This window comes from Eschscholzia californica, unplaced genomic scaffold (genome assembly GCF_041429995.1).
Source record: "Eschscholzia californica isolate CP2 unplaced genomic scaffold, dmEscCali1.0.p SCAF_6, whole genome shotgun sequence".
NCBI classification, from domain to species: Eukaryota; Viridiplantae; Streptophyta; class Magnoliopsida; order Ranunculales; family Papaveraceae; genus Eschscholzia; species Eschscholzia californica.
In genome coordinates, this window is record NW_028238483.1 from 11,883,339 (window position 1) to 11,954,901 (window position 71,563).

Here is a 71,563-nt window from a genome sequence, read left to right on the forward strand (position 1 = left end):
CTGCCGCTAAGAAGAATGCTAGAATTGCAGCCAACCCTCTAGCCCACTCTACAGAAGTCATTCCTCACGCCTACACCAACCAGACAATAAGCTTCATAGACAGTGAAGCCATAGGGCTCGTCAACCCTCATCATGACGCACTTGTCATCTCTCTTAATATCGCAAATGTTTTAGTTAAGCGTATTTTAATCGATAATGGTTCATCTACTAACGTGCTCTTCTTGAATGCTTTGCAAGGTATAGGCTTAGACGAATCTTGCATATGTCGACGCTCTACTGTTCTGGTAGGCTTCAGCGGAGAACAGAAGCACACGTTAGGAGAAGTCACCCTTCCCGTCTTCGCAGGAGGAGTCAACCTAAGCACTGTGTTCGTTGTGCTAGACTGCCCTTCCGCCTATAAAATCATACTGGGTAGGCCATGGATCCATAGCATGAGGGCAGTCCCATCTACATTTCACCAAGTGCTCAGGTTCCCCACTCCCTGGGGTGTAAGAGAGGTCAAGGGGGAGCAGAGCACCTCAAGAAATTGCTACAAAAACGCAATGAAAGCGCCAAAGTCAGCCTTATAGCAATTACAGAAGGAGAAACTCAATAGCACCGATCCAGGCTGTCCAAGTATGGAGGAGCTAGACGAAGTCCAGATCCACCCAGACTTCCTGGATCACAAAGTACAGATTGGTTCTAAGCTCAATCCTACCCTACGGAGCAAGCTTGTCGAGTTCCTCACGGCCCACCATGATTGCTTCGCCTGGTCTCATGCTGACATGACTGGAATCGACCCCGAGGTAATGGTACATAAATTGCAGGTAGATCCTAGCCATCCTCCAGTAAGATAGAAGCGTAGAAAATTTGCTCCAGAACGCAACAGGGTAATAAATGAGGAAGTTCAGAAGCTGATCGAAGCTGGGTCTGTCCGAGAAGTCAACTACCCCGACTGGTTGGCTAACGTAGTCGTGGTGAAGAAGAAAAATGGGAAGTGGAGAGTCTGTATTGACTTCACAGACTTAAACAAAGCTTGTCCCAAGGATTCATTCCCGCTACCTCACATCGACATGCTCGTCGATGCCACTGCAGGCCACCAACTACTCAGCTTTATGGACGCGTTCTCTGGGTACAACCAGATACTAATGCACCATGCGGACCAGGAAAAGACTGCCTTCATCACAGAAAGAGGAATCTTCTGTTACAAAGTCATGTCGTTCGGGTTGAAGAACGCATGGGCAACTTACCAGAGATTGGTAAACAAAATGTTTGCTGGCATGTTGGGGGACACCATGGAAGTCTACATCGACGGCATGCTTGTCAAGTCTCTGATGGCCGAAGAACATCTCAAACATCTCCAGCAGGCTTTCGACGTGCTAGAAAGGTATAATATGAAACTTAATCCCACTAAGTGTTCCTTCGGTGTATCTTCAGGGAAGTTCCTAGGCTACATGGTGACTCACAGAGGAGTAGAGGCCAACCCAGACCAGATCTAGTCTGTGATGAACATCCCTTCTCCCACATGCATCAAAGATGTGCAGAAACTAGCTGGTCGAGTCGCAGCACTCAGTCGTTTTATCTCACGTTCCTCTGAAAAATGCCACTATTTCTTCTCTACCTTACGGAAGGCCAAAGAATTCGCATGGACTCCAGCATGCAAAGAGGCGCTCCAACAACTAAAGGAGTACCTGACCTCTCCACCCCTGCTATCCAAGCCTTAGGAAGGAGAAAATTTGTATGTCTACCTAGCAGTCTCTGAAACAGCAGTAAGTGCAGTATTAGTACGGGAAGAACAAGGTAAGCAACTACCCGTCTATTATGTTAGCAAGTCCCTGCTTGATGCAGAAACCCGTTATAGCCAGCTAGAAAAGCTTGCACTGGCCTTAGTAATGGTAGCCAGCTAGAAAAGCTTGCACTGGCCTTAGTAATGGCTGCCAGGAAGCTAAGACCCTATTTTCAGTGCCACCCGATAGTCGTAGTTACTACATTTCCATTAAAGAATGTACTTCACAAACCAGAACTATCTGGTAGACTGACCAAGTGGGCAGTCGAATTAAGCGAGCATGATATTTCCTACCAGCCTCGTTCTGCGATTAAGTCCCAAGTGTTGGTTGACTTTATAGCCGACTTTACGCCTAGTACTCTAATTCAAGCCGAGAAGGAGTTATTATGTCTTGCAGAGCAGAAAAAGTTGAAATGGACCTTGTCGGTCAATGGCTCCAGTAACATGAATGGGGTCGGGCTAGGGCTAGTCCTCCGATCCCCTGAGGGAGACCAAATCCAGCGTGCCGTCAGATGTGAGTTCAAAGCCACAAATAACGAACAAGAGAACGAATCACTGATCGCCGGGCTAGCTCTCGCCAAAGAAATGGGTGTTCGAAGGCTAGAGATAAAGTCAGACTCCCAACTGATAGTCAATCAAACGCAAGGAGCATACCAGACCAGAGATGCCAAGATGACTGCTTACCTAGCCAAGGTAAAGAAGATGTTAGCTGACTTCGAAGAGGCCAACATAACACAGGTACCCAGACTAGAGAACGGACACGCTGACGCACTAGCCAACCTGGGCTCATCGATTCCGGCCAAGTCAGAGCAGTCAATCCCACTGGTTACCCTTCAGTGGCCAGCTACATGGAAAAACCCTGCCCTAGAAGTAGCAAGTGTAGACTCCACCAACAATTGGATGACGCCCATAATAAGTTATTTGACTACTGACGAGCTACCAGAAGACAAGAATGAAGCACGCAGACTGAGATCAAAGGCGGCTAGGTTCACTATGATGGAGGGTCAGTTACTCAAAAGATCCTACTCTGGACCATATCTCAAGTGCACCACCCCAGAGGAAGCAAGGTATGTGCAAGCAGAACTTCATGAAGGAGAATGTGGCAACTACTCAGGAGGCCGTAGCCTAGCCAACCGAGTCCTGACAACCGGCTACTACTGGCCTACCATGCGAGCAGATTCTGTAAGCCACGTCAGAAGCTGTGATAGTTGCCAGAGGTTTGCCAATTCCTCCCATTTACCTCCAGAAAAGCTCAACTCCATACTCTCACCATGGCCATTCATGAAGTGGGGTATGGACATCGTGGGAAAACTACCCACTGCTCCAGGGAAGCGAGTCTACATGCTAGCCGTAACAGACTACTTCACCAAGTGGATCGAAGCTGAGGCCTTCCACCAGGTCAGAGATCGCGAGGTAAAGAGTTTTATTTGGAAAAATGTTATTTGCAGGTTCGGAGTACCCAAGGTGATCGTTACCGACAATGGTTCCCAGTTCATCAGCTTCGATTTCCAGGACTTTTGCAAGGCATGGGGAATCAAGCTTAGCTTCTCTACCCCACGCAACCCTCAATCTAACGGACAAGCAGAGTCTTCTAATAAGACCATCATGAAAACCATGAAGAAGAGACTCAAAAAAGCTAAAGGGGCTTGGGCAGACGAGTTGCCAGGAGTTCTCTGGTCGTATCGAACTACTGCTAGAACACCAACTGGCGAGACTCCCTTCTCCCTAGCCTACGGTTCAGAAGCGGTCATACTAGTAGAAACTGAAGTACCATCAATACGTTGTCAATGGACTAATGAAGAGTCAAACTGGGAGCAACTCAGCCACAACCTCGACACTGTCGACGAGCTTCGAGATATGGCAGTAATAAGGAACGCAGCATACCAGCAAAAAGTAGCCCGACATTACAATAGAAACATTAGGGTTCGAACCTTCAAAGTAGGTGACTGGGTGCTCCGAAAGGTTTTCCAGAATACCAGAGACGCTGGAGCAGGCAAGCTAGCCCCCAACTGGGAAGGCCCTTACCTAATCACCAAGGTGATAGGCCAGGGAGCGTACAAGCTCCAAGCAAAAGATGGGCTCAACTCCCAGACCAAGGAACACAAGGGCAGACACAATTTCGGTATACCAAACTGCCATATAAGAAGCTTGTCATACAAGCCACTTTGTAGCACACGACATGCCAAAATCTAACCCCTCGAAGGGGAACAGGAAGTATCACATACTCTTACTTCCCCTGGCTGTTTCTTATTTTCTCCTCAGATCCTTACTGACTTGGGCGTCGGAGGGTCGATGGCAATGCAATCGACCATCTCTTCTTTTGGTTTACAGGTTGGCTATCAAACGGTATACTTAGACAAGTTGGAGGCAGAATACTCTTCTCCCATCTCACGACGTCAACCAGGATAACAGCCTAAGGCCAGAGCAAGCCTAGTCCGACCCTTAACCTGAGGGAGAGTAACACATGCCCTTACCTCTTTTGTCCATTCTTTGTTGGTATCTCAGAACTTTACTAACTCGAGTTTCGGAAGGTCGATGGCATTGCCATCGACCACCCCCCATTTCAATGTGCAGGACCGACTAGCTAATGACGACTTGGACAAGCTGGAGAAAGGACACTCATCTCCCATCCAGCGACGTCATAGCAGCCTAAGGCTAGAACAAGCCTAGTCCAACACTTAACTTGAGGGAGAGTAATACGTGCCCTTACCTCCTTTGTCAAATTTTTGTCCTCACCTCAGAGCTTTGCTAACTCGAGTTTCAAGAGGTCGATCACCCCTCATTTCAGTGTGCGTGATCGACTACCTAATGGCGGATTTGGACAAGCTGGAAAAGGACGCCCTTCTCCCATCCTGCGACGCCAATAACAACCTAAGTCCAGAGTAAACTAACTCTACACTTAGGCTGGGGGGATAAGAGACGGCATAAGATGGTTCACACAGACAATTCGACACCTCTGCCCAGATGATGCCTCCCCATTGTTAGCATGCACATCCCTGCCCAGGTCGGAGTAATACAAAGCAAAGTAGAGAGCAGAACCTAACCTCTACTCAACAAGACATACAAAGACTAGCAGAGTGTGCGCAGCCGACAACTCAGGCTATCCTGACGTATGCCTCTCCTTACCCCCTCTAACAAACGGGGAACCAGGAACAAAGCGTCGCCCTAGGTTGCCCTGGCGCACCACTCTTTGTCCTACTACATCAATACTTGTTACATTTTTCATTGGTTTTCTGTACTCAATGTTCACCCATTCGCAAGACATCAATAAAGCATAGTTAAAGCATGGTTAAAGCAAGCGTCAACATTCTCATAAAAGAGTCTAACATGCCCCATGGGCAACCAAGCATACTGCAGTCTTGCAAACAACTAATTAAGTGGAAACCGACATAACAGAAAGTACTCGAGTAGTCTTGACTTAGCCCGACGGGCAAAACAGGTAAAGTAAATCTAGCTACTGCTGGGCTGGAAGGACCTAGCCTAATGACATCGCAACTCAGCGGCCACGGCTACCCGACGCTCTAGCCTCAACCCTAGCCCGAGCCTTCTCCGCCCTTTCAAAAGCCCTATCCTCTGCCTCCTGGTGGTCGAGAAGCGCAATCGTAGTAGCCGGGTCCCACTCGGTAAGATGCTTCCCAGCCACATACTCCCGCATACGTATGCCCCTTGCATGTATCTGCACCCGCGCCCCTTGATCTTCAACCGCCTCATCAAACTCGTCCTCCTTTACCTTCAACTTGCCTTCGAGCTCGTCGACAAGACGACTCCGCTCCTGGGCAAGACGAATCTGCTCCTCTGCATGGCGAGATTTCTCCTCAACAAGGAGATGTTCTGCATGGTACTTTTGCTTCCACTCGAAAATTTGCTGATCTTGTAGATCCCTAGCATAACCCATGCCAGACAAAGCCTGCGACAGAAGCACATAACGTTAGGCAACAAATCAATACAAGGAACAGTGAAAAAGCCAAAGTAAAGAAGAAGGAGTACGAACCCGATAAGCCTGAGTCACAGACCAGTCCATGGTCCCGCCATACCCCATCTCCGTAAAGCCAGGCCTGTCCTCCTCCATGAGCAAGTGAGGGACTACCTGTGGCACGAAAGAAGGATCACGAAGTACTGACGATGATGAAGGCACCTCAAAATGCACCACGTTGCTACTACTACCCGTCGGAGGAGTCACGGTCACAGGAAGTAGCTCAACACTCACAACAGGAGGAGAAGGACCAACAGAGGGCCTGAGACGGATGCACAGGGGATGAGAAGGAGACGATGTCGCACCTCTGGCGGCTGCCTCCCTAGCAACAGCAATCTCGAGCATACGATATATCTTCTTCGTCATAACGTTGTCTGAAGGAAGGTAAGGTCATACTACTTTGAAGGGAAAAACACCAAAGGCAAGAAAATGAAACAATGAAATACAAGAAGTATAGAGCACATACCAGGTTTCACTTCGTCGGCTGTCTTATGGCCAAGTATGACCTCCCAATGCCTTCTCCTAGGGCTAAGAGGCAGGCAGAAGTCGAAACGCCTAACAGCCTCCCGTTTTGCAAAGTCGATCTCGTTCCCTTGCTCGCTATCTGCATAAACCAACACGGATTAGACCAAGCGAAGCAGGAAACGAAGAGACTCACACAACACTGACAAACAAACAATAGACACCACTCACTAGCAAGTCTCCATCCCGAAGGCATCCACGACACATCACGCCCACCAAACAAGCTGGGACCCTTTGCAAAGAAGTATCGGTCATACCGCCGCCTCTCGCTGGAAGGCAAGCCTAACACCACCTGGTCCCTACCTTGGCGGATACGAAACTGATACCGACCTTTATCAAGTTTCAGAAGATAATATGCGGACACGTCTTCTCCGTGCAGTATCCTACCCGGCTTAGCCAATTGGTGGAGGCATAGCAGGACCCTCCAAGCATTGGGCGTCAGCTGCGACGGTAAAATCTCGAACCGTTTAATGGTGTCGTACACCAAGGAAGGGATTGGAAGCCGGAGGCCGCTTTCGAAGCTATGCTCCTACAATGCAACCCAACCTGGTATATCACTGTCTACCAATTCTGACGGGCCAGGCGCCCTTAGCTTTAAATCTTTGGGTATCTTGTATTTCTTCCTAATCTTCTTCAAACAGTTGTCGGTAATAGAAGATGGGGGGTTTAGTGACACATTGGGCCGCCCAGCAGGTACGCGCGAGCTAGCTCCACCCTGTGTCGACGCCCCAGTATACCCGCTAGAAGAACCGTCTACCCGTTCATCCATCCTACGGAGCACACGTCTAAGTGAGAACAGGCAACGCCCAGCAAGGATTTGGCCTAACCCTCACGCTAATCAAGAGGGAAGAGGCCTAACCGACGCAAAGTCCTCTATACTCGAGACTAACGCATATGGCTACCATAGCCCATACAAAGTTTCGGGCAGGTAGAAAAGGGATGGGGCTTGGTATTCCTACCTTAACATGCTTGACAACTGCAGGCCCAGCATGATTCTGCCCCGCGGTTACACATTTTCTGCCATGCATGTGACAAGTTCACTACAATAACATGGCAAGCAAGGAACGTAATTTGGCGGAATCCTACGCCTACTGTAAGGTCAAAATTAGGCAAGCATACGGCTACCTTAGCCCACATAGCTATGGTAAGAAAGTTCTACCCTAGCTTACATTGCTACTACAAGCTTAGCATGATTCTACCCCGTCGTTACACATTCTCTGCTATGCATATGTTAAGTTCACTATACTATCATAGCAAGCAAGAAACATAACCTGGTGGAATCCAACGCCTCCTACAAGAGAAAAACAAGGCAAACATATGGCTACCCTAACCCACATAGTTATGGTAAGAAAGTCCTACCCTAGCTTAAATGGATACTACGATCCTAGCACGATTCTAACCCCGTCGTTACACATTTTCTGCCATGCATATGTCAAGTTCGCTAAACTAACATGGCAAGCAAGAAACATAACTTGGTGGAATCCTACGCTACCATAAGATCAAATTACGGAAAACATGCTACGATTATTATTGGGAAGATCAAAATATGAGTATTTTTACCAACATACGAAGAACGCGAAGAACACTGAAAGAATATTCGAAGATTACCTCAAGATCTTCAAGCTTCTCTCTCCAAGCTTCCTGCCCCAGAAAGTCCTCTCCAAAGGCCACTCCAACAAACACACTCAAACAACAAGGGTCCAAGACCCCTCATCCCCTTATATGTGAGTGGCAAAGTGACTTAACCGGACCACGTCGTCCAGCACGTCTCGTCGCCACACGGCTCGTCTACAACCTTCAAAAATGTTATGGACAAAATGCAGCCGGAAAAAGCAGAACTCGATGAGGTAATTTCGCGAGAAGTCAAGGTCGAACAAACAACACTGGTCGTCGCGTTACCGAGCCAACTTACTTGTCGAATCGAACAAAGAATCCGGGAACAAAAATCTCAGGTAACTCTACAAATTTACGTACATAACACGCATATACGTATATACATAAAAATATCTATATATATATAAAAAAAAAATAGGGGACAGGGCAGGAAGCTTCCTGCCCTCGTCCTGCCCTGCGCGTCCCAGCAGGGCAGGAAGCTCCCTGCCCTGCGCGACCCGGCAGGGCAGGAAGCTCCTGCCTTGCGCACCCAGCAGGGCAGGGCGCTCATGCCCTGCCCATCCAGCTGGGTCGTGCCCCTAGTCGGGACACCGCACGCCAGGTAAGTCGTTCCTCTTCGTCCGGTCAACCGGGCCGTCTCCTCTGCATGCCGCGTTCCAAGCGTGGTCCATTGATCTAGCGTCCATCACTCCCTCTGAAATACGGGTCTCCTTGACTCGAATATCCGCTAATCATGGCGCCGCTTCTTCAAGCTCAAATCAAAATGCTTCGGCGTACCGCATGGGAAACAAAGCGACAACACAAAGCCTCCGGGCACGATGTCAATGGTTCAAGCTACAACTACTCCCTAAGTCAGCCACTCCCTAACTCAGGGAGTGGGGGACAAACTGTATTGGAAAAAAATAGCATTGGGCCTTCCTTATGCGCCCACCCTCACGTAACAAGGGAGGAGCGCCTTCAGTAGCCTCGGCGGCCTAACAAGGAAGCCCACCGAAAGCTCAACACGTCTCGTAAGCCTAGAAAGTCTAGCATGCTTACTCAAGCCCATGCTTTCGACATACTAGGATATGGTCTGCCATGACAATCCACCCATACTCCAGCTAGTTGTGCGCACACGTGGCCAATACTTTAGAGATTGAGTCAGTCCAATTCTAGTATTTCGCTACACGTTGGAGTCATGGTAGAAGACCGAGTCTTGCGCAACTTTAGAGGAGTAGTGGACAATTTGTACGGGCAACGAACAGGCTAGGGTGGCGTGTATCGTAGGGCTACCCTTCCCTCTCAAGAGATCAACGGCTACGAAGATGGTCTAGTAAGATCCTACTATTACGGATCTAGCAAACATGCGCTCCAAGAGCGGTTACTATCCTCTACATTCTATAAATAGAGAAAGCCTAGCTCTTGGAAGGACATATGATTCTCACTCGAAAGCCATTTATTCATTCTCTACTTAGCACTCCAGAAGCTCTACTCCGATCACCTCACTCACTCCATACTAAGCTCCGGCTAGAAACCACCTACTCCGACGACCTCTGATCTGAGCTAACCTAAGGCAGAGATTGCGACTAGAAGCATCCACGAAACCACACCAAAACTTGCCAGAGGCTTCTCGTTTCTCTCATACCTTGCTAGTTTAACCTTCTGTAAGCGGTAGTCTACCCTTCTGTAAGCAGGAGTCCGCCCTTCCGCAAGCAGAATCCTACTCTTCCATAACCAGAAGTATTCTCTATCAATCAAGTTGTCCAGAAGCTACCCCAACTCATCATCCTGTAGAATCGAGCTCCGGCCCCTATACGAGTCGTGCCACCCCGACGCTACAACGACACCGACATCATTAGTAACTCCAATCGCGTTCCATTCAATTCATTACATCCAACTAAGTTACTGATTTGACCGTCGGAGGGTCCTTGGCCGACACCATCTCTGGTGCCCTTGGACTTCACGGTTTTGTTTGTCTTGTGCAGGTCTACAGGTTGCTGGTACCCGAGTTCTACCCTGACGCTAGCCTGCCAGTAGCCGTTTCCTTCTCTTACGTGTGCCTACCCATCCACCCGACTACCAGAACCGACCTTCTGCCCGTCAACCGGTCTATTTGAAGGCCCGAAGCCTAGTTGCAGGTGCCCACCTAACGATCTCTCTAACCGTGTGACTTTCTACCCGTCCACACCTGGTTAACGGGATATTCGGGGATAAGCTCGGAAAAACAGTCGAATGTTACGTGGACGACATGATCGTGAAAAGCAAAGCTCGCCGAGACCTGATCACGAATCTCAAGATCGCGTTCGACAAACTCCAAGCCTACAATATGAAACTGAACCCTGAAAAGTGCGCGTTTGGCGTAACTTCAGGAAAGTTCCTAGGATTCATGGTGAGCCACAGAGGGATAGAAGCCAACCCTACCAAGATCACAGCCTTGCAAGATATGCCCAGCCCGCAGAGCCGGAAAGACGTTCAGCGACTAACTGGGAGGCTGGCGTCACTCTCCAGGTTCTTCAACAAGATGGGGGATAAGGCCCTACCTTTCTTCAAAACTCTCCGAAAGGTACCCGACTTCACCTGAACCGATGAAGCGGAAAAGGCGTTTCAGGAATTGAAAGCACACCTCGTAAAGCTGCCACTGCTGGTTAGTCCGAGCCCTGAAGACGAGCTCATTGTTTATCTTGCGACTTCTGGCGAAGCCGTTTCAGCAGCGGTAATCAAAATAATAGAAGGAGTCATGCACCCCGTATACTTCGTGAGCAAAGTATTAGGAGGGGCAGAACTGAATTATCCAACTATAGAGAAATTGGCTTACGCACTTGTCCTAACTGCTAGGAAGCTACGCCCATACTTCCAAGCTCACACAATGGTGGTTCAGACACACCAACCGCTCAGGAATATACTCCAAAAGATGGATCTCTCAGGACGATTGACAAAATGGGCAGTGGAGCTGAGCGAATTTGACATCCGGTACAAGCCCCGAACCGCAATAAAAGGGCAAGCACTGGCGGATTTCATAACGGAATGTTCGATCGCGGCAGCAAACCTTGGCCCAGAGCAGATCTGGACTCTCTTCGTGGACGGAGCATCAAGTGTATCCTCGAAAGGAGCAGAGGCGGTGCTAATAAGTCCTGAAGAAGAAAAGACCTTCCAGACTACTTCGTTCAAGTTCGCGGTAACAAATAACGAAGCCGAATACGAAGCTTTGCTGGCGGGACTCAAATTAGCTCTAAAGGCCAGAGCTGCAAGTGTCCGGGTTTTCAGCGACTCTCAACTAATAGTCAACAACATCAATGGTGATTATGAGGCGAAAGGAACAGACATGACTAAATATTTAAAGAAGGTAAAAGAACTGGTCGGCTTCTTCCAGAAGTTCACCATCACCAGAATACCCCGGGAGGAGAATACTCTGGCTGACGCACTGTCAAAGATGATCAGCGGACAAACTACAATCCCCGGAGTAGTCTTTCACACCCTGGAAGAAAGAAGCATCGATAAAGCACGGGAAATTATGGCAATCAGAATAAACTAGGGGGATACTTGGATGAGACCATACTTTGAGTATTTGTTAACTCAGAAACTACCTGAAGACGCCAGCGAAGCTAGAAGCATACGTAGAAACGCCGCGAGGTATACCTTGCTAGGGGGACTGCTATATCGGAAATCCCTAGTTCACCCTTTACGACGTTGCTTGGCGAAGGACGAACAGGAATACGTGATGAAGGAAATGAACGGAGGAGCAGCCGGAAATCACGCCGGACCAAGGACTCTGTACAGACAGCTCATCCTGGCTGGGTATTATTGGCCAGGAATGTTAGAAGACTGCATAAACCACACCAGGCATTGCACGCCATGTCAGGTATACGCTAACGATTATCGTTTACATCCCACAGAGTTGACGTCTATCGTTAGTCCCTGCCCCTTCGCACAATGGGGAATCGACTTAGTGGGGCCATTCCCAGCTAGCACAGGAGGAAAGAAGATGTTACTGGTTATGGTAGATTATTTCACCAAATGGGCGGAAGCAGCTAAAATGAGGAAGACAACCCTAATAGCTAAGGCCACGACTAGGGGCACCGGAGGAGTCCCGGCAAAAACTAGTCGAGCTCAAGCCGACGAAAACTGCCCTGCTAGCGAAAGCCATGACCAGGGACAGGACAACTTCGATAGCTACGGCAACGACCGAGCGTCCTAAGGAGAAGTCCTAGCTAAACTAGCCAAGCTCAAGCTGGCGAAACCAGCTCTGGTAGCGAAAGCCACGACCAGAGGTCTAAGGAGAAGTCCTAGCTAAACTAGCCAAGCTCAAGCTGGCGAAACCAACTCTGGTAGCGAAAGCCACGACCAGAGGTCTAAGGAGAAGTCCTAGCCAAGCTCAAGCTGGCGAAACCAGCTCGAGTAGCGAAAGCCACGACCGGAGGTCTAAGGAGAAGTCCTAGCTAAACTAGCCAAGCTCAACCTGGCGAAATCAGCTCTGAAGTGAAAGCCACAGCCGGAGGCCTGAGGAGGAGTCCTGGTGAAACTGATTATGCGAAGACAGCTCTGGTATAGACTGCCAGGGGCAGGGCTAAAAACTCTAAAACTATTCAAATTTTTATACAGGGCTAACTTGGGTATTATTTTGCATGGGGAGTTAGTAAGACTAGGGCATGTTATAAAAGGTCTAACTCTTTCGTTTTTGTGCAGAAGCGATCATTCTGAGCATGCGTAGTAAGCCTAGGAAATTGCATTAGTAAGATAGGATGGACTAACTGTATCCTACCTTGAGAAATTCTAATATGTGCAGCAACAGGATACGAAGGCCAATAAAAAACCATTAAGACTAAAAGCAGAAAGAAGTCATTGTAGAAGGGTCACCATTCAGATAAGAAAAGGAAAAACACGAAAGTATAAAAGAAAAAGATAAATTCTTTATTAAACCATAAGAGGGATCTATTACAGAAGAAGTTACAGGAAAGGACACCGACGATGTCACACATGCTCGGGTCTATTACAGAAGAAAAGATGAAGGGCTACCAGGTACCCCTTTTCAGAAGTGCAGTCAAGACCAGAAGACAACCGAGGGAAAAATGACCCTCTTGCCATCATCACCTTGCCCTGAACACCCAAGCTGGAGGAAGTACTGGCAATCCTCACCCTCGTTCGGGGTCCTCCAAAATAGCTCATGAGGTTACCACGGCCATTATAAAGAAACCCACCTTTTACCACGACCATTATGAAGAATCACTCCTCAAAGCAGGCAATCTTGTATGAACTCAAACAGAGGCCTCATCTCGGATCTTTAGCAGAAACAAGAAGAATAAGAAGACAACGTCAGCAGAAAGGTATTCCAAAGAACTGTCTCTCAAATTTTTTAGTGAATGAAGAGTTGAGAGGCCAAGGCAGGCTATTTATAGCAGGAAGACCCCTCAAAAATAAGGAGTGATTATTAAAGACAGAAACCAAACACACCTCGAAAACACTCAAAGGAATATTGACCGGGAGACATAAACGGTTCAAGAATAGCGGTTACCAATGAGGTCTTAGCGAGTTTCAAGGAGATATGTTTCGCCCACCAGCCACGACGATACACGCGTCTGCGCATAATGAAACCAGTTACCGTGTGAAGTAACCCAAAAGATCAGCGCCGAAAATGCGTGATCAGAGGATCAGATCTATGACGTCACAAAATCACGCATGGAAAAGAAATTGATTGCTCTGGCAGAAGACGAGACGTGTCTTGGAATAATAAAACACGTCGGGACAAGAACACAGTCGGGTCAGCTCTAGCAGAGCTAACACTCAGTCAAAGAAAACCCTCAAGTTATGAACATCAATCAGCTTTGGAACACTAACAGTAAGACAGAGCTTCACGAAACAGCCATGGTCCAGGTAAGACCCAAAGAGCTTCACAATACAGCTCTGGGACAGATAATACTTTCGACTTCTAGCTTTTAAAGTAAAACACACGAGTTACTTCTACTCCTTAGTCTCTTTACTTTCAACTAAGGAGTGGCGGGACTCATGATGATGCATAAAATGTCCAGACGTTGACTAAGGTCCGAAGAGTCAAAGGCTAGACCAGAAGTCTCTTGGAACAGCTCGGCTTGAGGCAGCAGGACAGCTAAAACCCCTGACGGTCCACCACATATTCCCAAAACCGGGAGGTCGGCCAGAATAAACCAGCTCTGCATAAAACGCCCTCGGCATGGATAGCTCAGCCCTGCGATCTTTAAAGGAATAAGGGGGGTCTCCACATGTTCGGCCCATATCTTACACCCAGAACTGGGAAGATATTAGCGCTGCGCAACCTAAACGACTTAATCCCGGACTTTCCTGAAAGATCTCAGTCGGTTACACATCTAGAAGTGTTCAAGCCCGGTTGGACTCCACGTATCTAAAGGAGGAAACTTCTCCTTTAGAGTCTATCACTCCGGCAAGATATCCACAATGTATCCTCGAACTTAGGAACTTTCACCTATCAAAGATCAGGGATAAACTCGAAGAGAAACCCTAGATACGCAAAAGAGGTAACTTCTACCAAGGATTGACGGCCACCGCCTCACCACCGCCACTAACTATAGTCGGCCTAACTTCGCCTATAAAAGGCCCCCCACTTCGTCCTTTACGGGATACACTCACTTTACCCTAAAAAGGCTTAAGGGATTTACCCTAAGAAAAATACATTCTCTTGACCCAAAAAACACAAGATCTCTTCATACCAGAAGGATCGCCCCAAAAACAGAGTTCCCACAACTCGCCCCCCAAAAGGATCAATCAATATTCATTCTTTTACTGCAAAGAGCACCCTGACTGTCTTGAGCGTCGGAGCGGTTTTCGAACCCTTTGCAGGTTTTCCCTCCCTCTCGGGAACAGACGAACAGGAGCAAGGAATTCAGGAGCTAGACTAGGGAATCAGGAGCTGGAGCAAGGAATCAGGAGCTGGAGCAAGGAATCAGGAGCTGGAGCAAGGAGTCAGGAGCTGGAGCAAGGAGCAGGGAGAGAAGGAGCAGGGCTGAGAAGCGGAACGGAGTAGAGAAGCGGAGCTGAACAGAGGAATCTCACCTCTCCAAGCAGAATATACCATTATAACGGAGGCTGTCATGCATCAACTCCCTTTTTCATGCTGATTTAACCGAGAGCCAATTTTCGACATCAGCAATCTTCCTGCTCCACATGTTTAGCAACACTCTCCCGAGCATCCACAGGCATTACCTTCTGAGTTAATATGGCTCACTCATCAAAAGTAACATCTCTACTGATAAGAAACTTCTTTGATTTTCCATCCAGATTCCACAACCGATAACCCTTAACCCCTGGCTCATAACCAAGAAATACACATTTCTTAGACCTCGGGTCAAGTTTACCTTCTTTAACATGTGCATTAGCCGGGCAACAGAAAATCCTCAAGTTCTCATACTTTGCAGGATAACCAGACCATACCTCATTAGGATTTTTACACTCAATAGATGTACATGGAGAAATATCTACCAGATACGCTGTCGTGTTCACTGCTTCAACCCTGAACACCTCCGGCAGCCCTGCATTTGAAAGCATACAACGAGCTCGTTCCAATAGAGTTCTGTTCATACGCCCTGCCACACCATTCTGCTGTGGTGTCTTTCTGACCGTATGGTGTCTCACTATCCCTTCGTCTACACATAACCTATTAAACTCGTTTCCGCAAAATTCCATGCCATTGTCAGTCCTCAAGCGTTTGATCAATTTTCCAGTCTGCTTCTCGATCAAGGTCTTCCACTGCTTGAACTTGACGAATGCTTCATCTTTGCATTTCAGTATGTAAACCCATACTTTCCTGGAAAAATCATCTATCAAGGTTAACATGTATCTACCTCCGCCATGCGAGCTAACCCGAGAGGGACCCCAAAGATCTGAATGAATGTAGTCCAGAGTTCCTTTGGTATTGTGAACCGTTGTACTGAATTTGACCCGACATTGCTTCCTGAAGACACAATGCTCGCAGAATTCCAGTTTTCCAACCTTCTGCCCACAGATTAACCACTGGTTGCTCAGTATAACCATCCCCCTTTCGCTCCGATGCCCTAGCTGCATATGCCATAGCTGCATATGCCATAGCTGCATATGCCATAGCTTGGTAGTCTCAACTTCCTTGTCTGATGATAAAACCGCTACAGTTCCAGTAACAGTGTTACCCTGTAGCACATACAAACCATTCTTCTTCAACCCTTTCATAACTATAAGACTCTCCTTAGAAATTCGAAGAACACCACCTTCACCAGTATATTTGCAACCATTATCATCCAGAGGTCCCAAAGAGATCAAATTCCTCTTCAAATTTGGAACATGTTTGATGTCTGTTATGCTCCTCACAACACCATCGTGCATCTTGATCTGAATTGTACCAATTCCAACCACCTTGTAGGGAGCATCGTTTCTCATTAACACCTTTCCTCCATTAATGGTCGCGTAAGTGGAAATCCAATCCCTATGAGGACATACATGGAATGTACAACCAGTATCCAAAATCCACCGATCTTCAGCGAAGAAGGCATTGATAGCCAGAACCATAGCTTCATCATACCCTTCAATGATTGCCAAGACACTACCATCATCTTCTTCGATGACTGCTGCCTCTGTTGGCTTCTATCTAAGCTCGGAAAAATTCTTCTTGTAATGCCCATCTTTCTTACAATTATAGCATCTGTACTTCTTGGGTTTCGATTTAGACCGCGAACGACCCTTCCTATCGCCCACATGCTGCGGGCCTTCCCCTTACAACCAAGCCATCTTCTGAACTGCTTTCTTCCATTGATCTCCGTCTCAACTCCTTAGAATTCAATGTTGCTTTAACATCCTCCAAGGTTGTAGTTTTTTTTCCAGACATAAAAGAATCAACAAAGCTTTCATATGATGGTGGCAGGGACGCAAGCAAAAGTACTGCCTTATCTTCATCTTTGAATTTGACATCTATATTTGCCAAATCCAAGAATACCCGGTTGATTTCATCCTTATGGTCTTTAAACGAACCCCCTTCTAACATTTGTAAGCTAAACAATTTCTTCTTTAGATACAAACGATTAGTCAGAGATTTCGTCATGTACCTTGCCTCCAGCTTATTCCATAACCCATCCGGCGTTGTTTCCGTCGCTACTTCCCGCAAGACCTCATTGCTCAAACAGAGCAGAATCTGACCATGAGCTCTTTCCATGATATCTTCCTTATCTGCTTCGGTTAATGATTCAGCGAGTGCATCCTTCCCGTTCAACATTTTCAGCAAACCCTGTTGAACCAGTACTGCTCGCATCTTAATCTTCCAAAGATTAAAATCATTACTTCCATCGAACTTTTCTATCTCGTATTTCACCATCACAGAAACCTCAAAACCATGGCTCTGATACCAGTTTGTTATGACCGAATGAGGTTGCTATGACAAATTGAGTAATCGAAGAAAAGCAATAGGAAATAGTAATGAAACAATCAAGAACAGAAGACAGAGATTTACGTGGTTCGGCTGGTGAGACCTACTCCACGGCGACAAACGACGCGATGATTCCTCTATAATAACCAAACAAGTTACACAAGAGATTCGTGAGAACACAAAACCTCTCCTGATATCTCCTAGGTTTTTAGTTTATATAGCCACTAAAACCCTAATCCCACCGATACACCGCCTCACCGACACCCTCTTTCTAAATCCGAAATACATATGGATACGCTAACACTAAAAACCGACATAAGCCCTGATGATGCATAAAATGTCCAGACGTTGACTAACGTCTGAAGAGCCAAGATCAGACCTGAAGTCTCTTGGATCAACTCGGCTTAAGGCAGCAAGACAGCTAAACACCCGATGGTCCACCACATATTCCCCTAACTGGGAGGTCGGCCAGAAAAAACCAGCTCTGCATAAACGCCCTTGACATGGACAGATCAGCCCTGGGGTCTCAAAAGGAATAAGGGGGTCTCCACAGGTTCGGCCCATATCTTACGCCCATAACTGGGGAGATATCAGCGCTGCGCGACCTAACGACTTAATCCCGAACCTTCTAGAAAGATCTCAGTCGGCCACACATCTCGAAGTGTTTAAGCCCGGTTGGACTCCACGTATCTAAAGGAGGAAACTTCTCCTTTAAGTGTATCACTCCGGCAAGATATATACAAAGTATCCTTGAACTTAGGAACTTTCACTTATCAAAGATCCGGGATAGACTCAAAGAGAAACCCTAGATACGCAAAAGAAGTAACTTCCCTTACGGTTTGACGGCAACCGCCTCGCTACCGCCACTAATCTCAGTCGGCCTAACTTCGCATATAAAAGGCCCCCCACATCGTCCTTCACAGGATACAACCTCTTGACCCAAAAAACACGATCTCTTCACCCAGAAAAGATCACCCAATACTCAGAGTTCCCATAACTCGCCCCCCAAAAGGATCGATCATTATTCATTCTTTTACTGCAAAGAGCACCCTGACTGTCTTGAGCGTCGGAGCAGTTTTTGAACCCTTTGCAGGTTTCCCCCCCCGGGAACAGGCGAACAGGATTCAGAAGCCAGGAGCAGGAGCAAGGAGCAAAGAGCAAGGAGTAGGAGGGAGGAGCAAGGAGCAGGAGCAAGGAGCTGGATCGGAGAGCAGAAAGGCAGAAACCAGGGCTGGACGCAGAGCTGATCAGAGGAATCTCTCCCCTCATAACAAAATATACCATCATAACGGAGGCTGTCATGCATCAACTCCCTTTTTCATGCTGATTTAACCGGAAGCCAATTTTCGACATCAACATTTGACGCTAGAACGAGGGGATCTCTCAAGCAAATCATCCGATTCGATAACCCGAACCTCATTCAATACCTTTTTTAGAACTAACTATTTCCCCTAAGTTCCCCAGGCAAACATGTCCTCGGACGAACACACTCCACGTGGGACACCCCATCGGCTTCCCAGCTCGACCGAGCTTATGGCCGAACTGGAACAGCTCAAGGCTGAATACTTCCGAAGGGATCAGGAGGCAAAATGATTGGAGGAAAGCCTCCGCAAAGCCGAGACAGCCAGGAGGGCTGCCGCACCCGAGGAAAGGAAAGAAGTGATTAGATCATACGCGAGAAAGCCCCTCTCGCCCGGCGACGCCTACACTTCTGGAACCCTAACTCTACAACCAGGCGACCAGATGCACCTGGAGAGCATCTTGGATGAACAAGGCGGGGATAGGCGAAGGATGCATGGGCGACCCTACTATTTGCGACGTACTCTTACATCAGGTAGCGGAATTAACAAGAGAAAGAAAGCAGGATAAGCTCTGGGGGAGAACGGTAATTCGACAACCACCCCTCTGCCGGGAAATAGTGGAGTCCGAAAAACCGAAAAACTTCAAATGTCCCACGCTGGATCATTATCACGGTCTAGAAGACCCAGGAGTATTCATCAACAACTACGTCGCGATGACGAGTTTATGCACGACTAACCGAAACATATGGTGCGTGGTCTTCGCTACTATCCTGAAAGGACCAGCGCTAGCCCCGGGATCGATCAAGTCCTTTGATCAGCTTGCCCAGGCCTTCTGCAAAGCCTTCCGGGGAGCACCACCATCAAAAGAGGAACCGAAGAGTTGTTCAATGTGGTACAAAGAAAAAGCGAGGCCCTGGCAAGCTACTGGCAGAGATTTCGCAACCTTATGGTATAGGTCCCCGACCTAGAACCAAAGGTCGCCTTTGTCGCCTTACAGAGAGGCCTCAGACAGGACGACATAATTAGGGATATCTCGGGGAGGAAACCAGACACCCTCGCAGAACTGATAGAGAGGCTGCAATAGTTTATTAGAAGAGAGGAAAACTATCTACGAATGAAGGAAGTGGCCAACATCCCATACGAGAGCGAACTTCCCCGAAAGAAGGATTGGGACGAAGCCAGGCCGCCCAGGGATCGAGAGCGAGGCAGGAGCCCAGACCCGACTTCGCCACCTACACCCCACTAATGAAAGGGAGGGAGGAAATCTTGCAGGTAGTGATAGCGAAAGGAAAGGCTGAGCTGCCCAAACCCAATGATGATAGGGAGGAGCTCGGGCCCAGAGACATGACTGCATGGTGTGCCTTCCACTGAGGCTACGACCACAAAATCGACAACTGTCGGCACCTCAAAAATCTGATCGAGGAAATGGTAAGAAAGGGTGAGCTAGACAAATATATCCAGAAAGAGCAGCGACCCTACGAGTATCGGAACAAGAGAACAACAAACAGAGCGGGAATCGGATCGGAGCCGGAGACTAACGAGCAGGGTCCGACTTTTAAAAACGCAAACAAAGGCTTGGAGGAACCCACCGGAGTGATGGGAAATATCACTACCATAGCTGGAGGACCAACCCTCGGCGGAGCAACCAAGGGAGAACAGCCAGATACGCCAACGAGGCAAGGAATCCGCCAGTTCTGCTAATCAAACCCGCCATAGAAACACCACCCATCATTTTTACTGATGATGATCTGGTTGGGGTAGTAACTCCACACGCGGATCCATTAGTAATAACAACGGTGGTAGCCAATTGGAGGGTAGGACGCATCCTGGTAGATACGAGAAGCTCGACAGAAGTCATGAGTCGGACATGCTTCCAGAAACTCGGGGTAGGTCAGCACCACCTTAAATCTTATAAATCTTGCTTGACAGGTTTTAGCGACAACTAGGTCGAAACAGATGGAATAGCAACCCTACCCGTATTTATCGGCGAAGGGGAGTCAAAGAAAGCGATAATGCTAAACTTCGCCATTGTCGACAAGATGAATGCCTATAACATCATACTAGGCAGGAACTTCTTGAGGGAGTCAGGAGCGATAGTTTCCATAAACCACCTCATGGTGAAATTCCAAATTCCGGGAACGAATTTCATAGGGATGGTCAGGGGAGACCATAAAGTAGCCAGGGAGTGCTATCTTATTTCCGCCCAAGGCTGCGAGGAAGAAACATTCAACCCAACCACAGTCGGAGGAGACAAAGTATTCTACGATGACCCGACATCAGATATGCAGAGCTGAAAAATCAGGTCATCACTACCTCTAACATCTTTCCTTTTTAATAAAGCCGATAGGCAGGAGAAGTAGCGCTACCTGCTACATATTTTTTCTAAAAAAACAAAATATTTTAGCAAAGAGGCGATGATCAAGGAGGAGTCCTAGTTAAACTCGCCCTAACTGAGCAGGTAGCCCTGATAGCGAAAGCTACGACCAGGGGACCCAAAAGGTAGCCTTGGTAGCGAAAGCAACGACCAAGGGTCCTAATTTAAATAGCCCTGCTAGCGAAAGCCACGACCAGGGACAGGACAACCTCGGTAGCTATGGCGATGACCGAGGGCCCTAAGGAGCAGTCCTAGTTAAACTGAAACTTTACTCGAGTAAAACTGACCCTTCACCAAGGTCCCAAGGAGAAGTCCTAGTTAAACTGATCGGCTCAAGCCAGCAAATGAGGTAGCTCTGCTAGCCACGGCTGCGACCGGAAGCCTCGTAAGGAGAAGTCCTAGTTAAACTTAAAAACTTTACTCGAATAAAACGTGGTCCCCACCAAGGATCCCAAGGAGAAGTCCTAGTTAAACTACAGCCCTGGCGAAGGTGACCGGGGGTATAAGGAGAAGTCCTTGCGAAACTATTCATGCTTAGGCTGAGGAAAACAACCCTGGTAGCGAAAGTCACGACCAGGGGCACGGGAGGAGTCCCGACGAAAACTAGTCGTGCTCAAGCCGACAAAACCAGTTCTGATAGCGAAAGCTATGACCAGGAGTCAAAGGTGAAGTCCTAGCTGAACTAGTTGTGCTCAAGCCAACGAAATCAGCTCTGATAGCGAAAGCTACGACCAGAGGTCTAAGGAGAAGTCCTAGCTAAACTAGTCGAGCTCAAGTCGACGAAACTAGCCCTACCCGCGAAAACGACGACCAGGGGTCTAAGGAGAAGTCCTAGCTAAACTAGTTGTGCTCAAGCAAACGAAATCAGCTCTGATAGCGAAAGCTACGACCAAAAGTCTAAAGGAGAAGTCCTAGCTAAACTAGTTGTGCTCAAGCCAACGAAATCAACTCTGATAGCGAAAGCTACGACCAGAGGTCTAAGGAGAAGTCTTAGTTAAACTAGTCGCGCTCAAGCCGACAAAAAAAAAAACCTGGTAGAGACGACCAGGGGTAGTGACAAAAACTCAAGCACCATTCAGAAATTTTTATACAGGGCTAACTTGGGTACTATTTTGCAAGGGGAGTTAGTAAGATTAGGGCATGTTAGAATAGGTCTAACTATTTCCTTGTTATGCAGAGGTGACCAGTCGGAGCATGAGTAGTAAGCTTAGGAAATTGCATTAGTAAGTATAGGATTAGTTACACTAACTATTTGTTTTGATTACATACATAAAAGAGAAAACAGGAAAAACACGCCAGCTAGGCATCAGAAGGAGAAGAGGGAGGACTGCCAACGTCCACCGAAGCTCTGATCATGATGGCCAGAACACGGCCACCCCCGCGACGGCGAACCAGGAACCCCACGACAGAAAAAAGGGCTGGCACAGAGGTGCTTGTAGTATCAGCTAAGGAGTAAACTAAAGGATAAAAGGGTCTGGATGTACTTAAATTAGAGAGATGATCGTCGTTCAGCAAGTCTCGAGGGCGAAGAACTCGATAAAACCCTCCCCAGCCACCTCCATGCAGAAGTGTTCGATAGAAGAATCATTGTCGTTCAGAACCATATAAAAAGCAACTCTCACGTCGCTACCAGGGAGAGTTCCGCTAACCATTAGAAGAGCCATGATGAGATACAGAGGAGTCATTCGTATCTCCATGCTTATTTATAGGGCAAAAGAGTCGCAATAATAAGGCGTGATTAACGAAGAGTCGTGATAAACAGTCACGATCGAACAATAAACAGACGTGAACGTAGGAGATAAAGAGAAGCACAAAAGAATAATGGGAAAAGGTAACTCTTTATTAATTCATAAGAAGGAACTATTACAGAAGAAATTACAGAAAAGGACACCGAAGCTGTTACATGCGCTTGGGTCTATTACAAAAGAAATTACAACAACTTCCTCAAAAATTGAGGGAAAGGGAAACAAACTAGAGCACATGAACAGCTAGAAGAGCCGTCGAACAACTTGAGAGAAGAAAAAATGAAAGACTACCGGGTACCCCTTTCCAGAAGTGCAACCAAGGCCAGAAGACAACCGAGGGAAAAATGACCCCCCTCGCCATCATCACCTGGTCCTGAGCTCCCAAGTTGGAGGCAGCACTGGCATCTCAGCAACCATGAGGGATCCTCCAAAATAGCTCATGGGGTTACCACAACCATTATGAAGAAACCCATCTTTTACCACGGTCATTATGGAGAAACACTCCTCAAACAGGCAATCTTGTATGAACTCAAACAGAGGCCTCATCTCGGATCTTTGGCAGAAACAAGAAAAACCAAGAGACCTCTTGGAAACAGATAAGGGGTCATTAAAGACGAATACCAAACGCACCTTGGAAACACTCAAAGGAGTAATTACCAAGAGACACGATGGCCCGAGGGCAGTGGACTCGAGAGAATAGCAGCGGATTTCAAGGTAACGCATCCTATCCCCCAATAGCAAGACTCCACGCGTCCTCGCGTGAGGGAATGAACTTCCGTGTGCAGTAACCCAAAGGATCAACGCTGAAAGCGCGTGATCAGAGGATCAAATCTATGACGTCACAAAATCACACATGGAAAAAAACTAATTACTCTAGCAGAAGACGAAACGTGTCTTGGAAGAACAAACCACACGTCAAAACAAGAACGCAGCTGGGTCGGCTCTGGCAAAAACAACACTTAGTCGGAAAGGATTTGCGCTTAGCAGACACCAATCAGCTCTGGAACATCAACAAAAGACCGAGCTTCACAAAACAGCCCTGGTCCAGGTAAGACCCAATGAGCTTCGCGAAACAGCTCTGGAACAAGTATTACTCTCAACTTCAGATCTTCAAATAAAGTAAAAACACACGAGTTACTTCTACTCCTTAGTCTCTTTACTTTCAACTAAGGAGTGGAGGGACTCATGATGATGCATAAAATGTCAAGACGTTGACTAACGTCTGAAGAGTCAGAGACCTGACCAAAAGTCTCTCGGAACAGCTCGGCTTAAGGCAGCAGGACAGCTAAAATCCCTGATGGCCCACCACACATTCCCACAATCGGGAGGTCGGTCAGAAGAAACCATCTCTGCATAAAATGCCCTCGGCATTGACAGATCAGCCCTGTGATCTCAAAAGGAATAAGGGGGTCTCCACAGGTTCGGCCCATATCTTACGCCTAGAACTGGGAAGATATCAGCGCTGCACAACCTAGACGACTTAATCCCGGACTTTCCAGAAAGATCTCAGTCGGTTACACATCTTGAAGTGCTTAAGCCCGGTGGAACTCCACGTATCTAAAGGAGGAAACTTCTCCTTTAGAGTCTATCACTCCGGCAAGTATACACAATGTATCTTTGAACTTAGGAACTTTCACTTATCAAAGATCCGGGCTAGACTCGAAGAGAAACCCTATATACGCGAAAGAGGTAACTTCTTTTAAGGTTTGGCGGCCACCGTCTCACCACCGCCACTAAGGATAGTCGGCCTAAATTCGCCTATAAAAGGCCCCCCACTTCGTCCTTCACAGGACACGACCCCTTTTACCCGAAGAAAACACGAGCATTTAGCCTAAAAACAGACACGATCTCTTGACCTAAAGAATAACACACTCTCTTGACCCCAAAAGACAAGATCTCTTCATACCAGGAGGATCGCCCAAAAAATAAAGTTCCCACCCCCCAAAAGGATCAATCAATATTCATTCTTTTACTGCAAAGAGCACCCTGACTGTCTTGAGCGTCGGAGCGGTTTTCGAACCCTTTGCAGGTTTCCCCCCTCGGGAGCAGACGAACAAAAGCAAGGAATTAGGAGCTAGAGCTAGGAATCAGGAGCTGGAGCAAGGAGTCAGGAGCCGAAACAAGAAGCAGAGCAGAGTAGCGGAGCTGGAACTAGAAGCAAGGAGCCGAGAAACGGAGCAGAGGAGCGGAGCAGAGCAGAGAAGCAGAGCTGAACAGAGGAATCTCTCCTCTCTAAACAGAATATACTATCATAACGGAGGCTGTCATGCATCAACTCCCTTTTTCATGCTGATTTAACCGAGAGCCAATTTTCGACATCAGCATTTGGCGCTAGAAGAAGGGGATCTCTCCAGCAAATCATCACATTCGGTAACCCGAATCCTACTTAGTACTTCTTTAGAACTAATCACCTTTTCCTAAAGACTTTCAGGCAGGCATACCAGCAGAAAGACGAACACCCGGGGAAGACCGAGAAGGATCTTTATACCTCATAATGATCTCAGCTGCTCTTGAGCGGCTTAAGGTCGAAAGAAGGAAGCAAGAAAAGATAATAATGAAACTTCAGAGCAACCTAGATGTAGCCGAGGCTTGGTTGAAATCCTTGCTCACCAAAAACCCCGGAACGACAAACGATTTGAGGGGTCCTACATTCCCAGGGATGGGATCGCTCTCAGAAACGAGAAATTTCACTAATCTCACCCAAGCCCCCCTCGATGCATTCGGAAAGCTCCCCGACGAAAGGGCAGCCAATTTAAGTCCAAAAAGCCAGACTGACAGCCAGGGAACTCGAGACACGACCTCAACAGTGACAACGATCAGGCGCTTGACCGTACTGGCGAAATATCAGAAACTCTGGCGGAGATGTTCACCGAGGCAGAAACAGAGTCCGAGTCCGAGGGAGAAGAAAGCGTCAACGTCATATCTGGAAGACCAACTCATGCAGAGGACATAAGCAATAAACGACGACGGAAAAATTCGGAGATCATGATGGAACGAGACGAGGCAACACCTCCGATAATGTTCACTAATGATGACCTGAGAGGAGTAATCGCGCCTCACGCGGACCCCCTAGTGATAACAGCACTGGTCGCCAATCGAAGAATAGGGCGTATCTTGATTGACACAGGAAGCTCTACGGAGATCATAAGCCGAACATGCCTCCAAAAACTCCAGGTGAGAGCACATCACACCGAGACTTATGACCACTACTTGACAGGTTTCGGCGGAGATTGACTACGAGCTGGGGGGAAGATCACTCTACCCATACTCATCGGAGAAGGAACGACCAGCCGAGCGCTAGTTCGTGATCATCGATAAACTACACGTGTACAACATTATCCCGGGAAGAAATTTCTTGAAGGAATCACGAGCTGTGATCTCTCTAAACCACTTAACCCTGAAGTTCCCAATTCTAGGAACGAACCTGGTGGGGACAGTAAAAGGAGATCAAGCGGCGGCCAGGGAATGTTACGCCGTTTCAGCTCGGCACTGTCGACGACCAGCAGTGGTTCCCACCCTTTTAAACACCTGAAAAATCACCAACATGCAAGAATAGAGCCGCCAAGGTCAGTATTGCTCATACAGAGTACTTATATAATATACGCTATTTTAGCCGCTAGGCGGGAAGAATAGCGCTACCAGCTACATATTTTATCTATATATATATATATATATATATATATATATATATTATTTTAGCCATTAGGCAAGAAAAGTAGCACCGCTCGCTACATATTTTAACTAATAAAACAAAAATATTTTCAGCAACTAGCTACCTATTTTATCTAGCAAAATAAAATATTTTTAGACAAAAAAGGAGGAGTCCTAGTCAAACTCATCTCGCTCTGAATCGAGCAGGTAGCCCTGACAGCGAAAGCCACGACCAGGGGACCTAAAGACAGCCTTGGTAGGTGAGAGCAGCGACCAAGGGCCCTAACTTAAACAGCCCTGCTAAGCGAAAGCCACGATCAGGGACAGGATAGCCTCTGTAGCTACGGCGACAACCGAGGGCCCTAAGGAGCAGTCCTAGTTAAACTGAACTTTGCTCGAGTAAAAACCGACCCCTCACCAAGGTCGCAAGGAGAAGTCCTAGTTACACTGATCGGCTCAAGCCGGCAAAGGAGGTAGCTCCGGTAGCTACGGCTGCGACCCGAGGCCTCACAAGGAGGAGTCCTAGCTAAACTCAAACCTTTACTCGAGTGAAACGTGGTCCCTATGGATCCCCAAGGAGAAGTCCTAGATAAAACTACCGCCCCGATGAAGGTGACCGGGGGTATAAGGAGAAGTCCTTGTGAAACTATTCATGCTAAAATGAGGAAGACAACCCTGCTAACTAAGGCCACGACCGGGGGCACGGGAGGAGTCCCGGCAAAAACTAGTCGAGCTCAAGCCGACGAAAACAGCCTTGCTAGAGAAACCCACGACCAGGGACAGGACAGCCTCGGTAGCTACGGCTACGTCCGAGGGCCCTAAGGAGAAGTCCTAGTTAACTTAGCCAAGCTCAAGCTGGCGAAACCAGCTCTAGCAGCGAAAGCCACGATCAGAGGTTTAAGGAGAAGTCCTAGTTAAACTAGCCAAGCTCAAGCTAGCGAAACCAGCTCTGGTAGCGAAAGCCACGACCAGAGGTCTTAGGAGAAGTCCCAGCGAAACTCGCTTAGCTCAAGCTGGCGAAACTAGCTCTGGTAGCGAAAGCCACAGCCGGAGGTCTAAGGAGGAGTCCTGGAGAAACTAATTATGCGGAAAACAGCTCTGGTATAGACAACCAGGGCAGAGCTAATAAAACTCTAACACTATTCAAAACTTTTTTGCGCAGGGCTAACTTGGGTTCTATTTTGCAAAAGGAAATTGTAAGATTAGGGAATGTTAGAGTAAGTCTAACTTTTTCGTTATCATGCAGAAGCGATCATTCGGAGCATGCGTAGTAAGTCTAGGAAAATTGCATTAGTAAGTTAGGATGGACTAACCATACCCAACCTTGGGAGAGTTTTATATGTGCATCAACAGGATACAGAAGCAAATCAAAACCATTAAGATTAAAACAGAAAAAAAGCCATTGTAGCAGGTTCACCATTCATACAGAAAAAGGAAGAGCATCTAGAAGACAAAAGAAAAACAAAGACAACTACGGTTCTTCGCTGGAAAGGATATGACCAGAACAACCATCAGGACCAGGAACGAAGGAAGCGGAGCCTTCGTCGGAGTCATCACCCACATGGACCACAGAATTGGTGACCTCCTGGTCCCATTCGTCCTCACTGAAGGGAAAGTCTTCCTCCAACCCTCGATCAACAATGGCAGCATTAACAAACAAGGCGACTCGCTCTTTATCAAGATGACGCAGGGGAACAATTTCATTGGGAGCGTAGAAACGGCGAGCTGCATCCCAGGCAACCTGAAACGCGGATTTACGTTGCCGCCTCAAGATCGTCTAGAACTCATCCCCCTCTTTAAAAGTCGCTATCACCTTCTGACGGTTCGAGTCGGCCAATTCGATGATATTCTTGTGAGAAACTTGAAGAGCGGCCCTATCTTTCTCATTCCGTTGAGTCAAAGTGGCGTCTTTCTCCTAGAGGGCTTGAAGTCTCTGTTCCAGGCTAGCAACACGAGCATCAGATTGGGAAGACCAAAGTTCAGCACTGGTCTTGGATTGTTCCGCCTCCAGCTTCCATGAGTCTCGCTCAGCAGAGACAATCTTCACGTCGCTGGCCAAGATTTCAGCTTCAGCCTTGTAAGACAAGGCATCCTTCTCAGCCTTCGCAAGCTGAGACTCTAGGCGCTCGATCGAGGATAACTGAGATGCGACGTTGTGACTAACCTGATAATTCTGAAAAAAGGGGAAAATACAAACACGTTAGAAGAGAGAGAAAGAAAAAGCAAAGAACTGGGGCTGGGGGTACCTCACTCTGAAAATAAAGATAAAGGCCATCGATCAGAGAAGTCACGAGACGGGGAACACCCTTGGTAAAACTGGACATCTTCGTCGATAAACTCTGGGTGGACGAAGATTTCCCTTTGCTAGCCAAAGAATGAAGGTTCGCCATAGTTCGGGAAGCAACGACGCCACGATTGATCAGAAGAGGAACAGGAGGAGAAGAGCTAGAAGGAATCGAAGGAGAAGCTGGGCTGACAGGTTCACGAATAACGACGCCGGCTGAGCTCCGGCTAACCAAAGATTTGGTACAAGATCTTTTAACACCAGAAGAAGATGGAATATCATCAGTCCTACTCCGTTTCCCCAAGAAAGCTGAAAAAGAAAAGCAAGGAAATCAGACGTATAAAGAATATCAAAAACAAAGAGGGAAAGGAGACATCTTCAACCAAACTTACTAGGCACTGAAGGGAGTTTCTTTTGCTGATAAAGAGCCCTGCAGATCAGCAACGCTCTCAGGAAGAAGACCCTCTTTGTCTCTGACTAAGGCATTTACAGTTGTTAAACACTTAACGTCTCCTTCATCAGAAATAAGAGTCGGACGAGTATAGTTAGGATCAGGCGAACGGAAATCATATCTCTCAGTTGCAAGGGAGTGACGAACGAAAAAGAACCTATCCTTATAGACCTTCGGAATATTTGGAGGAGAAAAATGGACCAACGCGAGAAAAAAAAATAATGCCAGTATTTGTTACTGGATTTTAGGGAAAAAGTCTTGTCAAAAGCATACAAGCTCGCCTTCTCACCGTGATGAAGACAAAGGAAGTAAAACGCCAGGATGGTCATAACGGCGTTGGGACTCATTTGGAAGAGTCGCAATCCATAGAAGTTCAAAAAATCGACAAGAAAAGCAGGGAAGGGAACCACCAACCCTAGGTTGAAGAAAACCTCGTATACGCCAACGCGACGATCATCGGAGAGGTAGATCTTATCTCCAGGTAAAGGCAAAAGAAGTTCGACGGAAGCAGGAATCGCACGATCACTTCGAAGGGTGTCAAGATCACTTTGAGTCATCTAGCTCGAGAAGCGGTGTTGACCAGCAAAATCAGCAGCGGGAGAAGAAGTTGTCATTTTCTTGAAAGGAAACAGAGAAGGAAGAAGGTTACAACTCAAGAGAAAAATAACCAACCAAGAAGAAAGAAACGGAAAAGATATAGGCCAAACACAGAGATTTAAATAGGCACGGCTTGAGGACACAAGCTAACTTACACTGAATCTATAAGATGGAGACGCATGGCGATAATCAACTGATAAGAAGAAACTTTAAACTATCCCTCGACTGCTGGTTGAGGCCGTCAACGATTCACATTACTCGGTAAGACGACGGGGTAATTAAGAGCTCTGGAAAAGATAGTCATTCTCCCACTCACAGGAAACCACACGTCCACAATAAATGAAGCATGCCACGACCCAGAAGATCAACGCTGAAAGCACGCGATCAGAGAATCAAATCTATGACGTCATAGAATCACGCATGGGTAAGGAGTTAATTGCTCACACAGAAGGTGAAACGTGCCTCGGAATGATAAGTCACGTGTCAGAGCACAGCCAGATCAGCTCTGGCAGAGCTAACATTCAGTCGAAGAGAATCTCCAAGTCATGAAAATCAATCAGCTCTGAAATATCAACAGTAAGACGGAGCTTCACGAAACGGCCACGATCTAGGTAAGGCCCAAAGAGCTTCGAGATACAGCTCTGGGACAGGTAATACTTTCGACTTCTGGCCTTCAAAGTAAAACACGCGAGTTACTTCTACTCCTTAGTCTCTCTACTTTCAACTAAGGAGTGGCGGGACTCATGATGATGCATAAAATGTCCAGACGTTGACTAATGTCTGAAGAGTCAAAGACCAGACCAGAAGTTTCTCGGAACAGCTCGGCTTAAGGCAGCAGGATAGCTAAAATCCCTAATGGGCCACCACACATTCCCACAACCGAGAGGTCGGCCAGAAGAAACCAGCTCTGCATAAAATGCCCTCGGTATGGACAGATCAGCCCTGTGATCTCTAAAGGAATAAGGGGGGTCTCCACAGGTTCGGCCCATATCTTACGACAAGAACTGGGGAGATATCATGGCTGCGCGACCTAACGACTTAATCCCGAACCTTCTAGAAAGATCTCAGTCGGCCACACATCTCGAAGTGTTTAAGCCCGGTTGGACTCCACGTATCCAAAGGAGGAAACTTCTCCTTTAAGTCTAGCAATCCGGCAAGATATATACAAAGTATCCTTGATCTTAGGAACTTTCACTAATCAAAGATCCAGGATAGACTCAAAGAGAAACCCTAGATACGCAAAAGAGGTAACTTCCCTTACGGTTTGACGGCAACCACCTCGCCACCGCCACTAAGCACAGTCGGCCTAACTTCGCCTATAAAAGGCCCCCCACATCGTCCTTCACAGGATACAACCTCTTGACCCCAAAAACACGATATCTTCACCCAGAAAAGATCACCCAATACTCAGAGTTCCCATAACTCGCCCCCAAAAGGATCGATCAATATTCATTCTTTTACTGCAAAGAGCACCGTGACTGTCTTGAGCGTCGGAGCGGTTTTCGAACCCTTTGCAGGTTTCCCCCCCACGAGAACAGGCGAACAGGGTTCAGAAGCCAGGAGAAGGAGCAAGGAGCAGGAGCGAGGAGCAAGGAGCAGGCGAACAGGTCTCCCTGCTCCTTGCTCCAGCTCCTGACTCCTTGCTCTAGCTCCTGATTCCCTGCTCCAGCTCCTGATTCCTTACTCCAGCTCCTGATTCCTTGCTTCTGTTCGTCTGCTCCCGAGGGGGGAAAACCTGCAAAGGGTTCGAAAACCGCTCCGACGCTCAAGACAGTCAGGGTGCTCTTTGCAGTAAAAGAATGAATATCGATTGATCCTTTTGGGGGGCGAGTTGTGGGAACTCTGTTTTTGGGGCGATCCTTCTGGTACGAAGAGATCTTATGTTTTTGGGATCAAGAGAATGTATTTTTCTTAGGGTAAATCCCTTGTGCCTTTTTAGGGTAAAGTGAGCGTATCCTATAAAGGACGAAGTGGGGGGCCTTTTATAGGCGAAGTTAGGCCGACTATAGTTAGTGGCGGTGGTGAAGCGGTGGCCGTCAATCCTTGGTAGAAGTTACCTCTTTTGCGTATCTAGGGTTTCTCTTCGAGTCTATCCCGGATCTTTGATAAGTGAAAGTTCGTAAGTTCGAGGATACTTTGTGGATATCTTGCCGGAGTGATAGACTCTAAAGGAGAAGTTTCCTCCTTTAGATATGTGGAGTCCAACCGGGCTTGAACACTTCAAGATGTGTAACCGACTGAGATCTTTCTGGAAAGTCCGGGATTAAGTCGTTTAGGTTGCGCAGTGCTGATATCTTCCCAGTTCTGGGCGTAATATATGGGCCGAACCTGTGGAGACCCCCCTTATTCCTTCAGAGATCGCAGGGTTGATCTATCCATGCCGAGGGCATTTTATGCAGAGCTGGTTTATTCTGGCCGACCTCCCGGTTGTGGGAATGTGTGGTGGACCGTCAGGGGTTTTAGCTGTCCTGCTGCCTCAAGCCGAGTTGTTCCAAGAGACTTCTGGTCTGGCCTTTGAATCTTGAGAGATTAGTCAACATCTGGACATTTTATGCATCATCATGAGTCCCGCCACTCCTTAGTTGAAAGTAAAGAGACTAAGGAGTAGAAGTAACTCGGGTGTTTTGCTTTAAAGGCCATAAGTCGAGAGTATTACCTGTCCCAGAGCTGTATTGTGAAGCTTTTTGGGTCTTACCTGGACCATGGCCGTTTTGTGAAGCTCTGTCTTACTGTTAGTGTTCCAAAGCTGATTGATGGAGATTTTCTCTGGGTGTTAGCTCTGCTAAAGCTGACCCGATTGTGTTCTTTTCCCGATGTGTTTTATTATTCCAAGACACGTTTTGTCTTCTGCGCGAGTTGTCACTTCTTTTCCCTTGCGTGATTCTGTGACGTCACAGATTCGGTCCTCCGATCGCGCGTTTCAGCGTTGATCTTTTGGGTTACTTCATACGGTACCTGGCTTCACCATGCACAGACGCGTGGAGCGTCGTGACTGGTGGGCGAAACATATCTCCTTGAAACTCGCTAAGACCTCATTGGTAACCGCTATTCTTGAACCGTTCATGTCTCCCCGTCATTATTCCTTTGAGTGTTTTCGAGGTGTGTTTGGTTTCTATCTTTAATAATCACTCCTTATTTTTGAGTGGTCTTCTGGCTATAAATAGCCTGCCTTGGCCTCTCAACTCTTTATTCACTAAAAAATCTAAGAGACGGTTCTTTGGAATACCTTTCTACTGACGTCGTCTTCTGATTCTTCTTATTTCTGCTAGAGATCCGTAATGAGGCCTCTGTTTGAGTTCACGCAAGGTTGCCTGCTTTGAGGAGTGATTCTTCATAATGGCCGTGGTAAAAGGTGGGTTTCTTCGTAATGGCCGTGGTAGCCTCACGGGCCGTTGCGTTCCAGCTCCAAGGAGGGCAAGGATCACTAATAGTTCCTCCCGCATAGGTTCAAATGGTGACATTCAGAAGACCTCTTCGTTTTTTGACGTTCTTTTGCTGTGGCAAATCTTTTGGAAAGGAGTACCTGCTTTCCTTTGCCCTTTTTTTTCTTCCAAATTTCGCGACGGCTCCTTTAGACGTTCACCTTTTGTTTGCTTTCGTTTCCCTCATCAAACGGGGTATTCTTGTAATTTCTTCTGTAATAGATCCATCTTGTAAATTAATGAAGAGTTTGACCTTTGTGCCCTTATGCTTCCTTTTATTTTACGTGTTCAAGTCCGTCGGTTCCTTGTCTTTAGACGTGACCGTTCGCCGCGACTCTTCCTTGATCACGCCTCATTAGCGCTGACTCCTCTGACCTATAAATAGACATGGAGATACGGACGATTCCTCTGCATCTCATTATGGCTCTTCTAATGGTTAGCGGAACCCTCCCTGGTAGTGACGTGAGAGTTGCTTTTTATATGGTTCTGAACGACGATGACTCTTCTATCGAAAACTTCTGCATGGAGGTGGCTGGTGAGGGTTTTTTCGATGTTCTTCGCCCTCGAGACTTGCTGAACGACGATCATCTCTCTATTTTAAGTAAATCCAGACCCCTTTATCCTTTAGTTTACTCCTTGGCCGATACTACAAGCACCTCCGAACCAGCCCTATTTTCTGCCGTGGGGTTTCTGGTTCGTCGTTTTGGGGGTGGCCGCCTTCTGGCCGTCATGATCAGGCGTGTTTCCCTGCTTTTTCTTTTTTGTATGTAATCAAAACAAATAGTTAGTGTAATTAGTCCTATACTTACTAATGCAATTTCCTAAGCTTACTACGCATGCTCCGAATGATCGCTTCTGCACGAAAACGAAAGAGTTAGACCTATTCTAACATGCCCTAGTCTTACTAACTCCCCCTGCAAAATAATACCCAAGTTAGCCCTGTATAAAAATTTGAATAGTTTTAGAGTTTTTAGCCCTGCCCCTGGCAGTCTATACCAGAGCTGTCTTCGCATAATCACTTTCACCAGGACTCCTCCTCAGGCCTCCGGCTGTGGCTTTCACTCCAGAGCTGATTTCGCCAGGTTGAGCTTGGCTAGTTTAGCTAGGACTTCTCCTTAGGACGCTCGGTCGTTGCCGTAGCTATCGAACATGTCCTGTCCCTGGTCGTGGCTTTCGCTAGCAGGGCAGGTTTCGTCGGCTTGAGCTCGACTAGTTTTTGCGGGGACTCCTCCCGTGCCCCTGGTCGTGGCCTTAGCTATCAGGGTTGTCTTCCTCATTTTAGTATGAATAGTTTCGCAAGGACTTCTCCTTATACACCCGGTCACCTTCATCGGGGCGGTAGTTTAACTAGGACTTCTCCTTAGGGGTCCAAAGGGACCACGTTTCACTCGAGTAAAGAGTTGAGTTTAGCTAGGACTCCTCCTTGTGAGGCCTCGGGCTGCAGCCGCAGCTACCAGAGTTACCTCCTTTGCCGGCTTGAGCCGATCAGTTTAACTAGGACTGCTCCTTAGGACCTTGGTGAGGGGTCGGTTTTTACTCGAGCAAAGTTCAGTTTAACTAGGACTGCTCCTTAGGGCCCTCGATTGTCGTCGTAGCTACGGAGGCTATCTTGTCCCTGGTCGTGGCTTTCGCTTAGCAGGGCTGTTTAAATTTGGGCCCTTAGTCGCTGCTCTCACCTACCAAGGTTGCCTTTAGGTCCCCTGGTCGTGGCTTTCGCTGTCAGGGCTACCTGCTCGATTCAGAGCGAGTTGAGTTTGACTAGGACTCCTCCTGTGATAACGTCTTGTGCTAAAAAACATTTTTATTTTATAAGGTAAAATATGTAGCTAGTAATGCTACTTCCTTTGCCTAATGGCTCTATTAAAAAAGGAAAGATGGTAGGGGTTGCGATGACCTTAATTTCTCAGCTCTGCATGTCTGCTGTCGGGTCATCATAGAACACTTTGTCTCGTCCAACGGTGACTGAGTTCACTTCTTCTTGCTCGCAACCCTGGGTGGAGATGAGATAGCATTCTCGGGCTATTTTCTGGTCTCCCCTGACTGTTCCAATGAGATTCGTTCCCGGAATCGGGAACTTCATCATAAGGTGGTTCATAGAAATTATTGCTCCTGACTCCCTCAGGAAGTTTCTGCCCAATATGATGTTATAAGCGTACATCTTATCGACGATCGCGAAGTTTAGCATTATCGCCTTTGCTGATTCTCCTACGCCAATCAGTACTGGTAGGGTTTCTATTCCGTCTGTCTCGACCTGATTGTCTCGGAATCCTGTTAAAAAAGACTTATAAGGTTTAAGATGGCGTTCGCTTACCCCGAGTTTCTGGAAGCACGTCGGGCTCATGACCTCCGTGGGACTCCCTGTATCGACCAGAATGCGTCCAATCCTCCAATTGGCTACTACTGCTGTTATCACCAGCACATCTGCGTGTGGGGCTATCACCCCAACTAGATCGTTGTCTGTAAAGACAATGGGTGGAGTTTCCACGGCTGGCTTGATTAGGAAGATCGGCTGGTTCTTTGCTTCGTTGGCGTATCTGCGCTGCTCGCCTTTGGTTGCTCCTGCGAGGGTTGGTCCTCCCGCTATGGTATTGATATTCCTCATTACTCCGGCGGATCCCTCCGAACCTTTGTTTGCTTTTTTAGGGATGGGGCCCTGCTCGTTGACTTTAGGTTCCGGTCCGATTCCTGCCCTGTTTACGGGCTTTTTGTTTCGGTATTGGTAAGGTCGTTGTTCTTTAGGAATGTATTTATCCAGTTCTCCATTCCTTACCATCTCCTCAATCAGATTCTTGAGGTGCCGACAATCGTCGGTCTTGTGGCCGTAGCCTCTGTGAAAGGCACACCACGCAGTCATATCTTTGGATCCGATATCTCCTCGGTCGTCATTGGGTTTGGGAAGCTCTGCCTTTCCTTTTATTATTAATACATGCAAGATTTCCTCCCTTCCTTTCAGTAGGGGGGTGTATGTTGCAAAATCGACCCTGGGCCTCCTACCTCGTTCTCGTTCCCTGGGTAACCTGACTTCCTCCCGTTCTGTTTTTCGGCGGCGTTCGCTTTCATAGGGAATATTGGCCACTTCCTTCATGCGCAAGTAATTCTCCTCTGTCCTGATAAACTGTTGCAGCCTTTCTATCAGATCTGCGAGGCTGCCTGGCTTTTTCCCCAAGATATCTTTGATTACGTCGTCCTGTATGAGACCTCTTTGTAGGGCGACAAAAGCGACGTTTGATTCCAGGTCGGGAACCTGTACCATAATGTTGCGAAATCTCTGCCAGTAGCTTGCTAGAGTTTCGCTCTTGCCTTGTACCACGTTGAACAGCTCATCGGTCCCTCTCTTGATGCTGGTGCTCCCTCGGAAAGCTTCGCAGATAGCTTGGGCGAGCTGATCAAAAGACTTTATTGACCCTGGGGCCAGCGCCTGTTACCATGCCTGAGCCGGTCCTTTCCGGATGGTGGTGAATACTACACACCATATATTCTGGTTGGTCGTGCTCAATTCATCCTCGCCACATAGTTGTTGACGAATACTCCCGGGTCCTCTACGCCGTGATAGTGTTCCAGCTTGGGGCACTTGAAGTTTGCTGGCTTATCGGATTCCAGTATTTCCCGGCAGAGAGGTGGCTGACGGATTACTGTTCTTCCCCAGAGTTTGTCATTCTTTTTTTCTCTCATTAGTTCCGCCACTTGATGAATGAGTAACTCGCAGAGGGTTGGGTCGTCTACGCACCCCTCGCCTACCCCGGTGTTCTTTGGGATATAAGGTTCGTCTGGGTTTTGTACTTCGTGTTCCCTCAAGATGCTCTCCAGACGCATCTGGTCGCCCGGCTGTAGAGTTAGGGTCTCAGGTGCGTAGGTGTCGCTAGGCGAGAAGAGCTTTCTTGCGAACATCCTGAGTACTTCTTTTCTTTCAGTGGGTTATGCGGCCCTCTTGGCTATTTCGGCCCTGCGGAGACTCTCCTCCAATCGTTTTGCATCTCCGTCCCTTCGGAGGTAATCAGTCTTGAGTTGTTCGAGCTCAGCCGCGAGCTCATGTGCTCTCCGAAGTCTGTGGGGCGTCCCACGTGGAGTATGCTCGTCTGAAGACATGTTTGCCTGAGGAACTCAGGGAAGTAGTTAGTTCTGAAAAAAGTATTGAGTAGGATTCGGGTTACCGAATGTGCTGATTTGCTGGAGAGATCACCTCATTCTAGCGCCAAATGCTGATGTCGAAAATTGGCTCTCGGTTAAATCAGCATGAAAAAGGGAGTTGATGCATGACAGCCTCCGTTATGATGGTATATTCTGTTTGGAGAGGTGAGATTCCTCTGTTCAGCTCCGCTTCTCTGCTCCGTTCCGCTTCTCAACCCTGCTCCTTGTCTCCTGACTCCTTGCTCCAGCTCCTGACTCCTTGCTCCAGCTCCTGATTCCTTGCTCCAGCTCCTGATTCCTTACTCCAGCTCTTGATTCCTTGCTCCTGTTTGTCTGCTCCCAAGGGGGGAAGACCTGCAAAGGGTTCGAAAACCGCTCCGACGCTCAAGATAGTCAGGGTGCACTTTGCAGTAAAAGAATGAATATTGATTGATCCTTTTGGGGGGCGAGTTGTGGGAACTCTGTTTTTGGGGCGATCCTTCTGGTATGAAGAGATCTTATGTTTTTTGGATCAAGAGAATGTATTTTTGTTAGGGTAAATCCCTTGTGCCTTTTTAGGGTAAAGTGATCGTATCCTGTAAAGGACGAAGTGGTGGGCCTTTTATAGGCGAAGTTAGGCCGACTATAGTTAGTGGCGGTGGTGAGGCGGTTGCCGTCAATCCTTGGCAGAAGTTACCTCTTTTGCGTATCTAGGGTTTCTCTTCGAGTCTATCCCGGATCTTTGATAAGTGAAAGTTCATAAGTTCGAGGATACTTTGTAGATATCTGACCAGAGTGATAGACTCTAAAGGAGAAGTTTCCTCCTTTAGATACGTGGAGTCCAACTGGGCTTGAACACTTCAAGATGTGTAACCGACTGAGATCTTTCTGGAAAGTCCGGGATTAAGTCGTTTAGGTTGCGCAGCACTGATATCTTCCCAGTTCTGGGCGTAAGATATGGGCCGAACCTGTGGAGACCCCCCTTATTCCTTTAGAGATCGCAGGGCTGATCTATCCATGCCGAGGGCGTTTTATGAAGAGCTGGTTTCTTCTGGCCGACCTCCCGGTTGTGGGAATATGTGGTGGACCGTCAGGGGTTTAGCTATCCTGCTGCCTCAAGCCGAGCTGTTCTAAGAGACTTCTGGTCTGGCCTTTGACTCTCCAGACGTTAGTCAACGTCTGGACATTTTATGCATCATCAAGACTCATTTGGCTTCAATAAAAGGATAGCCCCGGTATCGAAAGCAACGACCGGGGGTTCCAACAACAGGCAGCCCTGGTAGCTCAAGCTATGACCACGGGTCCTGCAAGAAACAACCATGCTAGCCCAAGCTACACCCAGGGGGACAGATAGCTTTGGTAGCCCAAGCCACGACCAGAAGATCTGTGAGAAATGGCCCTGGTAGCTAAAGCTACGATCAGGGGGACATACATCTCTGGTAGCCCAAGCTACGACCAGAGGTTCTGTGAAAGATTGCCCAAGCCACGACCAGGAGGACAAACAACTCTGGTAGCCCAGGCTATGACCAGAGGTTCAGTGAAAGATAGCTCTGGTAGCCTAAGCTACGACTAGAGGTTCTGTGAAAGATAGCCCTGGTATCCCAAGCTATGACCAGGGGTATAAACGGCTCTCGTAGCCCAAGCTACGACCAGAAGACTGGCAAAAATCAGCACTGGTAGCAAAAGCGACGACCAGGGGTCGAGGTCCAAGACACGGGACAGGTCAGATAACCTTATACATGACTAACTTGGTTTCTATTTTACAGAAGGAATTAGTCAATTAGGTCATGCTAGAATAGGTCTAACTCCTTTATGTTGTGCAGGGGCGATCACTCCGAGCATGCGTACTAAGTTAGGAAATTGCATCAGTAAGCTTAGGCTTATGGTAACAATGTTCAATGCAGAAAACAGAAAAGGCGATCATTAAAACGGTAGTAGTTACATAACAGAGGAAGAAGAAGAAGCAGAGGGAGGAACAAAAAGGGGACCTGTTACTTCCACTAACGTTTTGATAAATACGGCCAGAAGCCGACCACCCCCAGGGCGACGAACAAGGAAACCAAAAGTCGAGAAGAGCGCCGGTTCAGTAGTGCTGAGTGTGCCGCCCAACGAATAAACTAGAGGATAGAGAGGATCAGCCGAAAGCATCAGTCAACGGTACACCAAAGCAGATGTTAGGTATAAACTCGAGTAGGGGTCTCATCGTAAAACTTCCAGCGAGGACGGGAGTTAAGGATGAATATTGAAGAATCCAGTGAAGAGAAGACCCAAGGCTTGAGGAAAAAATCAGAGGCCAAAGGAGGCTATTTATAGCAGTAGAGGAAGATCAGAAGATCTTCTCAAATGACGAGAAGAATATTGGATGAAAAGCCTCGGTAATCCACTAAGTCATAATGGCTAAGCGGATATGCGCGACTCAAGACTGACCTGGTCAGAAAAGACATTAATGGAACCCGAGAAAACGTGCTCGAGCTCCAATCGCGCAACTCCACGTATCCGCGCATGGCAACAGAGCTGCCGTAAACAGTAGTGCAAAGGATTAACGCCGAAAGCGCGTGATCAGAGGATCAAATCTGTGACGTCATAGAATCACGCATGGAAAAGACATTAATACCTCAAGCAGAATTCGAAACGTGTCAAAAACGGAATCGCAAGTGTAAAAGGAACGCCATCAAAGACAGCTCATGCAAAAATAGCTATGAAAGAAGAAAAACCTTGCCAGCACTGGCAAAAAAAAGGACCTCGCAAACAGATCGGCTTAGTATGGCGCCATAATACGGAGCTCCAAGAAATCGCAAAAAATGACTTAGCTTCACGGAACAGCTTAGGTTCAGGTACACCCCTTGTCTTCATGGTCTTCATTGTTTAAGAAACACGAGAGTCACTTCTACTCCTCAGTCTTAATACTTTCGACTAAGGAGTGGCGGGACTCATGATGATGCATAAAATGTCCAGACGCTGCCTAACGTCTCAAGAGTCAAGATCAGACCTGAAGTCCAACGGGTCAAACCGGCTTAAGGCAGCAGGACCACTGAACCCTCGACGATTCGACGCGTTCCCCTAACTGGGAGGTCGGCTAGAGGAAACCAGCTATGTTACGCCCTCGGCATAGACAGATCAACCCTAGGGTCTTTGGAGGAATAAAGGGGTTCCACGTAGGTTCGACCAATGTCTTACTGTGGACGGGTAGAAAGTCACACGGTTAGAGACATCGTTAGGTGGGCACCAGCAACTAGGCTTCGGGCCTTCAAATAGACCGGTTGACGGGCAGAAGGTCGGTTCTGGTAGTCGGGTGGATGGGTAGGCACACGTCAGAGAAGGAAACGGCTATTGTCGGGCTAGCGTCAGGGTAGAACTCGGGTACCAGCAACCTGTAGGCCTGCACAAGACAAACAAAACCGTGAAGTCCAAGGGCACCGGAGATGGTGTCGGCCAAGGACCCTCCGACGGTCAAGTCAGTAACTTAGTTTGATAAAACAAAGTAAATAGATCGAAGGTAGAGTTACTAATGATGCTAGTTTCGTTGTAGCGTCGGGGTGGCACGACTCGTAGAGTGGTCGGAGCTCGATTCTACGGAATGATGAGTTGGGGTAGCTTCTGGACTACTTGATTGATAGAGAATACTTCTGGTTATAGAAGAGTAGGATTCTGCTTGCAGAAGGGTAGACTCCTGCTTACAGAAGGGTAGACTACTACTTACAGAAAGTTAAACTAGCAAGGTATGAGAGAAACGAGAAGCCTCTGGCAAGTTTTGGTGTGGTTTCGTGGATGCTTCTAGCCGAAATCTCTGCCTTAGGTTAGCTCAGATCAGAGGTCGTCGGAGTAGGTGGTTTCTAGCCGGAGCTTAGTATCGAGTGAGTGAGGTGATCGAAGTAGAACTTCTGGAGTGCTATGTAGAGAATGAGTAAATGGCTTTTGAGTGAGAATCAGATGTCCTTCCAAGAGCTAGGATTTCTCTATTTATAGAATGTAGAGGATAGTAACCGCTCTTGGAGCGCATGTTTGCTAGATCCGTAATAGTACGATCTTACTAGACCATCTTCGTAGCCGTTGATCTCTTGAGATGGAAGGGTAGCCCTACGATACACGCCACCCTAGCCTGTTCGTTGCCCGTAGAAATGGTCCACTACTCCTCTAAAGTAGCGCAAGACTCGGTCTTCTACCATGACTCCAACGTGTAGCGAAATACTAGAATTGGACTGACTCAATCTCTAAAGTATTGGCCACGTGTGCGCACAACTAGCTAGAGTATGGGTGGATTGTCATGGCAGACCATATCCTAATATGTCGGAAGCATGGGCTTGAGTAAGCATGCTAGACTTTTTGGGCTTACGAGGCGTGTTGGGCTTTCAGTGGGCTTCCTTGTTAGGCAGCCGAGGCTACTGAAGGCGCTCCTCCCTTGTTACGTGAGGGTGGGCGCATAAGGAAGGCCCAATGCTGTTTTTTGCCAATACAGTTTGTCCCCCACTCCCTGAGTTAGCAAGTGGCTGACTTAGGGAGTAGTTGTAGCTTGAACCATTGACATCGTGCCCGGAGGCTTTGTGTTGTCGCTTTGTTTCCCATGCAGTACGCCGAAGCGTTTTGATATGAGCTTGAAGAAGCGGCGCCATGATTAGCGGATATTCATGTCAAGGAGACCCGTATTTCAGAGGGAGTGATGGACGCTAGATCAATGGACCACGCTTGGAACGCGGCATGCAGAGGAGACGGCCCGGTTGACCGGACGAAGAAGAACGACTTACCTGGCGTGCAGTGTCCCGACTAGGGGCACGACCCAGCTGGATGGGCAGGGCATGAGCGCCCTGCCCTGCTGGGTGCGCAGTGCAGGAGCTTCCTGCCCTGCCGGGTCGCGCAAGGCAGGGAGCTTCTTGCCCTGTCGGGACGCACAGGGCAGGAAGCTTCCTGCCCTACTGGGCCGTGCAGGGCAGGAGCGTCCTTCCCTGTCCCCTATTTTATATATATATATATATATGTATATACGTATATGCGTGTTATGTACGTAAATTTGTAGAGTTACCTGAGATTTTTGTTCTCGGATTCTTTGTTCGATTCGACAAATAAGTTGGCTCGGCAACGCGACGACCAGTGTTGTTTGTTCGACCTTGACTTCTCGCGAAACTACCTCGTCGAGTTCTGCTTTTTCCGACTGCATTCTGTCCATAACATTTTTGAAGGTTGTAGACGAGCCGTGTGGCGACGAGACGTGCTGGACGACATGGTCCGGTTAAGTCACTTTGCCACTCACATATAAGGGGATGAGGGGTCTTGGACCCTTGTTGTTTGAGTGTGTTTGTTGGAGTGGCCTTTGGAGAGGACTTTCTGGGGAAGGAAGCTTGGAGAGAGAAGCTTGAAGATCTTGAGGTAATCTTCGAATATTCTTTCAGTGTTCTTCGCGTTCTTCGTATGTTGGTAAAAATACTCATATTTTGATCTTCCCAACAATAATCGTAGCATGTTTTCCGTATTTTGATCTTATGGTAGCGTAGGATTCCACCAAGTTATGTTTCTTGCTTGCCATGTTAGTGTAGCGAACTTGACATATGCATGGCAGAAAATGTGTAACGACGGGGTAGAATTGTGCTAGGATCGTAGTAGCCATGTAAGCTAGGGTAGGACTTTCTTACCATAACTATGTGGGTTAGGGTAGCCATATGTTTGCCTTGTTTTTCTCTTGTAGTAGGCGTAGGATTCCACCAAGTTATGTTTCTTGCTTGCTATGATAGTATAGTGAACTTAACATATGCATAGCAGAGAATGTGTAACGACGGGGTAGAATCATGCTAGGCTTGTAGTAGCAATGTAAGCTAGGGTGGAACTTTCTTACCATAGCTATGTGGGCTAAGGTAGCCGTATGTTTGCCTAATTTTGACCTTACAGTAGGCGTAGAATTCCGCCAAGTTACGTTCCTTGCTTGTCTTGTTATTGTAGTGAACTTGTCACATGCATGTCATAAAATGTGTAACCGCGGGGCAGAATCATGCTAGGTCTGCAGTTGTCAAGCATGTTAGGGTAGGAATACCAAGCCCCATCCCTTTTCTACCCGCCCGAAAATTTGTATGGGCTAGGGTAGCCATATGCGATAGTCTCGAGTATAGAGGACTTTGCGTCGGTTAGGCCTCTTCCCTCTTGATTTCCGTAAGGGTTAGGCCAAATCCTTGCTGGGAGTTGCCTGTTCTCACTTAGACGTATGCTCCGTAGGATGGATGAACGGGTAGACGGTTCTTCTAGCGGGTATACAGGGGCGTCGACACAGGGTGGAGCTAGCTCGCGCGCACCTGCTGGGCGGCCCAATGTGTCACTAAACCCCCCATCTTCTATTACCGACAACTGTTTGAAGAAGATTAGGAAGAAATACAAGATACCCAAAGATGTAAAGCTAAGGGCGTCTGGCCCGTCAGAATTGGTAGACATTGATATACCAGGTTGGGTTGCATTGTACGAGCATAGCTTCGAAAGCGGCCTCCGCCTTCCAATCTCTTCCTTGGTGTACGACACCATTAGACGGTTCGAGATTCTACCGTCGCAGCTGACGCCTAATGCTTGGAGGGTCCTGCTATGCCTCCACCAATTGGCTAAGCCGGGTAGGATACTGCACGGAGAAGACGTGTCCGCATATTATCTTCTGAAACTTGATAAAGGTCGGTATCAGTTTCGTATCCGCCAAGGTAGGGACCAGGTGGTGTTAGGCTTGCCTTCCAGCGAGAGGCGGCGGTATGACCGATACTTCTTTGCAAAGGGTCCCAGCTTGTTTGGTGCGCGTGATGTGTCGTGGATGCCTTCGGGATGAAGACTTGCTAGTGAGTGGTGTCTATTGTTTGTTTGTCAGTGTTGTGTGAGTCTCTTCGTTTCCTGCTTTGCTTGGTCTAATCCGTGTTGGTTTATGCAAATAGCGAGCAAGGGAACGAGATCGACTTTGCAGAATGGGAGGTTGTTAGGCGTTTCGACTTCTGCCTGCCTCTTAGCCCTAGGAGAAGGCATTGGGAGGTCATACTTGGCCATAAGACAGCCGACGAAGTGAAACCTGGTATGTGCTCTATACTTCTTATATTTCATTATTTCATTTTCTTGCCTTTGGTGTTTTTCCCTTCAAACTAGTATGACTTTACCTTCCTTCAGACAACGTTATGACAAAGAAGAGATATCATATGCCCGAGATTGCTGTTGCTAGGGAGGCAGCCGCCGGAAGTGCGACATCTTCGCCTTCTCATCCCCTGCGCATCCGTCTCAGGCCCTCTGTTGCTCCTTCTCCTCCTGTTGCGAGTGTTGAGCTACTTCCTGTGACCGTGACTCCTCCGACTGGTAGTAGTAGCAACGTGGTGCATTTTAAGGTGCCTTCATCATCGTCAGTACTTCGCGATCCTTCTTTCGTGCCATAGGTAGTCCCTCACTTGCTCATGGAGGAGGGCAGGCCTGGCTTTACGGAGATGGGGTATGGCGGGACCATGGACTGGTCTATGACTCAGGCTTATCGGGTTCGTACTCCTTCTTCTTTACTTTGGCGTTTTCACTGTTCCTTGTATTGATTTGTTGCCTAACGTTATGTGCTTCTGTCCCAGGCTTTGTCTGGCATGGGTTATGCTAGGGATCTTCAAGACCAGCAAATTGTCGAGTGGAAGCAAAAGTACCACGCAGAACATCTCCTTGTTGAGGAGAAATCTCGCCTTGCAGAGGAGCAGATTCGTCTTGCCGAGGAGCGGAGTCGTCTTGTCGACGAGCTCGAAGGCAAGTTGAAGGTAAAGGAGGACGAGTTTGTTGAGGCGGTTGAAGATCACAGGGCGCTGGTGCAGATACATGCAAGGGGCATACTTATGCGGGAGTATGTGGCTGGGAAGCATCTTACCGAGTGGGACCCGGCTGCTACGATTGCGCTTCTCGACCACCAGGAGGCAGAGGATAGGGCTTTTGAAAGGGCAGAGAAGGCTCGGGCTAGGGTTGAGGCTAGAGCGTCGGGTAGCCGTGGCCGCTGAGTTGCGATGTCATTAGGCTAGGTCCTTCCAGCCCAGCAGTAGCTAGATTTACTTTACCTGTTTTGCCCGTGAGGCTAAGTCAAGACTACTCGAGTACTTTCTGTTATGTCGGTTTCCACTTAATTAGTTGTTTGCAAGACTGCAGTATGCTTGGTTGCCCATGCGGCATGTTAGACTCTTTTATGACAATGTTGACGCTTGCTTTAACCATGCTTTAACTATGCTTTATTGATGTCTTGCGAATGGGTGAACATTGAGTACAGAAAACCAATGAAAAATGTAACAAGTATTGATGTAGTAGGACAAAGAGTGGTGCGCCAGGGCAACCTAGGGCGACGCTTTGTTCCTGGTTCCCCGTTTGTTTGAGGGGGGTAAGGAGAGGCATACGTCAGGATAGCCTGAGTCGTCGGCTGCACACACTCTGCTAGTCTTTGTATGTCTTGTTGAGTAGAGGGTGGGTTCTGCTCTCTACTTTGCTTTGTATTACTCCGACCCGGGCAGGGATGTGCATGCTAACAATGGGGAGGCATCATCTGGGCAGAGGTGTCGAATTGTCTGTGTGAACCATCTTATGCCGTCTCTTATCCCCCCAGCCTATGTGCAGAGTTAGTTTACTCTGGACTTAGGTTGTTATTGGCGTCGCAGGATGGGAGAAGGGCGTCCTTTTCCAGCTTGTCCAAAACCGCCATTAGGTAGTCGATCACACACACTGAAATGAGGGGTGGTCGATGGCAATGCCATCGACCTCCTGAAACTCGAGTTAGTAAAGCTCTGAGGTGAGGACAAAAATTTGACAAAGGAGGTAAGGGCACGTATTACTCTCCCTCGAGTTAAGTGTTGGGCTAGGCTTGTTCTAGCCTTAGGCTGCTATGACGTCGCTGGATGGGAGATGAGTGTCCTTTCTCCAGCTTGTCCAAGTCGGCATTAGCTAGTCGGTCATGCACATTGAAATGGGGGGTGGTCGATGGAAATGCCATCGACCTTCCGAAACTCGAGTTAGTAAAGTTCTGAGATACCAACAAAGAATGGACAAAAGAGGTAAGGGCATGTGTTACTCTCCCTCAGGTTAAGGGTCGGACTAGGCTTGCTCTGGCCTTAGGCTGTTATCCTGGTTGACGTCGTGAGATGGGAGAAGAGTATTCTGCCTCCAACTTGTCTAAGTCTACCGTTTGATAGCCAACCTATAAACCAAAAGAAGAGATGGTCGATGGCATTGCCATCGACCCTCCGACGCCCAAGTCAGTAAGGATCTGAGGAGAAAATAAGAAACAGACAGGGGAAGTAACAGTATGTGATACTTCCTGTTCCCCTTCGAGGGGTTAGATTTTGGCATGTCGTGTGCTACCAAGTGGCTTGTATGACAAGCTTCTGATATGGCAGTTTGGTATACCGAAATTGTGTCTGCCCTTGTGCTCCTTGGTCTGGGAGTTGAACCAACTTCACCAGATGCGTATGTCCATGCTAGCAGACCAGTAAGGCTAATGGAACGTGTCCCCCTTTATTTGTTGAAAAGCCTGTCAGAGAATGAATGAGAGGGGTAGTCGGTGGCATGGCCACCGACTCTCCGATGCTTAAGTCAGTACAAGTGTTATTGGAAAGATTGAGTAAATTAAAGAGCAAGTAAAGTAGAGAGATATGGTCTAGAAATGGTACAACTTTAGATGAGTGGCGTTCCAACTGTTGTTAATGTTGAGCCCATCTTTTGCTTGGAGCTTTTACGCTCCCTGGCCTATCACCTTGGTGATTAGGTAAGGGCCTTCCCAGTTGGGGGCTAGCTTGCCTGCTCCAGCCTCTCTGGTATTCTGGAAAACCTTTCGGAGCACCCAGTCACCTACTTTGAAGGTTCGAACCCTAATGTTTCTATTGTAATGTCGAGCTACTTTTTGCTGGTATGCTGCATTCCTTATTACTGCCATATCTCGAAGCTCGTCGACAGTGTCGAGGTTGTGGCTGAGTTGCTCCCAGTTTGACTCTTCAGTAGTCCATTGACAACGTATTGATGGTACTCCAGTTTCTACTGATATGACCGCTTCTGAACCGTAGGCTAGGGAGAAGGGAGTCTCGCCAGTTGGTGTTCTAGCAGTAGTTCGATACGACCAGAGAACTCCTGGCAACTCGTCTGCCCAAGCCCCTTTAGCTTTTTTGAGTCTCTTCTTCATGGTTTTCATGATGGTCTTATTAGAAGACTCTGCTTGTCCGTTAGATTGAGGGTAGCGTGGGGTAGAGAAGCTAAGCTTGATTTCCTATGCCTTTCAAAAGTCCTGGAAATCGAAGCTGATGAACTGAGAACCGTTGTCGGTAACGATCTCCTTGGGTACTCCGAACCTGCAAATAACATTTTTCCAAATAAAACTCTTTACCTCGCGATCTATGACCTGGTGGAAGGGCTCAGCTTCGATCCACTTGGTGAAGTAGTCTGTTACGGCTAGCATGTAGACTCGCTGCCCTGGAGCAGTGGGTAGTTTTCCCACGATGTCCATACCCCACTTCATGAATGGCCATGGTGAGAGTATGGAGTTGAGCTTTTCTGGAGGTAAATGGGAGGAATTGGCAAACCTCTGGCAACTATCACAGCTTCCGACGTGGCTTACAGAATCTGCTCGCATGGTAGGCCAGTAGTAGCCGGCTGTCAGGACTCGGTTGGCTAGGCTACGGCCTCCTGAGTGGTTGCCACATTCTCCTTCATGAAGTTCTGCTAGCACATACCTTGCTTCCTCTGGGGTGGTGCACTTGAGATATGGTGCAGAGTAGGATCTTTTGAGTAACTGGCCCTCCATCATAGTGAACCTAGCTTCCTTTGCTCTCAGTCTGCGTGCTTCATTCTAGTCTTCTGGTAGCTCGTCAGTATTCAAATAACTTATTATGGGCGTCATCCAATTGTTGGTGGAGTCTACACTTGCTACTTCTAGGGCAGGGTTTTTCCATGTAGCTTGCCACTTAAGGGTAACCAGTGGGATTGACTGCTTTGACTTGGCAGGAATCGATGAGCCCAGGTTGGCTAGTGCGTCAGCGTGTCCGTTCTCTAGTCTGGGTACCTGTGTTATGTTGGCCTCTTCGAAGTCAGCTAACATCTCCTTTACCTTGGTTAGGTAAGCAGTCATCCTGGCATCTCTGGTCTGGTATGCTCCTTGCGTTTGTTTGACTATCAGTTGGGAGTCTGACTTTATCTCTAGCCTTCGAACACCCATTTCTTTGGCGAGAGCTAGCCCGGCGATCAGTGATTCGTACTCTGGTTCGTTATTTGTGGCTTTGAACTCACATCTGACGGCACGCTGGATTTGGTCTCCCTCAGGGGATCGGAGGACTAGCCCTAGCCCGACCTTATTCATGTTACTGGAGCCATCGACCGACAAGGTCCATTTCAACTTTTTCTGCTCTGCAAGACATAATAACTCCTTCTCGGCTTGAATTAGAGTACTAGGCGTAAAGTCGGCTATAAAGTCAGCAAACACTTGGGACTTAATCGCAGTACGAGGCTGGTAGGAAATATCATGCTCGCTTAATTCGACTGCCCACTTGGTCAGTCTACCAGATAGTTCTTGTTTGTGAAGTACATTCTTTAATGGAAATGTAGTAACTACGACTATCGGGTGGCACTGAAAATATGGTCTTAGCTTCCTGGCAGCCATTACTAAGGCCAGTGCAAGCTATTCTAGCTGGCTATAACGGGTTTCTGCATCAAGCAGGGACTTGCTAACATAATAGACGGGTAGTTGCTTACCTTGTTCTTCCCGTACTAATACTGCACTTACTGCTGTTTCAGACACTGCTAGGTAGGCATACAAATTTTCTCCTTCCTAAGGCTTGCAGGGTGGAGAGGTCAGGTACTCCTTTAGTTGTTGGAGCGCCTCTTCGCATGCTGGAGTCCATGCGAATTCTTTGGCCTCCCGTAAGGTAGAGAAGAAATGGTGGCATTTTTTCAGAGGAACGTGAGATAAAACGACTGAGTGCTGCTACTCGACCAGCTAGTTTCTGCACATCTTTGATGCATGTGGGTGAAGGGATGTTCATCATAGACTAGATCTGGTCTGGGTTGGCCTCTACTCCTCTGTGAGTCACCATGTAGCCTAGGAACTTCCCTGAAGATACACCGAAGGAACACTTAGTGGGATTAAGTTTCATATTATACCTTTCTAGCACGTCGAAAGCCTGCTGGAGATGTTTGAGATGTTCTTCGGCCATCAGAGACTTGACCAGCATGTCGTCGATGTAGACTTCCATGGTGTCCCCCAACATGCCAGCAAACATTTTGTTTACCAATCTCTGGTAAGTTTGCCCTGCGTTCTTCAACCCGAACGGCATGACTTTGTAACAGAAGATTCCTCTTTCTGTGATGAAGGCAGTCTTTTCCTGGTCCGCAGGGTGCATTAGTATCTGGTTGTACCCAGAGAACGCGTCCATAAAGCTGAGTAGTTGGTAGCCTGCAGTGGCATCGACGAGCATGTCGATGTGAGGTAGCGGGAATGAATCCTTGGGACAAGCTTTGTTTAAGTCTGTGAAGTCAATACAGACTCTCCACTTCCCATTTTTCTTCTTCATCACGACTACGTTAGCCAACCAGTCGGGGTAGTTGACTTCTCGGACAGACCCAGCTTCGATCACCTTCTGAACTTCCTCATTTATTACCCTGTTGCGTTCTGGAGCAAATTTTCTACGCTTTTGTCTTACTGGAGGATGGCTAGGATCTACCTAGAATTTATGTACCATTACCTCGGGGTCGATTCCAGTCACGTCAGCATGAGACCAGCCGAAGCAATCATGGTGGGCTGTGAGGAACTCGACAAGCTTGCTCCGTAGGGTAGGATTGAGCTTAGAACCAATTTGTACTTTGTGATCCGGGAAGTCTGGGTGGATCTGGACTTCGTCTAGATCTTCCATACTTGGGCAGTCTGGATCGGTGCTATTGAGTTTCTCCTTCTGTAATTGCTATAAGGCTGACTTTGGCGCTTTCATTGCGTTCTTGTAGCAATTTCTTGAGGTGCTCTGCTCCCCCTTGACCTCTCGTACACCCCAGGGAGTGGGGAACCTGAGCACTTGGTGAAATGTAGATGGGACTTCCCTCATGCTATGGATCCACGGCCTACCAAGTATGATGTTATAGGCGGAAGGGCAGTCTAACACAACGAACACAGTGCTAAGGTTGACTCCTCATGCGAAGACGGGAAGGGTGACTTCTCCTAACGTGTGCTTCTGTTCTCCACTGAAGCCTACCAGAACAGTAGAGCGTCGACATATGCAAGATTCGTCTAAGCCCATACCTTGCCAAGCATTCAAGAAAAACACGTTAGTAGATGAACCATTATCGATTAAAATACGTTTAACTAAAACATTTGCGATATTAAGAGAGATGACAAGAGTGTCATGATGAGGGTTGACGAGCCCTGTGGCTTCACTGTCTATGAAGCTTATTGTCTGGTTGGTGTAGGCGAGAGGAATGGCTTCAGTAGAGTGGGCTAGAGGGTTGGCTGCAATTCTAGCATTCTTCTTGGCGGCAGAGTGGCTGACTCCACTCACTTCTGAACCTCCTGAGATCACTAGGCATGTCTTGGTAGGAACTGGCTGCTCTGGTTCCTTGACTTGGGTCTCTCGATGGGCTAAGGTACTCTTCCCTTTGTCTGTCAACAAGTCGGTAAGGTGGCTTCTTTTCAGCAACTCTGCAACTGTTAGTCTAAGAACTATGCAATCTGCACTGGTGTGGCCGTGATCTCCGTGGAACACGCACCACTTGGTTGCATCCCTCTTCTCGCTAGGGGTCTTTGTCTTTCTTGGCCATCTTACAGTACTTCCCATGCCCTACATAACCGCTACTAGTTCGGCTGGTTCAATGCTCAGGTTGTACTCTAGAATTCTGGTGCGAATAGGCCCTTGAGGCTTCTCTGCTGGGCGACCTGCTGGGGGGTCAAGTGGCCTCCTGCTTTCCCTAGGAGGGCCACGTCTAGAAGTTGGGTAGGGATCCCCTGGTCTGCTATCTGTTCTCCGATCTGGTCGTCTAGAACGTCGATCCCTGTTCCTGTCATCATAAGAATAATATTTGCTTCGGTGGGCTTCGTCTTCCTCCCACCGAATTTCTACCCAAGCGCGAGCCAGGGCATCCTCCATGGTAGTGCAATTGAATTTGGTAAGCTCCTTGTACAACTCTCCTTCAGGTAGCAAGCCCTTTCGGAATGCGTCAACGGCAGTCTCCTGGTTGCAGTAGGGAATCGACACCTTTTCTCGATTGAACCTCCCCACGTAGTCTCTGAGTGGCTCACCCCTTCTCTGGTGGACTCGGTAAAGGTCGCCAGATATCTTTTCTAGCTTCTTGCTACTGGCGAACTGCTCTACGAATGTGTCTGTGAGTTGGGCAAAGGAGCCGATCGAATTGTTGGGCAGGTTCGTGTACCATTGCAAGGCTGGACCGACAAGGCTCGAACCGAAACTCTTGCACATGCATGCCTCCCTGAGATCTCTGGGTATTGCAGCAATGAACATCCTCTGCTTATATGAAGCGATGTGATCGTCTAGATCGGATGTTCCATCGTACATTCTCATGTTGGGGAATGAGAATTTCTTAGGCATTTCTACTAAGGCGATAGCATCAACGAAAGGTGAGTCTGCGTAGCTCTGGGGCAGACTCTTCCTTAGTGGGGCTGGAAGTCCAGGGATCCTAGTGATCATTGCCTCCATCTCTGCGAGTTTCTTAGCCATGATCTGCTCTAGAGGAGTACCTGTAAAAGACAAGTTTAGAATGTCAGCTTGCGAGTTAAGGGTTGTCCCACCTGCCACAGTGTGTGAAGGGGGAATAGTAAACATTGAAGAGGAAAAAGAGGAGCAGTAGTAGAGTGTAAGGGCAGAGCAGAGTTTAAGGGCAGAGCAGAGTGTAAAGGCAGTGTAGAGTTCTGGAATGAAGGCAGAGGCGTCGTGAAGGGTGTTGCAGAGCCAGCTTGAGTCGTCGATAGTGTTGTAGAACCACTGATGGTAGTTGATTGCATGGTTGGTTGGCTGGAAGAGTTTCCTGGTTCTGGAGTTGAGAAAGGTTGCATTGAAGTAACCGGGGCTCGAAACCTTAGCCCTGTTGACCTTGGTACAGAGAGTTCAGTGATCTTCTTTTGAAGTAGTTGGTTCTCTGTCCTCATCAGTGAATTTTCTTCTTCGAGGGCTTCGAACTTCTGAGCATTCTCTTGCACTTGGGCTGTGAGAGCGGCTATCTGGGCTGAAACGTCGATCGGAGAGGCTACCATGTCATCTGCCATCGCAAAGGTCGTCTTTGATAGTTGTTGCAGGGGCCCCACGGTGGGCCAAACTGTGGACGGGTAGAAAGTCACACGGTTAATTAGAGAGATCGTTAGGTGGGCACCAGCAACTAGGCTTCGGGCCTTCAAATAGACTGGTTGACGGGCAGAAGGTCGGTTCTGGTAGTCGGGTGGATGGGTAGGCACACGTCAGAGAAGGAAACGGCTACTGTCAGGCTGGCGTCAGGGTAGAACTCAGGTACCAGCAACCTGTAGGCCTGCACAAGACAAACAAAACCGTGAAGTCCAAGGGCACCGGAGATGGTGTCGGCCAAGGACCCTCCGACGGTCAAGTCAGTAACTTAGTTCGATAAAATAAAGTAAATAGATCGAAGTTAGAGTTACTAATGATGCTAGTTTCGTTGTAGCGTCGGGGTGGCACGACTCGTAGAGTGGTCGGAGCTCGATTCTACGGAATGATGAGTTGAGGTAGCTTCTGGACTACATGATTGATAGAGAATACTTCTGGTTATAGAAGAGTAGGATTCTGCTTGCGGAAGGGTAGACTCCTGCTTACAGAAGGGTAGACTACTGCTTACAGAAGGTTAAACTAGCAAGGTATGAGAGAAACGAGAAGCCTCTGGCAAGTTTTGGTGTGGTTTCGTGGAAGCTTCTAGCCGGAATCTCTGCCTTAGGTTAGCTCAGATCAGAGGTCGTCAGAGTAGGTGGTTTCTAGCCGGAGCTTAGTATGGAGTGAGTGAGGTGATCGGAGTAGAGCTTCTGGAGTGCTAAGTAGAGAATGAGTAAATGGCTTTCGAGTGAGAATCAGATGTCCTTCCAAGAGCTAGGCTTTCTCTATTTATAGAATGTAGAGGATAGTAACCGCTCTTGGAGCGCATTTTTGCTAGATCCGTAATAGTAGGATCTTACTAGACCATCTTCGTAGTCGTTGATCTCTTGAGAGGGAAGGGTAGCCCTACGATACACGCCACCCTAGCCTGTTCGTTGCCCGTAGAAATGGTCCACTACTCCTCTAAAGTAGCGCAAGACTCGGTCTTCTACCATGACTCCAACGCCTAGCGAAATACTAGAATTGGACTGACTCAATCTCTAAAGTATTGGCCACGTGTGCGCACAACTAGCTGGAGTATGGGTGGATTGTCATGGCAGACCATATCCTAGTATGTCGGAAGCATGGGCTTGAGTAAGCATGCTAGACTTTCTGGGCTTACGAGGCGTGTTGGGCTTTCGGTGGGCTTCCTTGTTAGGCCGCCGAGGCTACTGAAGGCGCTCCTCCCTTGTTACGTGAGGGTGGGCGCATAAGGAAGGCCCAATGCTATTTTTTGCCAATACACTTACGCCCAGAACTGGGAAGGCAGAAGTGCGCCAACTACCTACTAACTCAATCCCTGAATATCTTTGGAGATCTCAGTCGGTTAAGGATCTCGAAGTGTTTAATCAAGCTTGGGCTTCAGGCGTCCAAGGGAGGAAACTTCTCCCAGAAGATCTATCATACCGGCAAGATATCGACGGGAAGATCCTTAACCTTAGAAACTTTCCTCTATCTTGGATTGAAGATAAACACAAAGGAAAAACTTCCCTCAACGGCCAACCTCGCCGCCTTAAAGGTTATCACAACCGCCCCTTAAGCCTATAAAAGGCCCCCCACATCGTCTTCTACAGGACATGCCCACTTACCCTCTCGAAACTTAGAGAGAAACCCTAATCCCCTACTTCCAATCCCTGGAAGTAGAAAATAGAGTTCCCATAACTCGCCCCCAAAAAGGTTCAATCACCATTAATCTTTTTACTGCAAAGAACACCCTGACTGTCTTGAGCGTCGGAGCGGTTTCGAACCCTTTGCAGGTTTCCCCCCACGGGAATCGACGAACAAGAGCTGGAGCAAGGAGCAAAGAGCTGGAGCTGGGAGCGAGGAGCAGAAGAGCCAAGAACCAGGGCTGCGAACCAGAGCAGACTAGAGGAATATTCACTCACCTAACAGAATATACCATCATAACGGAGGCTGTCATGCATCAACTCCTTTTTTCATGCTGATTTAACCGGAAGCCAAAAATTGACATCAGAAACCCCAACACATGGGAATTCATTCTACTCTTATTGTTTCTAATTTATATGCTTATCATGGAGACGTAACAACAGCAAACTAACTCGAGGACGAGTTTTTTTCAGATCGGAGGGATTGATGCAAATGATTCTAGAATATGGCAGAAATTCTCGAGGGTCTGGAGCAGTCAAGTCAATAGTCTAATTAGTCTAAGAATATTAAATTCTAAATATTAATGAAGTGTGTACGTAATGTAAGAGTTTTCTAGTTGTTGTCTAGAAAATTGAAGTAATATTAAAGGTATTTTCTAGCAAAGAATTCTCAAAGTCTTTTCCTAGGTTTCAACTTAAGAAATTAGGACTCCGACGGTGTTTGGAGTATTATCCTTCCGATTCTAGGGAAGCAAGTGCTAACCTGTTTGCTTTACTTTTTTGGCTAAGTTATACCGACTATGATACGCGACGTGGGTGAGGCGGTTGTCGTCAACCCTTAGAGAAGTTACCCAATGTTCATATTTAGGTTTTCCCTTTAGAGTTTATCTCGTATCTAGGATAAATGGAAGTTCCTATGTTCAAGGATACTTCGTAGATATCCTGCCGAGGTGATAGATCTTCGGGGAGATATTTTCTCCTCTAAGACTCACGGAGCCCAAGCTTGCTTAAACACTTGAGCTTTGTAACTGACTGGGATCTTTTAGGGAGATTCTGAGATTGAGTCGGTAAGCCTGCAACGCTTACCTGCCTCCCCAGTTTAGGGTGTAAGACAGAGGCCTAGCTTAAGCGGACCCCCTCATTCCTTTAGAGATATCATGGGCTGATTAGTTCGTGCCTTAGGGGAAACAGGGCTGGAGCCCCTTAGTTGATCCTTGTCAACCTCCCAGGCGTAGGTGGCGGAGCATTCCGGGTCTAGCAGTCCTAGTGCCTAAAGTCGGGTTGACCCGTTGGGTTTCTGGTCTATCTGCTCTTGACTTATTGACCTCAGTCAACGTCTTGACATTTTGTGCATCATCTGAAATCAATAAAGATAAAACCGAAACGCACCATTAGTCAATTTTTTTCGAATATAGACTTGGGGTCCGTGTGTGACATAGAGATGTGAACAAAGTATCTCCCGGATTAATCATGCATATATAATTTATGATTTTGAATATTATATGAATGCATGTTACGTGAATGCGGAAACTAGTATTGATGATGCACAAAATGTCCAGACGTTGACTGGCGTCAATAAGTCAAGAACAAACCAGAAGTCCAACGGGTCAACCCGACTTAAGGCAGCAATACTGGTGGACCCTGAACGCTCTGCCACCTAGTCTCAGAGCTGGGAGGTCGGCCAGGATCAGCTAAGGGGCTCCAGCCTGTTTCAGCCACAACACGATCAGATCAGCCCTGGAATCTCTAAAGGAATGAGGAGAGTCCACGTAAGCTAGGTCGATGTCTCACACCCTAAACTGGGGAGGCAGAATTGAAACACACGCTTACCGAATCAATCCCGAAATCTCCCTAAAAGGTCTTATTCGGTTAAGGATCTTAAGTGTTTAAGCAAGCTTGGGCTTGAACAGTCTAAAGGAGGAAATATCTCCCTTAGGATCTATCACCTCGGTAGGATATCTACGAAGTATCCTTGAACATAGGAATTTTCACTTATCCTGGATACGAGATAAACTCTAAGGGGAAACCCTAAATATGAATAGGAGGAAACTTCCATTACGGTAGATGGCAACCGCCTCACCCACACCTCCTATCACAGTCGGTCTAACTCAGCCTATAAAAGGGCCCCCCATCGTCCTTCACAGGATCATCTGGACTCATCCTAGAACACAATCACTTTCACTGAGTAATTCATACTCGCCCCCTAAAAGGATCGATCAATATTCATTCTTTTACTGCAAAGAGCAATCTAACTGTCTTGAGCGTCGGAGCGGTTTCCGAACCCTTTGCAGGTTTTCCCCCAAGATTCAAGGAGAGGAGCGAGGAGCAGGAGCAGGAAGCATATTCATCAATCCAGGCGGAATATTCTATCTTAACGGACGCTGTCATGCATCAAGTCCTGATTCCTTGACTGATAAACGAAAAGCCACGTTTTGACATCAGCAAGTATGACCGTAGAAAGTTGTTTTCTTTCATTCTTGTTTTAAGCACAAATGAGTACACACTGTAATAATTTTAATTTCAAGTTTATACGATCTGTGTATCGTTGGAGTCTTGTAATTAGAGTTTAGGGTCTACGAGTCCATTGAAGAAGCTCGAGGATGGAATCCTGATACAAGTGAGAGAATTCAATGGAGGTTGGAGGATCGGGATCCAGGCGAACTAAGCTGAAAACAAGAAGAATTCTACTCACGGATGACGATCCCAGAAGAGCTCCGATCAGCCATCGACTTAGTGCGAGGTTTCTTAGTACCAGAAGAGGATGGCTAAGGACCAGACTTGGGTTGTTTCCTCAAAGAAACTGAAAAACAAGAAACAGTTGTCAAATGAGAAGAAAGCTAAGAAGCAGAAAAAATCAAAAATCTTTAAAACATACATGGAAAGGCCGGAATGACACTGTCACGAAGAAGAACATGATAATCGACTGTATCTTCAAGAATGATCCCCGCTTCACCTCTATTCAGAGCGATCAGGGCCTTCAAACAAGCGGTATCTTGAGGACCAGAAGGGATCTCGGGGAGCTCAGCAAGAAAATCTTCGGAACGAGCAACAAAACCAAAGTCCTAGGATGGATCCAGGGGACGAACAAAGAAAAAACTCCCCTTATAATCTTTAGGGGTGGAAGGAGCATGGCTAAAAGGCCCCGATCGAGAAACAAAATAATGCCAAAAGTGATCGGTGGATATCGCAATAAAAATCTAATCAAAGCCGTACAGACTAACCTTGACTTTCAAGTGTTTACAGATCAAGAAAAATGCCATGACGGTCAACATGGTGTTAGGGCTCAGTTAGCAAGGCAGAAGACCGTAGAAGTTCAACACCTCTGAAAAGAATTCAAGCAAAGGGAAAAACAACCCAAGCTTAAAGAAAACCTCATAAACCTTGACAGGACGATCGGGAGTAAGACAAATCCGTTCCTCGGGAATTGGAAGCAGAAGCTCGACAGTCTCAAGAATCGAGTGTTCATCGCGAAGGAGATCCAGATCCTCCTGGGTCATCACACTTTGGTGACGCATCTGACAAGAGAAGGAGAAATCAGGAGTAGGGGCTGCCATTTTTTCTAGAAAACAAGAAAGAAAAGCGGTTCGCAAGAACAGTAGGAGCAACAAAAAAGGAGAAGTTGGGAAGATAAAGAGTAAAAATATCTCGGAGATCAGGGTATTTATAGCGCACAATCAGCCACAAATCGGTCACGGATCCGTGAAAATTCGAACTGCAAATAGAAAGCGAATGCGTGGAACATCGCAACAAAACCACCGCCAGCCCACCGGTTCATAAAAAAAGAGAAGAAAAGAAACACATTCAAAGAAAAAACAATTATTTATTCCGAAGCAGCAGTCTATTACAAAAGAATCTACAATCAAGAACACCGAGACGATGGTAAGTGTTCGGGTCTATTACAGAAGAAATTGCAGAAGAAAAATGGAAGAACCCAAACAAGAAGGAACAAAGACACCGAAGATGTGCCCGCCTCATCTAGCTCTTGAAGCCGAAACCACCAACACCGACTTCATGAAGAGATGAAGCCAAGGAAACTATTTCCTCCCACTCAAATCGTCCTCCCCCAGGAAGTTGGACGCCATTCATCATCGGGAATCATCTCCTTTCGGCGAAACGACCTAAATCGAGATCTCAGGTCGTCATCCCCATTGCGAGGAATCCCACCTCTCGTCATCACCATTGTGAAGAAAGAAGTCGTTTGAAGAAACGTCAGGCCGAAACTCGAACAAGGGCCTCAATTGCAAACTCACCGGGAGCCAGGGAGCAAAGGAGAAATATTAAGAAGAAAGAACTATTCTGAAAAATTGTTCTTGGAAAAAACTCAAACACAAAGGAGGCTATTTATAGTGGAAGAAGAAGGCAAAGAGTTCCTTTGGAGCAAAGGAAAGCATTGAAGATAAGAATAAAGTATCTCGGAAACGCACCAAGTCATAACGATCAGGTGTCAAATCGTGGTTGAAGACTGACCAAGTCAGAGAGGAATTAATGAGACTCGACGAAACTCATTCATGCCTCTAACCAGAGAACGCCACGTACCCCACGCATGGCAGCAGTAGTACCGTGAGTAGTTGCCCAAAAGCTCAACGCCGAAAACGCGTGATCAGAAGATCAAATTTTTGATGTCATAGAATCAAGCGGAAAAGCGAGAACTTTTTTCCCAGTGCGCGAAATCGAAATGTATCACGCGCCAACCAACACGTGGAAGAAACCCTCACAATTTCCGAATCAAGCCTTCTATAACAAGGCAGCCCTGGAAAACACAAGCCTCAGAAGCTCAGCTACGTAGAGGTCAGCTTCGTCATTAGCAAACCAGCTCTGCATAAAATCATCCCCGAAACACGGAGCTCAGGAAAATGGATATGCAAAAAACGACCGAGCTTTACGAACAACTCCGGTGTATACCTATCATCTCTAAAGTTTATTTGTTTGTTTAAGTTTCATGCTCGAGAACTTCATAACATTTCTACTCCCCAATCTCTCTACTTTTGACTAAAGAGTGGTTAGACTCGTGATAATGCACAAAATGTCCAACCGTTGACTAACGTCAATAAGTCAAGAATATACCAGAAGTCCAACAGGTAAACCTGGTTTAAGGCAATAGGGCTGCTAGACCCGCTACGATCCGCCACCTAAGCTTAGAACTAGATGGTCAGCAAAGATCAGCTAAGGAGCTCTAGCCCTGCTTCGCCTAAAACACAATCAGGTCAGCCCTAAGATTCTCTAAAGGAGTGAGGGGGTCCACATAAGCAAGGCTGATGCCTTACTCCCTAAACTGGAAAGGCAGAAGCGCGCCGCACGATTATCGACTCAATCTCAAATCTTCCTACAGATCTTAAGTGTTTAAGTAACTTGGGCTTCAAGAGTCTCAAAGGAGGAAACATCTCTTAGAAGGTCTATCAACTCCACAGGATATTTACAAAGTATCCTTGAACATAGGAACTTCCACTTATCCTAAATACGAGATAAACTCAAAAGGAAAACCTTAACTACACACAGTAGTCTACTTCCCAAACGATGGATCTCCACCGCCTCATCTGAAAGAGATGTCCTTTGACCAAAGATGCAATGCGAGCAATTTGTCGGATATGGCAATTGATGATGAAGATCACCATGTACGGATGATTTAAGGGTCGTAATGTTTAGCTAGAAACCAACTACGATCGTCGAATTACGAAGTAATTCGCGGCTAACTTCATCCGGATCCTACATCGGGTTACACCATAGAGTGACACTTGATCAGATGATATGACTAGTGGGAAGAGACATATTAATCATGGGAGAGTCCCATAAAAATGTCTCATAAGCCTAAAACAAGTTTAGGCAGAGATAACACAAAAGGCCCAAAAAGAGGGATTTTGGGTCGGGGCTTAAAAGAGATGTTTTGGGCCCATTGGGGTGGCCAACCATGATGGTTGGGGTGCCCTATAGGGTCCGGCCAGACTTGGAGTTTCTCCCCTATAGGGGACGACCACATCTAAGGGAATAAAGAAAATAGAAACTAGTTTCTATTTTCGACTTCCTTAATCTTATTCAAAAGGGACTTTTTAGGAAACCTAATTTGAGTGGGACTCTAATTGTGGGTTCTATATAATGTCTCCTAGGGTTTTTGAATAAGCTGTGGAATTTCTCGAGAAGCTTTCTTACTCTACAACATCAAGTAGAGAGGAGAAAGTGAGCTAATTCCAAAGCTATCTAACTCGTCAATAAGAAGAAGTGTTCTTCTTTATCATACCACCATTCGAGTTCTAGCTAGCAACAAAATGGGAGATCAAGTTGATCATTCGGGTGTCTTCAGTAGAGGAGCAACAATTGGAGCTCTTGGTCTTCACATTCGATTGGAAAGGTTCGAGGGAAAATTTAGCGATTAAGGTAATCCTAAACTCTTACTTGATTATTAGCTTATCCATGATGATCCTGGGCATATTAGTGTTAGACATGAGACGTCTGAAATTTCGCTAAACACACCAGTTGATGACCACATAACCCTACAGTGGCGTCAGAGCCTCTTGCACATTACCTAATTTTTATTAAGTTTCGGACTAATCCCTGATTGATTAGATAGATGGTTATGTCTAAAAGTGTTTTAGACTTCAATTTGAATTTTTTTGAATGTGATTTAAAAGTATTCAAATTGTTTCTCAAAGTTGATGATTGAAAAGAGTTTCAAAAGATTCGATTGTGATTGATTTCGGTATTGAAAATGTTTTCAAATGAATTCTTTTCATTGATTTTAGAAATTGTTTGAAAATAAATTTGCAATTTTAGAAGTTTTCTAAAAGTTTCAAAAGTTGTGATCATCATGATTTTAGAAGTTGTTGAAGATCACAAAATTGGGTTTTAGAAGTTTCCTTACAAGATCAAAATTTGTGATTTGATGACTTTAGAAGTTTTTCAAAAACAAATTTGAATCTTTTGGAAGTTTCTAAAAGAAGATGACAGCAGCATATGAAGCACAAGAAAAAAAAAATTTGGAAGTTTCTGAAAAATCTGGCCGGATGCATGGGATGCATCCCGGCCAGACGCGTCTCGAACCAGGTCCAAGACGGCAGCGTCTCTCGAGTGAAGGGTCCGTCTGGGACGCGCCCCAGAACACTCGAGAGCGTCTCGGACCTCTAGTCGGAGACGGATGCGTCTCGAGTTCAGGACGCGTCCAAGGAACTCGAGTGCATCTCGGCTAGTCCGAGATGCATGGAAGCTTCCCCGACGCGTCTAGGACGCATCTGGAGTGCTCTAGGCATCTCGGACTAGGTCCGAGATGGCCTATGAGCATCGGCCAAGGGCCAGACGCATCTAGGATGCGTCTGGTATGGCCTATGGGTCTCGGGCTTAGTCCGGGACGCACCCTAAGGGCCGGCCTTAGGCCAGACGCGTCTGGGCCTAGGCTAACGTCCTGGCCTAGGGCCAGGACGCATCCTATGGCCAGGCCGAGACCGAGATCGGTCTGGCCTATGCCAAGACGTGTCTGGTCTCAGCCAGACTGTGCTAGGCACGGCTCGAGCACTTGGCCTTGGGACGAATAGTGCATGGGCCGGACTTATGCACTCCCGAGGGCTCTTTGGCCCAGACCACCTTGTTGGGCCTTGACCTTAGGGCCTTGGGCCTTGACCAAGGATTTTCCTAGGCCATTCCGAGCTTGACCTAGGTCCAAGGGCCGAAATCTTACAGGTCTTGACCCGAGTTGAAGTTTTTCCGACGAAAGTCAAAATTTTCTCCCGGTCCCACCCAAGTTTTACCGAAATTGTTTTGGGCCATCCAGAGGCCCGAAATGGGCTTTTCTTAAAATTGATTTATGAAATCATTAAGAATCAACCCAATTTTTTTGAAATTGACCCGGGCCTTCAAAAGCCCAAATGGAGTTTTTCTTGAATTTGATTTGAGAAATCACAAAAGATAAAACCGAAACGCACCATTAGTCAAACTTTTTCGAATTTAGACTTAAGGTCCGTAATGTGACATAGGGATGTCGACAAAAGTATCTCCCGAATCATCATGCATATATAATTCTTAGCCTTGAATATTATATGATTGAATGTGATGTGAATGCGGGAACTAGTATGGGCATAGAAAGTGTTTTTTTTATTCTTGTTTAAGCACAGATGGGTGCAAATTGTAATAATTTTAATTTCAAGTTCATACGATTTGCGTCTTGTAATTAGAGTTTAGGGTCTATGAGTCCATTGAAGAAGCTCGAGGATGAGATCCAAAGGCGAGTGGGGGAAATCAATGGAGGTTCAAATATGGCCATCTAAGGCGAACCAAAGATGAAAGAAGAAGAAACCAAGGAGATAAGATCTTCTAGGCTCTGGTTCATACTAGGATCCATCTCTGCTTGATTTACTTTCTCGCGCGCATTTACTTACTTATTTACGCTTTATGTCGTGGATGTTAGTTAGGCTAAGTAGTTCAATATAACGCATGCCAGACTAGCATAAAAGTCCTTAAAAGTAATTTTGAGTAAAATGCTTACCCAGACTAAGATACCCTTTGAGCCCTCGATCGTGGAAGGTGGGTCGGCCTTCGTAGAGTGCCTCCTCTATCTTGGGACAATGCGGGTAGACTCATGACATGGGTCTACACGTGTAAATAGTTTTACTCAACGAGATCAGCAAAAGAGTTTTGGATACTCGAGGCAAAAGGATTGATTAGTCATTCATTAATGAAATAAGAGTCATAAGGGTATGATTAGTGAAGTAGTCCGCTCACCTAGGACGACGGAGTCGAGGGCAGGGCCCTAGTCCGGTTTACTCCATAAAATTGGGATCTTGGAATCACGTTATTCAATTAGGGACGGGTTTTTCATTGAATAATGTGGGAAAACTGAATTTTTCCAAAACCGATAACGAGTTTAAAACTTTCCAAATTTTTTCGTGTAAAATTAAGATGACACAAGAAAATGAGTTCAACCTTGAATCACACCTAAGAAAGGTGCTGAACAACTCTATCCATGAAGGGTTTCAAAACGAGCTTGATGTCTCAGACTATCCAATTTTGAAATTGGATGTTATCTCAACTACTGAAGAAGTGGAACATCAGGAGGATAATCGAAAGAGGGCAGAACCGGAACCAATGACATCTTGGATGTTGTCACCCATGGAGGCTACTCTTGATGAAAAACCTCTTAACATGGAAGACCCCACCATAAGTCGACAAACTGAGGAGTCACTCCGAAGGAAGTCGAGGGTGGAGAGGTTTATAACCACCAAGAAGTTGTTGAGTCTGCGCCTCGAGGAAGGAAAACTAGTAGGCCCTCAAGTTCGGCAAATGATTGAACTCTTTGCGAAACTTGAAGAGCTGGGTTATCGAATTAGCCAAGGGGCGGCTAATGATATAATCCTTTGTTCACTTCATAAAGGGTTCAATCTATCTCGGATGAACTACGACATGCATGGATGGAACAAGCCCTTGGAGGAGCTTGATGCAATGCTTCAAGCAGCTGAGCGATTTATAGCAGAGGTGGAGCCAAAGAATGAGATTCTTGTGGTCCAGGGAAACAAAAGGCAGAAGAAGAAACCAAGGTCCAAAGGGAATGGCAAAGCTGCTAAACCTGAAGACAAAGGTTCCCCTTCTAACGCTAGATGTTTCTACTGTGATGGAAGAGGCCATTGGAAGAGAAACGACCTTAGGTTCTTGGAGGACATGAAGAACGGAATAGTAGCTTCCGCTTCAGGTATTGGCAGTTAATTTATCAAATACTGTAAAGTTCCCAATATGGTATGAGATACCTAAATGCCCTATCATTGTGAATGTACAGGAGCAGCTGGGAACTGAGTATTTGGCTAAAGGAGACAAGATCCAAGAGGGAGTAGAAGCCAAAGATGCTAAGATGTTGAAAGGGATCAGAGTCTTCTTTAGGAACTAGTCTAGATCAAGTGTTTTTCTAGTTTAACATCATCTATGTACTATGTATTATGGAGAATCAATAAAGAAGTTCAGTTCTATATTGAGATGTTATAAAGTGCTAAATTATACCATAAAGATTCTGAACTTGTTATACCTGTAAAAGAGACAAGTATCTCTCTAAATAGGTTCATCCCAATGATATAGGAATGAGGATAGAATGTCCAAAATAACCAATAATACTTAAGAAGCAAAGAATCGACTGACAAGATAGAAAGTCTTGAGTCAGAAACAGAGGTTGATCGCTAGTATACTTCTGACCTTTCCAATTTGGAGTGTCCAAAAGGATAAAACTGAAAAGAATACGAATCAAACCATGTCCTCCGAAATCCACTATGTCTAGACACAGGTTCCCACAAATGACCAAAATCCGTCTAAAGAGCTAAGCCTGTGTAAAAACGTTTTACAAGGATACAATATTAGCTAAAAGACTAACGCAATTTCTTTAGAAGAAATTTGGACTTTTCCACAACCGATCAGAGAACAAAGTGTTTGTTTCTCATGATGGTATTCTTATAGTAATTAGCGTAACAAGGTACTAATTATTACAAGAATAAGTGGGAGAAAAGTACATGTCGAACTAGTTCGACCATGAGAAAAGTCATGAGGAATCACGAGGAACAATCACGCGAAGTGTACAGGCCGATAAGTTCGACCAAGAGCAACAAAACTGTTGAAAGACGGTAAACCGCGGTTCCTCAAGAAAGGAAATAAAAGGTAAAGATGGAATCTAAACACCTACCGCATAAAGCGGATAAGATTCGCAGGAGAACTCTCAAGTAGTTGAAAGTTGCTCAAAAGAGAATATCTCAAGTAGTTGAGAGTATTCCAAAATGTTTCTTAAAAGACCTTAAGGTTAAAAGCTTATCTCGCAAAACGCAGAAGATTAAATTCTTACTGGAGAGATAAAAGACCTGCGCAGAGACGAAAACCAACTCTAGGTTTTGGCTTGAGGTCGAAATAACAAGGAATCCATATCTCATCGAGTTGTGAAACTTGATAATTTAGTCAACAGAAGACTTAAATTAGTTTTCCAGAGCAGAAAACTGAGAAGGATGGAAACATTCGTGTTTCCCAAAACTAGACAAAGACGAATGAGATTCTTCTAGTCCAGTTCTGTCCATACGCACGCTTCGGGAATCCGTTAATGGATAGAAGCAGGCGAGAGTTGGAATCTTCGATTCAAAGAGGTAATCAAAGAAGTTTGATTCCTCAGGAATGAAGAGAATCTTGAATCACGAGATTTCAAGAAGGTAAGTGGGAGAAACAGACCTTTCAGTTCCGGTATGCAGAGTACATACAAGAGATATAGGACAACAAAAAGATGTTGTTAAAACAGTTAGGAACTGACTCAATAAAGGACCACCCACAAATAGATAAAATGCTTCTTTTGGGCATCAAAGATCTACAAACATAGATCGAAAAGATGATAGGATTAAGGAACTTAGTACGCTAAGGTTCTTGGAATCCAAATTAGAAAAGTCTATGAGAACTTCGATCCAAAAACTCATGACAGAGAGCGTTAAAAGACTCAGAGTCTAGAGAACACTGATGAGCAAGCACGCATGAGAAAGATTTTATGCATGATACATAAAATCGATCATGTAGGACATGATTGGCATTTAGACATCTAGAACACTAGTGTCGACATCCAAATTCAGATTGGAGAATCTGAATCACTACTCAGAGCATCCTAGATGGCTATGGGATGAAGTAGTACAAAGTTGAACAAGTCATCGTTGCAAACTTTCAGACATGAAAGGAAAGTAGGCTGAACGTGTTTCAAGCTGGGAACTGTTGGAAATTCTACAAAAGAATAGATTATAGCCTTAATACCAGTAAGGGTTACTAGCAATTATCAAATTTGAAGAAAGCAATCTTCAAATTAATTGATAATTAGCAAAGTTTAAAAGGACTACATCCGTACTCATACTAAACTGTACCTAAGACAAAGTATGAGAGTCATACAAAAGTCTAAGGCATAAGGTAGATTCTAAGAACAACCTTGACTAGTAAATTGAGTGGGTAAAAGAAGTTTTACAGAAGAGGCTGAAATTTACAAACTCTCGTTATCGGAAATAAACACATAGTTTATTTCGCAATCGTCTAAATTTGGTTTAGTATTTAAACGACAACCCATTGATAATAAAACATTCCAAATAGGTTTGTCAGCTACGTGATCTGATGATTGAAACCCTATTAAGTGAGCTTGGAATATTTCATTATCATCTCCCTAGTCCAGGTCGTTGCATGGACAACAATGACTCAGGAAGACTAGCACGAGAGTCGATGAGATATTGTTGTTTCATGGGTTATAGGAATAGTGTGTTCAACTCGACTTCGTGGGTGTGTAATAGGGATTATACACTGAATAACCCACATAATGAGAAGTACATCAATCGTGATGAACGTCAAACGCTTCTCATTGACAATATTGTAGAGTTTCCTTAAAACATGAGTGCTCTGCTCATCTTATGTAAGGAATGTCTGACTTTAGTTCCGTTAAACGCCGTGCCGTAAAAGGAGGTTATAAAGGCGGATACTAGGAAAAACATGATAGACATGAAGTTGAGTGGGAGTACAAGAATGGATTGTGTTATCCTAATTACATAGGAAAAAGTGTCTCAAGGCCGCCTAATGAGTAGCAACTGAAAATGCGTGACCACGCTCAAACGGATTAAGTGTTAATCGTTTGTCTTTGATAGTTGTGCTCGGGATCAAGAAAGTCTTAAAGATGTGACGTATCGGATGAGATACAACTTGACACGGGAATCGAGCATTGCACTTGTTCTATGTACAAGTGGGAGTCTAAAGGAGATATCCTTTGACCAAAGATGCAATGCGAGCAATTTTTCGGATAGGACAATTGATAATGAAGATCATCAAGTCCGCATGATTTAGGGGTCGTAGTGTTTAGCTAGAAACTAACTACGATCGTCGAGTTACAAAGTAATTCGCGGCTAACTTTGTCCGGATCCTACATCGGGTTACACTAAAGAGTGACACTTGATCGGATGATATGACTAGCTGTATGAGACATATTAATCATGGGAGAGTCCATAAACATGTCTCATAGGCCTAAAACATGTTTAGGCAAAGATAACACAAAAGTGTTTTAGACTTCAATTGGAATGTTTTTTCATGTGATTTAAAAGTATTAAAATTGTTTTTCAAAGTTGATGATTGAAAGGAGTTTCAAAAGATTCGATTTTGGTATTGAAAAATATTTTCAAATGAATTGTTTTCATTGATTTTAGAAATCGTTTGAAACTCAATATTGAAATTTTAGAAGTGTTGTAAAAGTTACAAAAGTTTCATAACAGACGCTGTCATACATGAAGTCTCGATTTCTTGTTGATTAACGGAAAGCCTTCGACATCAACAGTTTGGAAAATTATAAGAAGAGAAAAGAAAGAGAATCGAGAAAACAAGTAAGTCATTCTGTCGCCTCCGAGTACCCAATCACTTCGCCTTCAAAATCTGCTCTCCAGAAGCTCCTAGAATCTCCGATACAGTTGCTGTTTTTGCCTCCTCTCTCTCTCTCTCTAAAACACTATCTTTTCCCTCTCATAAAGAAAGGAAGAAGATGAAGACCAAGATGAAGCACTCTGTTTAGGCTTCCTTTATATCTCTATAACTGCTGATTTTTCCCTCACTTTATCTCTGTTCTAACTGTTGGAATCGGTATCTAGCTCAAAAGGAGCTGGACTATTTTCCTGAATTTGAGGGACCTACATTCATCATATTCTATAGCAAGACGTCTCCTTGGATTCGTCTCGTCGAGCTCTTGAATTTAGACTCAAATTTTGTCGAAATCCGATTCCGTATGAATAAATTATTACAAAATTAGTTTGGTATGGGTATCATTAACTCAAAACCGGGATTTTGAGTTAGTACCACATTTATGAGGGAGGATAAGTTTTATTTCCTTATATAGAATCTTCCACATATTTATGGTATGTTGGTTGAAATGGAAAGGTGCTTCGCGTGGTTTGCACCACGCAAACCACGCACGCGCACGCGCGGCGTGGGCGAATGGGCGTTTAGGGCGCTTTAGAGGCGCCCGCACGCACTGTGCACTTCGCATCGTCGCGAGGAGCGATTGGAGCCTTAGATTTTACGGTCATAGATTTGATCCGACGGTCAGGATGTTTGGCGCCCTTAAGATAGATCCGTTGATGATCTAACGGTGGGCGTTCAATGCGCGAGATCTTGATAGATACGTTAAGATCTGACGGTCAAGATGACACCCGAAAACAACAGTCAAATATGACTGTTGGGAAGCATCCATTCGTTTATAGGCACCCATACGAAGTGGTGTCAATACCCCTATAAATACCATGAGAATTCAGCAAACAGATTATCAATTTTTTTTAGCATTTTCTGAGCATTCATCTTCAAGCATTAGAGTTTAAGGATCATTATTCAGAAGTTCGTATTGCTTACAAAGTTCGACAGGCTATCAAACCTAAGAGGTACCATGATGGGTCATGAAAATGTCTCATCTGAGTCGTCTAATTTAGCTGAGTTAGTCTGTTTCGAGTCTTTATTATAATAAAATGGATGGTTTTCTTGGTTAAGTGTCTTTCACAGAGTTAGGTGTGAAAACGGTTAAAAACGAGAAAAAGAGACATGAAGGATGTTTTGGTCGTTTGCAGTCGAGGATATTTTTGTAATCTGGCTAAGTTCAGTACATGGGTGAAAAGTAGAGTTCAAGACGAGTCCGTAGGAGAATATGGAAGTTAATTCGGAGTCCGGAGGAGGGAATTATGTGAAGTCAAAGTCGAAGTCAATTGAAATAGACCAGGCGGGATACATTTGGGACGGTTCAGCGTTGACGTGGCGCACCTTGGAGGCTGTCCTATCGAAGTCCCGTACTTCTGCTCAGTAGCGAAACGTCCCTCAAAAGCAGGATCCAGTACAACACGTTGCAACTTGATTCGGTGGTCCCAGATCCCATGTTTTAATCTTATCTGTTGGCCTCCACGTTTTTCAAATCCGACGGCTGCTGCTCCTAGCATAAAATAACATTGTGAACCGAGAAGCACCTTAGCATTGGAATTAAAGCCCAAACGGACAGAAGACGCGTGGTCCTTTCTTTTCTACTTTTAACCCCCGAAATTACCTAATAGCCCATCCTTTTTGTCCTTTTCAATTTTCAACCAATAAGAATCCATTTCTTGAGTAGAAAGCAACCCTAACTTCCTATTTTAACCCTCTTTCTCCCATTTTCTCCCAATTAACTCCTAAAAAACCCTAGCCATCAACCCATCTATAAATAAATCTCTACCTCTCTCATTTCTCTCTAGACTTGGCCAACCCTCTCATTCCCTTACTCATTTCTTTCTCTCTTTCTCTACCTCTTCTTCTACTTCTAAACCAAAAACCCTAGCCTCCATTCTTTTCTTACTAATACTATTACTACTTCTTCTCTACCACTATTATTCTCCCATTAATAGTTTTCTCCTTCTTCCTTCCATATTCTTCTATCATCTTTATCTCCTTTCATCTCTTCTTTCCAACTTCTTTTTACATCTAATTTCTTATTTCTCTTTCTTTTTCTTATTTGGGTGGCAATAAAATAGCTATTACTTGGAATTCTTGGAGTAAAATTCTTGAGCACAAATGGAGCATATCTTGGACAAAATGGAGATACATGAGTATATGGATTTTGAACATTCTTGGTGATTTCATTCCATTAATTTCTTAGTATTTTCATTTATTTTACAATGTCAATGAATGTTACTCTAGATTCCATGTATAGTTAATTTAGCAATCTAAGGTTGTAGATGAAACCCATTTTAGATCTTTGTAATACTTGTTCTTGATTAATTAATTCCCTTGATGTGCTTTAATGTCTATTGATTGTTTATCTATATGGATTGGGTTTTCTTTCCATTACTCGTGCCTCATAATTAGATATTTCATACTTTCGTTAAGTTGTTAGATGGAGTATGCTTTTTAGATGATGAATAATAGTTAAGCAATCCGATCTCTATAAGGAAGACAATTAGAATTAGTGATTATAAAATTATTTTATCTTGAATATCATCCGGAATCCAAATAGTTTATTATATTGGATCCCGAGTAATACAAAAGAGATTAAAGTAATTAAGTGCTTGTTTTATAAAGTGAAATTATGTGGTGGACTTTATAACCTTAGGTATCTTCTCACCTCTCTCTTAGGTAATGTAGTTAGCTTTCTTTGTTTTCTTATTTCTTACAAATCAACCATCAAAAATCATGAAAGTGGGGTGTGTGTGTGTTTTAGTCTAAGTTAGTAATTGGCATCTTGATTATTGAGCTCAACTCGCCTTTAATATCCGAAGTTACCTACCTATCCCTTGGGACGATTCACGAATTTACTTATTTACTATAACTTGACCCCGTATACTTGCGGGAAAAGACCTTTTTTAGGCCTATCATACCACCTTTAACTTGATAGGTAATCCGTTTTATCCTGGGAGACATACGGCATTACTGTTGGGACTAATATACAGGGTGTAAATTGTCTTAAGGACAGAGGTATCCTCGACTCGGATATTTTTAGTTTTCTATTTATTAAATCATTGTTGTCATCTTTTTAATTAGTTTATAGAAGTTGACTCTTGTTTTCTGATTTACCAAAGTAATCTGTATTTCGTTTAAGAAGATTAAGATTTGTTGTCTTATCAGAGAACCAGGGAAACAACACTAACCTTTATCCTCATTCTTCTCTCTCTAAATATTCATTGAAGCTCGGAGAAGAAGAAGAACAGAGCAACTTTTTCCAGCCCAGCTACCCTGTTCCGGGCCAAAGAAGATACCCTCCAACCTCTCTCTACTGTTATATAAATAGATAAGAAGGAGAAGAAGATAACTAATCTCTCTCTACTGTAAATATTCTCTCTCTCTCTCACACTCACTCTCTCACTCTCTCTCTCTCTAGAATTTATCTCGATCAATCTCTGTTGATATAATCAACTGTCTCAATCTCTCTCTAAAATCTTCAAATCTAAGCTCCTCTGTTCCAGCCGAGCTTACTATAATCTTCTTCATCTCCATGATTTTCTTTGCTTCAATCACTCTCTCTTGTCTTTAAGAATCTCTTTCTCTCTCTATATTTAGTTATGTCCTTCCCTTGAGAAAAAGATCAGCTCATCTCTCTCTAGAATATTTCAATCAATCTCTTTTAATTCAAACCGAATCCTCTCTAACTCAATCATCTCCTTTACAAATCTCCAGCTCTCTCTCTCTCTCTAATGTTAAAAATTTTATCTTCTTCATTAGTTGTTGTCGGGATTATCCTGAAGATTGGAACAATGTCCAGATCCTCTGTTTCTGTAATATCTCTCTCTAGAAGTTATCTTCTCCCCTCCTTCAATGGATCGAAATTTCCAGCTTTATCTCTCTATGTTTCAATTTAGATTTCTGAAACATTCTCAGTCATCTGCTTCCATTTCTCTCTTTCCAAGCCTTGTAAATCTCCAGCTCACTATTTCTCTTTTCTGTTAACAATTTGATTTCCAAAACATAGAGATAAGAGAAGGAGAAAAAGGGGGAGGATTTGCCTCAAATTTGGGGGCCAATCAGCAGCTTTCACGTCAATGATAGTTGCCTGGTTGTCAATAG

At 46.1% G+C, this 71,563-nt stretch overlaps 4 protein-coding genes across 4 annotated transcripts; 1 reads left to right on the top strand and 3 right to left on the bottom strand.

Moving 5' to 3' along the window:
• Positions 1–10,590: 10,590 nt before the first annotated feature.
• LOC147531749 (uncharacterized) lies at positions 10,591–11,385 on the top strand. Its single transcript, XM_086649821.1, has one exon. The coding sequence runs from the start codon at positions 10,591–10,593 to the stop codon at positions 11,383–11,385; it is 795 nt and encodes a 264-aa protein (XP_086505947.1).
• A 16,274-nt stretch (positions 11,386–27,659) lies between these two features.
• Positions 27,660–31,063, bottom strand: LOC147531750 (uncharacterized). The gene is made up of 3 exons (XM_086646982.1): positions 28,977–31,063; positions 28,547–28,893; positions 27,660–28,473 (listed from the first exon to the last, which is right to left on the bottom strand). Exons 2-3 carry the CDS (start codon positions 28,688–28,690, stop codon positions 28,216–28,218), a joined length of 402 nt encoding a protein of 133 aa, XP_086503108.1. The 5' UTR covers positions 28,691–28,893; positions 28,977–31,063; the 3' UTR covers positions 27,660–28,215.
• Positions 31,064–34,957: 3,894 nt separating this feature from the next.
• LOC147531751 (uncharacterized) lies at positions 34,958–36,307 on the bottom strand. Its single transcript, XM_086649822.1, has one exon. It carries the CDS (start codon positions 36,305–36,307, stop codon positions 34,958–34,960), a length of 1,350 nt encoding a protein of 449 aa, XP_086505948.1.
• An 11,643-nt stretch (positions 36,308–47,950) lies between these two features.
• LOC147531752 (uncharacterized) lies at positions 47,951–48,757 on the bottom strand. Its single transcript, XM_086649823.1, has one exon. It carries the CDS (start codon positions 48,755–48,757, stop codon positions 47,951–47,953), a length of 807 nt encoding a protein of 268 aa, XP_086505949.1.
• Between the last annotated feature and the right edge of the window lie 22,806 nt (positions 48,758–71,563).

What these genes read in the sequence shown, in the direction of transcription:
- LOC147531749 (XM_086649821.1), top strand. Translation starts at nt 10,591, where the DNA reads ATGCACCCCGTATACTTCGTGAGCAAAGTATTAGGAGGGGCAGAACTG.
- LOC147531751 (XM_086649822.1), bottom strand. Translation starts at nt 36,307, where the DNA reads ATGGTACAGGTTCCCGACCTGGAATCAAACGTCGCTTTTGTCGCCCTA.
- LOC147531752 (XM_086649823.1), bottom strand. Translation starts at nt 48,757, where the DNA reads ATGGCTGCCAGGAAGCTAAGACCATATTTTCAGTGCCACCCGATAGTC.
- LOC147531750 (XM_086646982.1), bottom strand. Translation starts at nt 28,690, where the DNA reads ATGGCGAACCTTCATTCTTTGGCTAGCAAAGGGAAATCTTCGTCCACC. An exon ending in ATCTTTATTTTCAGAGTGAG is followed by an intron (nt 28,474 to 28,546) that starts GTACCCCCAGCC and finishes CCCTTTTTTCAG; the next exon opens with AATTATCAGGTTAGTCACAA.